This window comes from Vitis riparia, chromosome 9 (genome assembly GCF_004353265.1).
Source record: "Vitis riparia cultivar Riparia Gloire de Montpellier isolate 1030 chromosome 9, EGFV_Vit.rip_1.0, whole genome shotgun sequence".
NCBI lineage: Eukaryota > Viridiplantae > Streptophyta > Magnoliopsida > Vitales > Vitaceae > Vitis > Vitis riparia.
The window spans coordinates 13,687,724-13,758,375 of NC_048439.1; the positions used below are offsets into that span (position 1 = coordinate 13,687,724).

Genomic DNA, 70,652 nt, shown 5'->3' on the forward strand with positions numbered 1-70,652 from the left:
TCAATATAACACATTAAGTGATGATGAAGGTCCGACTACCTAAATAGGATGGCCACAAACACAAACACAAACTGAAACTGAGTTCATTTCCTTCTCTACCTACATATTTCACAAGCTGACACAAACGAAAAAAATAATACACCATTTTTTTTTAGACTTTCAGCATCCATGCTAAAAAAGATGGAGGCAAATAAAGGAAACCCATCATCTAAATCTAAAACGTGGAAAATAAGATAAAGGCGTGAACTTTTTAAATTTTCATACTTCTAAGATCCATGTAATCCCAATCAAACACATATACATCTCAAAACAACAACACCAACTTCCTAAAATTGAACACGAAACTATGAAAGAAACTTATAAATATTCAAACTTTAGGGCATCATAGATCCAGAGAAGCCCTTGAACATAGAGAAGGTTTCACAACAAGAGACTGACCTCTCAATTAAAAAGAATAGAACAAAAATCACATGATGATTCACATCTAAAAACTTGGTTAGCTTGAAATCCTGAAATAGTCTCCTACATTCAACTTATGTCATCAAATCAACCAACCCACTTCCTCAAAACCAATGACATACACAAAAACTAATTCAAAATTTGAACAACCCAAATTTCTTAGTTTGCTCTACCATAGGAAAGGAAAAAATAAACTCAAATTGATAAACATACTCATCAGAAATACAAATCCAATTAAATAAACACTTCAAATTGCGAAAAACTTTGCTCCATAAATCATTCTCGTCTCAATGTAAAAACCTATACTCCAAAATTTGAGACACAACTAGTTGAGAAAAAAGCTAGACAAATAGGAGATTTGAGTGAATGTGAATGCAGATGCAAGAGAAAGAAGGAATGGGTTACCTTGAGGGAGAAAAATTTGAGCCTTCAACCCCACAAAAGCGACTCCCTCTATCACTCACTCCTCTCAATGTCTAGCAAAAATGTGTCTTTCATACTCCAAAACACTCACTATATGTCTCCACAAATCTTAGAGAAAAAATGGTGTGATTTTCGACAGCAAAAGAGAGTAGTGTAAGAAGAGACCTAAATGATGGACCTGATGAGGATGTGGTTGGTTGGAAACATAGTGGGGTTAGGGTAAAATGAAAGCATGAAGTTTTGGGAAAATTGGTATGATTGGGTTCAGATGGTCAAATTTTGATTTTTGTGTTTTTCAGTGGTTCAGTTTCACTTTTGTGCTGACATGGACTCGAGGATGTTGCTGACTTGGAGACCCGGAAGGCCAATCTTGGCACAAAAAATGGAGTCGACTCAAAGTGCATAAAAAATATATTACTTTCCACATTAAAAGTTGGTTATCATATTTCTAAAGTTGGGTTCCAAAAACCATATATTTCCCAAATGACCGCATCAAAACACAAGTTTCCCTTGAATTTAACTTGGGACAATTATTTTCAATACTTTAGTTTTTGTAATTCATAGCCAATTTGGGTTGAGTTTGAGTTAAAGTTCAAATGACTTGAGCCTAACTTGAACCCAATTTAATATATTATCCTATATAATAATACTCATTTTCTTTTTAGATTTTTTTTTAAATATTAAATTTTATTATAACATATACTCTTTCATTTGTTAGAAAAATATATAAATTCATTTTTATTATTTTAAAATATTTTCCTATTTACTATTTAAAAATTTATATAAATATATAAAAAATGTTTTTTTTTTTAAATAAATTATAAATAGATTTGAATAATGTAATTTGGTTAAATGTCTAACTCGAACAATCCGCGGTTAACTCGTTTCGTTCCAACTTAGTATGAGAATTAGTTGGATTCAACTTAAGTTGAAAACCTGTCTGAGTGAAAGTCCGATTGGGTTGGGCTCTCGGGTCACCGATCATCTCGGACATTTTGCAGCCCCGTTTTAGGCGTTGCCCCAATCTCTTCCGTTCATCCTAATTCCGGCACCCACTGAAACCCTTGCTTGAAAAACAGAGACCAGTCGTTACTCTGATAGCCGGTGGTCGCTGCAGTCTCTGGCTCCATTATCTCCGACAGGTACACCTCACTGCAATCACCTCCACAGCCGTTCCTAGCCGCTTCTAGCTGCTCTCATATCCACCATCGTCATTCATCTCCGGCGAGGCACCAACGAGAATAGCTTTCGTTTTCTGGTGCCTTTGGATATACCATCACGACTGTCATCTCACCGACGGCCACCGCTTCCCTGCCATCATTACTCTTTCTGTTCCATAGTTCTGGCACCAGCACCACCATTGCAGTCAATGACTACCAACAATAAGCAACAGTATTTCAGGTTTATATAATTCCCTACTCCATTTAGTTTTCTCATCATGACTCTTCGGTTTTTTCATTGCCTTTCATCTGGTTTTCACTCTCTGAGTTCTCGCTTGTTTATTTTTTATTTTTTATTTTTTGTTGCCTTTCATCTGATTTTTACTCTCCCATTTTCTCTGATTTTCACTCGCTTTTTCACTCTCCGATTTTCTCTGATTTCTTGCCTATCATCTGGTTTTTTTAGGGCATTCCTCAGAGAATTTAGAGGCAGATTTTAGGGTTCGACTGTTGCCAGGTATGACTTCTACATATTTTGCTCTTTACAACACCTATTTTGGTGTCGTGTTCGAGTTGATTGAGTGTTAGGCATTTAGTATTCAATCGATTTCCCCACTTCTTTCCTAATTTGTTCTGTTTTTTCTGGTAGGGTTTTGAGTTGTCAATATTCAGACGTTTCTTAAACGATTTGCTTAAGCATAGTGTGCAGAGAAGACTTTTCTTATTCATTTTTTTAAATGATTTGCTTTGCAATCAGTGAGACTCTTGTGACCACTCACCCCTCTTAAACAAAATACCCTAACGCATGTTTTAATATATTCATAAAAAATGGAATATTAAATGCAACTGATTATTAAAATTTATTTAACTGATTATTAAAAATATAAAAAACCATAGTAAAAATCATGTTAATGAGTTTTTTTAAATATGTTTTTATAATAATTAAATATAAAAGAAACATAAACTTATAAATCAAATTATAAATATTTTTATAGTTATAAATATTTTTGAGCCCATCAAGGTAACCTAGTTGATTAGCGCGAATGTTGGGAAGTGTGGTCCTAGTAAGAGGCACATGGTCCCGAGTTTGAATTTTGCCACTGATGATACCCTGATTTACCCGGTGCTGGTTGTTTCGGGTGTGGTCGGCACCTTAAGTTCTACTATTATTACCTTATGTCACAAATTTTTTTGATAAGTACCCTATGTCACAAATTTTGTCATATATTTATAAAATTGTTTTATTACCCTACTAATAAATGGTATTGGCTTAACTCAACTGATTTAAATAGCCATGTCATGTGTAGTTCAGTATGGTTCTGTTTTCTCAGGTTCAGAATAGTGAAATTTTTTTAGGTTTTACCTGTGTTTCTTCTTTCCCTACATTTTCCTGGCAACCAAGTGGAGCCTAAATATTAATATAAATCCAACCCAACTCTAGAGTGAACATTTTATTACAACATTATACTAATTAAATGATCAAAGCAAAACATCAAATTAATTCCAGTTGGGAGAGTTGCTAATGTGGAGGGATCAGCTTTTGTGTTGGGCTGTTAGGCGGGGAATCTAACCAATAAATACTTAGGCCTGCCTTGGGGGGCTCCTTACAAAACAATTAAGGTTTTGGAACATGGTGGAGGAGAGGTTTAAAGAAGGCTTGGTGCATGGAAAAAAGGTATATATACATATGTGTGTGTGTGTATCAAAAGTAGGGATACTTTGATCAAAAGTATGCTGTTTAGCCTACCTATTTATTTCATGTCTCAGTTCATCATTTTGAAAAAGATGAGCTTAAGATAGGAGTAAATTCAAAGAGATTTCCTTTAAGGTCCACACTTGTGAAAAAACCCCATTGAGTGAATTGGTTTTTTGCCAACTCAAACAAAAAGAATGGGGGCCTGGTTTTTTGCCAGCTTGAACGAAAAGAATGGGGGCCTTGACATTAGAAATCCATTCACTTTAAACAAGGCTATCCTTGGTAAGTGGAGTTGTAGATTCACAACTAAGAGAGAATCCCTTTGGAAATAAGCTAAAATAAAATATTTTGGGGAAGAAGGGGATGGTGCTCAAGGGGTGTGAGGGATGGTTCTAGGGTGGGGTTATGGGAGACAATAGAAATAGGTGGGAGGTCTTTAAAAGTAAATCTCACTTCATAGTTGGTAATAGAAGAAGGGTTAAATTTTGGATAGATAGATGGTGTGGAGACTTATATTTGGAAGTCTTTACCAACATTATTCTCTATGACATCCTAAAGATCTATGCGTAGCAAAAATGTGGGAGCAAGTTAGGGAGGGAGTTCGGTGGAGTCCTTGCTTCTCAAGATAGTTCTAGGACTGGGAATTGAAGGAGTGACACATTTCTTATGAAGATTGCAAATGAACTTAGTTAAGAGATATGAGAAGATAGAATGAGTTAGAAGGAATCTAAGTGTGCCGAATAGATGCTTTATGTGCAAAGATGAGGAAAATCAATTGATCATATGCTTCTTTATTTGTGCTAAAGCAAGTATTAGATGGTAGCTGGTTTTTTCTCTGTTAGGTGTGGTTTGGGTGATGCACTCTACAGTAGAGGATTCTTTTGAGTTGACATGGATCATTCATTCATGGGAAAAAAAGGAAAAAAGATTGGAGGGCCGATGGAAGAAAAGAAATAGAAGGTGTTGGAAGATGTTGAATTGTTGGACTAGGCAATTAAATCTTCTTTTCTGGGAGATGATCATTCATTGGCCATGATAAACTTTGTTGATTGGTTTAGCTTTGAGATGGAATTGGTTTTTTTTTTTGGTTTTCTCTCTTCTTTGGGCTTGCTGATTGTATATATCATTTGTACTTTGCTACACCCTTTGCTTTGGTGTTGTATATATATTTGCTTTGTGTCTATAAAAAAATAAAAGAATCAAAGCTAAAAATTGAAAGAGAAACCCTAAAAAAACCAATGGGACTAGGAGTATCCAATTCCTCCCCGTCTACCCATGTTGACACATGGGTATGGGTGTGGGATCCTTGTTGGATATTCCTCAGTTATGAGTATTTGATTTGGTTGATTTACCTTTTATTTTCAAGTTCTTTGATAGATAATTACATAAAAAAAAACCTTTTGTTTTCAAGTTCTTTGATAGATTATTATATTAAAAAAAGAAAAAGAAAGTTAAGAAGGGATAAGAAAGTGGGGTGAATGAGGTTTCTTTGCCGGTGTTTCTCTATCGGAGGTTGCCATTAACGTGAATGAGGTTTTTGACCAGGGAAAAAGTGGGGTGTCTAAAGGTTTAAGGTTGGACGGAAAGGAGCTTTTTGGTGGAGGGGTCTCTGAGGGTGGACAGCTTGGTCTAAAGACAAGGTGGGTAGGGCCGGTGACTAAAAGGCTGTTGGGTGGGGCTGCTAGCACACAGAAGCTGTCACATACGCAATTTCTAGGTTAAGTTTTTGCGTCTGTGCGACGTCTAGGCACGCCCTAGACTAGCCTTTCCTCAAGCCACATAGCACACACATTATTTACGGGGCTCTCCCCAACTTGAATCTCATTGATTTCCAACAGATTACAAGGGCTCTCTGCAAGGACTCCCACAATCTCATCGGGTAGTTCACTTGCCTTTAGGAGGCACGGGGCTCTCCTTTTATAGAGGTTGCAACAAGCAGTCCTAATCCCACTAGGGAACTGACATTTGAGTCCTGACTCTGATTCCAAGCTCAACAGATGCCACCTTGAGTAGGACTCGGAGTCCTACTCAATCTCAAACTCCCAAGCCACAGCCTGTTGCATGAAGACTCGGTCTTCCAATCTGATTAGGAGTCTTTGCGTGTTAGGAGTCCCTCTCCTCCTGCATCAGGTCTCTGTCTCCCACTTTGACTAGAAGTCCCATGCCAATGGGAGTCTCCCCTGCTATATATACCAACCCACAGTGCTTGTTGCTGCAGATGATCACACCTTGCTCGGCTCATCCCAATGCCAAAACGTGCCTGACTCAGTCTGCCTGCTCAAGACTCATGTTGCTGCATTAATGCATGTTGGGCTCACGCATGAAGACCCTTGCTGCTGAGGCCGTGCTCGCCCCTGTTACAGCAAGGCTCCTTCATCCGAGATGTCCATCTAAGTTCCCTTTAGAACCTGTGTCATTGCGTCCGCAGGTTGCACCACATCGAGGCACCAAGCCTGCACCTGTTTGCTAGTCTCAGGATGCTGCCGCGTCAACCATGTTGTGTGTTGCTGCTGATTAAGCATGCCAACAGCTAGCCTACCATTCCAAGGTAACCTTCCCACACTTTTGCACCTTGCTTTGCTCATGGGTCACTCAGGGGCCAAGGTGCTGCCTGCCTGAAGCCCTAGTGCTGCCAAGCCTAGTTTGAGGGGCTGACAGAAGCCCAGTATTCCCTGGGCCAAGTTTCTTAATAAGAGAGTGGGCTTGGGCTTCTCAAAAATGGTGGAGCGTTGGGCTGTTCCTATTAGGCCCAAAAGCAAGAAAGGGTTTAAAAGGGGGCTGGCCCAAGTCTCTCCCCTAGGGCTCCCCTTTTTTGAGACCGTGAATTTTTTGTTGGAGCTCCCAAAGCTAGTTTCTGTTGAGGAGGGCTCGCTGCAGGAGTTGCCCCCGTTGGACCAAGGTCTTAATCGAGCCATCTTGGAAAGTTGTCTTTCAGGTATGCACCCCATCTCATGTTCTCTTGCTCTTGGGGGTGGTTGGGGACTTTTTTGGTACTTCTTCTCCTTCTCTCTCGAGGTTGGGTGATTCTATGTGGAGCACTTGGACAAGGGACACTAAGAGGGAGATTGAAGATCCTTTGAAGCCTGAGTTAACAAGTGTGCCGCTGTGTATGATTCTCAAGGATGGACGCTCTGTTACCTTGCCAGGTCACAACAGGGTCACCCGTTTGGGGGGAGGGGCTGAGGCAGTAACCTTAAGGGTTCGAAATAAAGAAGCTCTCACCTTGCACGACAATCTTGATTCTTTAAAAGAGGAGACGTCACATCTTCAAATCACACTGTAGCAAGAGAATTGAAGAGGGAGGAATCCCCTTGTGCGAATAAGAAATTCCTTTGGTTTTGCAAGTTTGTGGGGGTTTCAATTGAAGGCTTGGAAGAGGATATTTTGAGAATCCTTATAGAGATTGAGAATAGGAGGTGCTCTGTCAATAAGCCGAAAGGGAGCAAAAGGGGAACAATGTCATGTTCAAGGAAGGATAAAGAGTTGAAGAAGCTCGTCAACACCATTAATTATGATGGCTTGGCTGGAAGAGAAGTAGAGGAGGGGGAGTCGCGAAGGCAAGTTGCTGTGGTCCCTTATGAAGCATAGGATTTTATCCTGGAATGTTAGAGGATTGCATGACCCAGATAAAAGGATGGTCATTAAGTTGATGGTGAGAAAACATAAGCCAGATTTGGTGTGTTTTCAAGAGACAAAAAGGAATGAGATGTTTGATATGTTTGTTAGAAGCTTGGGGGTTGGTAGGAACTTAGGTTGGGTGTCTTTAGACGCAAGGGGCACAACAGGACGGGTGTTATTAATATGGGATAAGAGAGTTTTGGAAGGGTTAGAGGTTGAAAGTTGGTTCTTTTTCTATTTCGTGCCGCTTTAGAAATTGCGAGGAGGGGTTTGTTTGGGTGTTCTTTGGGTATGGCCCTCTTAAAGAAAGGGGGAGGAGGGGCTTGTTGGAGGAGCTAGCCGCTGTCAAGGGGCTTTGGAATGAGCCTTGGTGTATAGCAAGAGACTTTAATGTGGTGCGGTTTCCAAGTAAAACGAGTAATGGTAGGCAGATGTCAATCGCTATGAGAGAGTTCTCTAGCTTTGATGATGATTTCGAACTAGTAGACTCGCCACTAGGCGATGGTGCCTACACTTGAAGTGGAAGGGAAGGAGGTTTGCTAAAGGCTTGGTTGGACTGCTTTTTGTTTTCAGGAGACTAGGAGGATCTTGTGTCGGGGGCAATGCGAATTCTTCTACCAAGACCAGTTTTTGATCACTGTTCTATTTTGTTAGCTTGTTTTTTTTTGATAGGATATTTTGTTAGATTGTGGAGGGGTGAGAAGAGGGAAAAGTCTGTTTAGGTTTGAAAACATGTGGTTGACGGTGGAAGGTTTTACGACTAAGATTAAAGAGTGGTGGCAGTCTTACAATTTTAAGGGAAACCCGAGCTTTGTGCTTGCTAAGAAGTTATAGGCTTTGAAATGTGACTTGAAGAAATGGAACAAAGAGGCCCTTGGTAATATGTCAACTAGGAAGGATGTGGCCTTGGAGCAGTTAAACTATTGGGACAATATAGAAAGGCTAAGACCTCTCTTAGAGGAAGATAGGAGAAGTCAGCGGACAACCAGAGACGAGTATAGTCACGTCGCCATCCTTGAAGAAACTTCTTGGAGTAAGAAATCAAGGGCTTTATGGTTGAAGGAAGGAGACAATAATTCCAAGTTCTTTCATCGCATGGCTAATGCAAGGAGAAGGGGAAATTTTATCAGTAGCCTTATGGTCAGGGGTGTTCAGCCGGATAAAGAGGAGGAGCTTAAAGAGGGAATTAGGTCCTACTTTAAATCCATGTTTGAAGAAACACAAGTGAGAAAACCTGTTGTCGATTCAAGGCTTTTTAGAAATCTTGACCCCTTGGATAATGAGACCTTGGAGGGGCCATTTTCAAAGGAGGGGCAACTAAAGCTCTCTCAGATTTGGGGGGTGACAAGGCGTCAGGGTTGGATGGTTTTTCGCTGGCTTTCTAGAAGTTTTGTTGCCTATAGTTGGGGGGAAGTGATGTAGGTGTTTGAGGAACTCCATATGCAGCATGCTGTTTTTCGAAGCCTTAATGCAACCTTCTTAGTTTTTATCCCAAAGAAAGGTGGGGCTAGTGATGTGCAAGATTTCAAGCCTATTAGTCTTGTGGGTAGCTTTTATAAGATTATTGCAAAAGTCCTAGCTAATAGGCTGAAAAGGGTGATGAGAAAAGTGGTTTCGAATAGCTAGAACACTTTTGTGGGGGGTAGGCAGATTTTGGACGCAGCTTTGGTAGCCAATGAGGTGATTGACTCGAGGAAACGAAGCTCTAGTGCAGGTTTAGTATGCAAATTGGACATTAAAAAGGCTTATGATCACGTAAACTGAAATTTCCTTCTTTTAGTTTTGGAGAAAATGGGATTTGGTCCCAAATGGCGAAAGTGGATTTTTTTTTTTTTTTTTTTTTTGCATTTCAACTGTGAGAATGACAATCTTAGTCAATGACACTTTTATAGATTTCTTCTCAACGTATAGAGGCTTGAGGCAGGGGAATCCAATCTCACCTTATCCGTTTGTGTTGATTATGGAAGCTTTCAGTTGTTTAATTGTAAGAGCTGAGGAGAAAGGTTTCATTAGGGGTTTTAAGGTAATGGGGAGAGGTGGAGAAGGGGTTTATGCCTCTCATCTGTTGTTTGCAAACGATACTTTTCTATTCTGCGAGGATAATGGAGATAGTTGAAATTTTGGAAGTGGGTTGTTATTTGTTTTGAAGTGGTGTAAGGCTTGAAGATAAACCTGCAAAAAAGTGAAATAATACCAGTAGGGGGCACAGAGGATGTGGACAGAGCAATTGCATTTTTTGGGTGTAAAGTATGGAAGCTCCTTACTACTTATCTAGGTTTACCCCTTGGAGCCCCTCATAAATTGTGTAGAGTTTGGGACGTTCTAGGGGAAAGATTCAAGAGGAAATCGACTGCTTGGAAAAAACAATACTTGTCAAAGGGAGGAAGACTTATCCTTATTAAGTGCACTCTTTCAAATCTTCCCATCTATTTTATGTCGCTTTTTGTAATCCCAAAGAAAGTGAGATTTAGATTGGAGAGAATTCAAAGGGAGTTTTTGTGGTGAGATTTGGAGGAGAGAAGAAAGATCCACTTGGTAAGATGGTCGGTTGTTTGTAAAGATAAGAAGCATGGAGGTTTGAGGTTAAGGCATTTGGAGGTTTTCAATCAAGCTTTGCTAGGAAAATGGCTTTGGAGATTTCCCTTAGAAAGGGAGAGTTTTTGGAGGAAAGTCATTGTTGGAAAATTTGGAGAGGAGGAAGGGGGTTGGATCACTAGAGAGGTGAGGGATTCTTTTGGGATGGGCCTTTGGAAAGACATTAGAAAAGGATAGGAGGATTTCCTTCTTAGAACTAGTATTTGTATTGAAAATGGTAGACACACGAGATTTTGGTGGGACATTTGGGTTAGGGATTCTAAGCTGAAGGATCTTTTCCCAAACTGTTCAAAATTGCAACCCATAATTCTGCTGTAGTGGCTGACCTATGGGGAAGGCAAGGAGGTGGAGGCGGATATTGGGAGGTGCACTTTAGAAGATTCTTCCAAGATTGGAAATTAGAGGAGGTGACTCGTTTTTTGGAGCATATATCTACGGTAAAGGTTCAAGAAGGGGAGGATTCCTTAGTTTGGAAGATTGATGGGAGGGGAAAGTTTAATGTCAAATAGTATTATAGGTCTTTAAGGGCTGAGAATAGCTTTTTATTTCCAACGAAAGAGATTTAGAGTTCGTATGCCCTTCTTAGAACTTGTTTTTTTGCTTAGGAAGTGGTTTGGGAAAAATTTTAACAGTAGATATGTTAATGAAGAGGGGTTGGTCCATGTTAGGAATCAATAGATCACATTCTGATTCATTGTGGTAAGACAAAGGAGCTATGAACTTTGCTGCTATCATCTTTTGGACTGGTGTGGGTGTTCTCGAATTCAGTGGGAAATCTGCTTCTGGAATGGAAGTTAAGGGGCAAGGGAAGAAGAGGAGAGCAGTTTGGAGATTGGTGCCTATTTATCTTTTTTGATGTATTTGGGGAGAGTGAAACCGAAGAACGTTCCAAGAGGAAAAGTTGTCAGACCAATGTTTGAGGAACCTTTTTTTCCATTCTCTTCTAGAGTGGTCTCAACAGTTTTTGGATTTAGACTCTCCCTCTTTTCTGAATTTTTTGGGTGATTGGCATGGTGGGTAGCTTTTATCTCTCTAGGTTTTTTTGTTCTTTTTGTATACTGCTTGTATATGTAGGATGCGCCCCCTGTTTTGGCATTTTCTCAATTCAATGTCTTTGTCTATCAAAAAAAGAAAAAAAGAAAAAAAAGAAAAGATAAATGTGAGGGGGTTCTAATGAAATTTGTCTTTTTGCTTTGAGTTGATTTCTAATAATGGGACCCATGCAATATTGGAAAAAACTAATGAAATTTCAGTTTAATTAGTTTCAGGACAATTTGACACATACCCAAAAAAGGCTCAGCTATAAAGGAGCATAAAACTCAAATATACATCAACACTAATGTTTAGTTGAGAGAGTGGCAAGAGACAACATACGCTGACAAAGGGATGATTAAGTTTATTACCAAGAGAGGAGCGAGAATGATCACAAGTTGAGTAAGAGTTGGGAATGGTGACCAGTTAGGATATAGAGTGTAGCAAGGGAGATCAACAAAAAACAAAAAGCATCATATACATATTCTTGTATTTAATTTCTACATTTTTTAGGTAATTAGATTAAAAATTTGTCACATATTGTCCACTCAATTCAACCAAATGCTCTTTTGTATTTTTTTTTGTTGCTAGAAAATTATGGAAATTTAATTTTTTGTACCAGTGGGAAAATACATGAGAAATAGAGAGGAAAAAAGATTTCTACAAAAGTGGACGACATTTTCATAAAGACCATATCACTTAGGCCCCGAGTATAATTCATGTAGATAGAAAGAAAGATAAGGGCCCATAGTGAGATTTCTCCCTTAGAGGGATTAAGCAAACTCCCTTTTGGTCCAGCAAAATCAAACTAAACAAGAGGCTAATAGACTCCTTGGTCATGTTTGCCTAATGAGAGGTCGAGAATACAATATGTTTGTGAAAAAACAGGGTAAAATAGAGTATTTGGAAATCTTTAGTATATTGAACATATCAACTTACAGGGAAGAAGATACATATAGACAAAACATTGGTTAGCCTATTCCAGGAATCTATGTGCAAATAAATCAATTACAATCAATCAAAAATAATCTCCTATATACAATCAAATCTCATCCTGAAATTATGGGATTCTTGATTCTTTTCCCGTAATACTCCCCCTCAAGTTGGAGTGTGTATGTCAAGAGCACCAAACTTGCTGAGAAGGGAATGAAAAATTGATGAACTTAGTGGCTTAGTGAACAAATCAGCAAGTTGGCAAGCTAATGGAACATGAGCAGTTACTATGGCACCTAACTGAATTTGTTCTTGAACAGCATGACAATCGATTTCCATATGCTTGGACATTTATGGTAAACTGGATTAGCAACAACATGGAGTGTTGCTTCACTATCACAAAATAGTTTGGCTGGTTGTGAGTGTTCTACCTGCAAGTCATCCAATAGATACTTGAGCCATGTAAGCTCACATGTAATGGAAGCCATTGCTCGATATTCTGATTCATCTGAGGACCTTGACACTGTTGTTTGTTTCTTGGTTTTCCATGAAATAAGAGCTCTAAGAAAATTTCAATAACCAGTCACAGATCGTCTTGTGATCGAACATCGAGCCTAATCTGCATTGCAAAATCCCCTTAGTAGCAAATTTCCTTTGTCAGGAAAATATAATCCTTGTCTAGGTGCACCTTTAAGATACTGTAAAAGATGATGAACAACATCCATACGAGGCTTTCTTGGTTCTTGCATAAACTGACTTAAAATGTGAACTGAATAACTTATCTCTGGCCTTGTAATAGTAAGATAAATGAGTCGCCCGACTAATCTTATATAAGTGGATGGATTCTTCAATAAATCTCCTATTGTGGACAGGAGTTTAATATTTTCTTCCATAGGTGTCGACAATGGTTTAGCCCCAAGCAAGCCTGCTTCATCTAAGATATCAAGAGTGTATTTTCATTGGGATATCGAAATACCATCAGTAGAACGAGCAACTTCAACACCAAGGAAATATCGTAATTGACCGAGGTCCTTGATGCGAAATTTGGTGTGGAGAGACTCCTTAAGAGTTGCAATTGCATTCTCATCATTGCCGATGATGATCATGTCGTCTACGTAGATGAGCACGATTGTGAAAGAATTACTAGAGATCTTTGTGAAAAGTGAATAGTCAGCCCTTGATTATTCAAAGCCATCTTGATGAATAATGGCAGAAAATTTTTGAAACCAGCTATGAGAGGCTTGTTTAAGCCCATATAATGACTTGTTGAGTTGACATACCATAGGTGTCTCCCCCTGTCGACGAAAATCGGGAGGCAATTGCATATAGACTTCTTCAAGCAAATCACTTTGAATGTCCATTTGGTGAAGTGACCAGTGTCGGATAGCAGCTACAGCAAGTCAACATTGAACTGTAGTTAACTTAGCCATAGGAGCAAAGGTCTCCTTATGGTCAATCCCTTTGTGTTGAGTGAAGCCTTTCGCCACCAACCGAGATTTGTATCGCTCAACTGTGCCATTAGAGTTCTGTTTGATCTTATACACCCATTTGCACTTGATTGGATGATGATCGGAAGGGAGAGGTGTGAGTGTCTAAGTGTGATTTGGTTCAAGAGCATAGAGTTCTGCAGCCATAGCTTCTTGCCATTTTGGATCCAATGCTGCCTGTTCATAAGTTGTAGGTTCCACAATAGTGGTGATGGCACAAACAAAATTTCGATATTTTGGTGAGAGTTGTGCATAAGAAATATACCGAGTCAAAGGGTGACGCGTACTTGACAAGGAAGAAGACTGGTTGGAAGCAACCTTGGCTGTGTGGTAGAGATGAAAATTTTGGAGTTGGACACTTGGTTGCTTGATATGGTTGGAAAGGCGAGTAGTAGGAGGTGGTGGTGGCACAATGGTGTCATGATCAAGTGTCGGTTCATTGGAGGTAGACTCAGGGGATGGAAGTAAGGGTGGTGGAGACAAAGACTGATCATTGACTTGGGGTTTGGTTGTCTCTATGATTATGGGTTCATCTGAGGTTTGTGGTAAAGGAAGAACAATCACATCATGTTGCTCTTCTTGTGGATTAGTGTGGAACGGGAAGATATGTTCATGAAAGACAACATCTCGGGAAGAAAAGAATTTATTATTTTCAAGATCATAAACCCGATAACCTTGATCAAGAGAATAACCAACAAATATGCAACGACGAGCTCTTTGGTCAAATTTATGTGTGGGTAAGAGATTGGTGGCATAACAAAGACATCCAAAAGTTCGTAGATGGTTATATGCAGGTAGCTTGTTGTGGAGAAGTTGGTATGGCGATTTGTGAGAAAGAAGAGGTGTGGGTAAGCGATTGATTAAATAGCAAGCTGTTTGAACACTTTCCCCCCAAAATTTTAACGACAAGTTTGCTTGAAAATGAAGAGCTCTTCCCATATTTAGAAGATGACAATGTTTCCTCTCAACCACCCCATTTTGTTGGGGGGTGTAAGTACATGAATGATGGTAATTGATCCCCTTAGTATCTAAATGCTGTTCCATAGAGGAAATTTCAGCCCCATTATTAGTTTGAAGAGTTTTAATGCGACGATTAAATTGTGTTTCCACCCAAGAAATGAATGATTGCAATATCCCTTGTGTTTCATATTTAAAACTCTTGAAATGCATCCAAGTATATTGAGTATATTCATCAACAATTGTTAGAAAATAACGAGCCCCAAAATAGGAATTTATTCGATGTGGTCCCCAAATATCACAATGTATCAAATCAAAAGGTGTGTGAGAAGAAATTAAACTAGATGGAAAAGATAAACGAGTTTGTTTAGCTAAAGGGCATATTTCATAAACATGCTTGGAATCAAAATAAATTTTAGGATTAATTTTAGCAAGAACTTGAAGAGGACCGGATGATGGGTGCCTAAGACGCTGATGCCAAGGATTGGAATGTTTATGAATGGTGTAAGCCAAGGCTGGATTTTGGTCTTGTGCGAGGTGGTAGAGGCCATTATGTTGCTTGCCCAAGTCAATCGTCTTCCTCGTAGTAGTGTACTGCACAACACAAAATCGGAAAAGAACATCACTATACATTGTAATGCCTGTGTTAGTTTACTAACTGATAGTAAATTAACTCAAAATTGTGGAACTTTGAGTTCTTCATCAAGTTTAATGAGGGGTGTAATATGCAATGAACCAATCGACTCAATATGTGCTTGACCATCATCTGACAAACTAATGGTAGTTGTCCTGGGCAAAATTTTCGAATCTAATAATTCGACTGAGGAAGTCACATGATCCGTGGCTCCACTATCAATAATTCAACACATATTTGAGTGTGGGTAACTTGGAATAATTTTGGATGATGGCATATTTATACCTATGACATTTGCAAAATGCTGTGAATTACCACCATTGTTTTTCTGAATCATAGCCATTAGTTGGTTATATTCCTCAGTTGTGAGCCTTGGTCCATCACTTGTTGGAAGAAATTTTGCTTCAGTCTCCAGAACCTTATTTGTTTCCTCCTTCAAATTGTTTGCATTTGAGTGATGCTGATTGGGAGGCTTCACGTTCTTCCCATGAAGTTTGTGACCTATTGGAAAGCCATGTAGGTAGTAACACTTCTCAATGCTGTGATAATCACAGTCACAATAAGAGCAGTGTAGCGGAGTCTTTTGTCTTTGAACCTGGTGCGCTGGAGTTTCCTTATTGTCCCGTTGCAAGCATGGCATGATGGTTCATGTTGACATGACAGAGAGAAACTTCAACCTGCTTCTCTTGTTGAAGGACAAGTGAGTAAACTTGATGTGTATCGAGTAGAGGTTGCATCAATAAGATTTGTCCATGAATGGCAATATAACTATCATTCAATCCCATGAGAAACTGCATAACTCTCTCTTTCTCATCCCTTTCCTTAAGTTTCTCCAACCCTCCACAAGAGCAGGATAACACTTCATGATAGGATGAAAGTTCATCCCAAAAAGCTTTAAGCTTTGTGTAGTAAACCAAAATTGATTGTTGCCCTTGCCTATGTTCCACGATGTCTCGTTTGATCTGATAAATTCTTGAATTGTTTCCTTGAGAAAAATGTTCTTGTAGATCTGCCCAGATTTCTGCTGTAGTTTCGACATAAATCACATTGCTGGCTATGTTTGGATGAATGGAATTCAATAACCATGAGATTACCATAATGTTGCATCGTTGCCAGGAAGGAAAACTATCATCCGTTGAAGGAGGTGGTTTAATGGAACTTGTGATGAATCCAATTTTGTCTTTAGCACTCAAATTGATTCTTATAGCCCGACTCCATGTGTTGTAGTTATCTCCTTCAAGTACCTTGGAGACAAGTACCATACCCGGGTGGTCGGAGTGGTGTAGAGAGAAGGGATCTAAGGCTTCTATGGTAGTCTTGGATGATGCCAATCCCATTTTGTTGATGTCCATGGCAGCAGTTGTAACAAGGAATTGGGTTGTGGATGTGTTTGGAATAATTCAGAGTCACTAGGTTTGGTGCTCTGATTTGTGAAAAAACATAGTAAAATAGAGTATTTGGAAATCTTTAGTATATTGAACATATGCATACAGATCAATTACAATCAATCAAAAATAATCTCCTATATACAATCAAATCTCATCCTGAAATTATGGGATTCTTGATTCTTGATTCTTTTCCCGTAATACTGTCCCCTCAACTTTAAGGTAGATCTCTATCGAACTTAAAAAAATCCTATCATTCCGTTGAATAAAATCATCCAAAGAGTGGTAAGCAACTTACAATTCCTCCTAAATCCCCTGGAAAGCCCAAAATCACTATTTTATTTTAGTGAAAAGATGTGACATGCATTTTGGAAAAGATGCAACTTACACCATTTGTTGCATGGGTTCAGGTGTTGGTCTATGTACATGTCTGATCCTTAAACTTCCCAAATTTTAGGATATGAGAAATAAACGAAAAACTAAAAAGGATTTCAATGAAGGACATAGGTACTTGGGCACGACTAAAGATTATATATTTGCATGATTAAGGTCTGATTGGTTTATGTAGAGTTATATTTATTTTGTCATTTGTTGCATCCATAATATCAACTTTTTCTAATGCAAGTGACATCATTTCTGATAAAAATGCAAGCCATATTATTGTAAGGTGTAACATAATGTTGTCATGTTATTTGTCATATTTCTATTTTTGAAAATTTTGAATTCTTATTGAGATTTTCTTTCTGTATGATATTATTAATAATTACTGAAGTTTTGTGTTGCTAGAAATTTATGTCTCACCAATTTAAAATCCAAATCAGTTGTTTTGATCAAAATAAATAATATTTATCCTTCTTGTAAGAAGTACACATATATGGATAGCATTAAATCATCAACTTGTGTATTTGTCTATTTTGTGTCTTTTATCACATATCAATCAACATTAGATTTAGGTAGTTGATCTCTTTATTTTTACTTTACTGGGATAGTAATTTATCTCAACAAATAATTAACAAAATCATGCCACTTGGTGATCAACAAGTAATGCTTGATGTCAAAGAGACCTATTCAATTGGGTTTATGTAATTTTATCCATGTCATGTGGTGTCGACATGATGGAATTAAAGAGTCCAAGTATCATATGTTACACCTAAAATGAAGTAGGCTTAATAAAGTTAAGATTAATTTTGTTCTCTCTCTCTCTCTCTCTCTATATATATGTGTGTGTGTGTGTGTGCGCGCGTGCACGCTAATTTAGTTGTGTATTTCATTTTGGTTTTAATTGTCATTTTCCTATACCTTCTTCTTCTTCTTCTTCTTTATTTATTTAGCTTTTACATTTTTTTCATAACTTTCATATGTTTTCTCCTAGAAGTTGTGTGGGTCAACCCCTCAGAAGGCTTACATAGTACATTTTACTGGCTGCCCACCAGCAAGCTCAATATAGTAAATGTGCATAACCTTCACATAATATAAAGAAGGAAGATGAATCGCAAGAAAGAACCCTGCAGAAACTTCCAACGTGGCAGGTATTAACTGTTTCATTGTTTAGCTAGTGGGGAACCTGCAGAAGAGGGTCCTGGTTTTAGTTTTAATGATTGACTCATCAGGAATGATGGATTTTTTACTGCTAGGAGTAGAGTCAATTGAAGCTGCAGTTCTCCCCTTGTGCCCAAATCTCATTTATTTGTTTATTTTTTCTGAGTTCAGAAATAAGATCACTTCCTCCCTGGGAAGCTTAATTTACTCAGTGCAGATGTTTTATCCTTGGCATGTATACTGTAGCTGTTTCTTGGTCTAATCATGGGAAGGTTCTATTAGTGAGCTATTTGTTACTGGCTATTATAAATGCTTCTTTCTTTTAACAATTTTTGCTACTAAACAACAATATTTTGGCTGAATTTGATTGAATGGATATTGAATGACAGCATTTTATGTTGGACTTGATATTCACAATGCAATATAGATGTGAATTTGTAAATTGATTATTGATGCACCTAGAACACTTGTAATTTGACCTGGGGTTCCAGTCAATTCCATCTGTTTATTTCTGAGTCTTTATGATCTTGACTGCTTCCTTTGGGATCTGGATTCCATGGTTCAAGGTTTTTTGCTTTTGTGGTTTGAGTTTGGTATCCATGGTGGGAAACAATTGAGACGCCAGCAGTAGTGGTGGAAGTTTTTGGAAAAGCACAGAAGCCTTCAATCTAACTAATCACTGACTCAAAATGGTGAACTTTGTCTACTAGTAGCTAGTATGTTTTAAAATATAGTTTGATTATAAAATTGTTTTGCACAATTACTATCGGAATCTGAATTTATAATTTGATCCATAAATTAATTGTAAAGGGATATTTCAGCAAGTATCTTAAGTATTTAACAGTAACTAGACATGTTATGAGACCTATTGCCCATTCTAGCAATAGAATATCGACACATAGTTCAGACATTGTGGTGGAGATAGCTGCTGAAAGGAATTTTTCTTATACAGGCTCTTGTCTTTTATAATTAAGGATCTTAAAGGGGATTTGGTATTTTATCCTGTTGCCTATTCTAGCAATAGAATATCAACACATAATTGAGACAATGTGGTGGAGATAGCTGCTGAAAGGAATGTTTCTTATATGGTCTCTTGTCCTTTATAATTAAGGATCTTAAGGGAGATATGGTATTTTATCACAAATGGACAGCATTCTTCAATATGTCCTGTTATGTGTTTGATACATAATTTTTATTGTCTTTTACTTGTACTCAAAGTTTTCGAAAGTGCACTTTAGGTGTGCCTCAAGGCGAGGCTTTCCCAAAATGCATCAAGGTGGAATAAATTCAGCAATAACCATTAAATGTGTAGACTTTAGGGGTTGAGGTGGTGGTTAGGAGCGCCTCAAGCGTGCTTTTGGCACATGAGGTGCGCTAATGGAGACAAATAGCAACCACCTTTAAAAGTTTACCAAAGGTGCATAGGAATGGGCTCCAAGGTCTAAGCTTTAATTTGACATTCTTTAGATGATAATGGGCTTAGCTAGGATCTTATATAATTCAATATGGGTCAACCTAGAAGTACTTTCTAAAAATCAAATTATGGGCCTAGTCAATGGTCATAAGTTACTATTTTTTAGTCATTAATATTGTCATATTTCATGAGCATGGGGCATGAAGGGAGATGATTGAGGATCTTGGAACTCGACTTAATGAAAAGCAGCTGTCAACTGTTATGCAACAAATAAATGTTCATATGAGAGGGCATAAGAGTCTCATATCTTCTTAGGAAAACTTAAGTCCTCATTATTAGAGAAGCATCCTTCTTGAACTGTCAATGTTTTGGTTGAAATAATAGTGTCTTTGAGAAATGTTGTAGCAACTCTTCATTCTTGGCCAACCTTTCTTATTTTATTTTGTCCTTTGCATCTTTTATGCCATGTTTGGCAACTATTTTTTAAAATAGTTTTCAGTTCTATAGAATAAGAAAAAAACAAGAAAACATTTTTAATAACCAAAAAACAAGAAAGAGTTTTTTGTTCTTAGAAATAGAAAACATGGTGTTTTCAAAGAACATATTTTAGTTGTTTTCGCATGTTTGTGAGGGTTGTTTTAAAAAATAATTATATAAATGTGAAGAATGATTAAAAATAAAGCACTATAGATAACAGTTACTTTAAAACATAGAAAACTAGTTCAAGAGTATTTCAAGTTCCTAAACAGACTTTTGTTTTATACAACATCATAGAATAGTTTTCAAAAATTGTTTTTTAGAACTTTTTCGATAACGCTTTTCAAACGGAGCCCTTGTCGTTTTTCCCTTTTAGAAAGGCTCTTCCTTCTCTTTCTTCCTTCAATACTTTTCATTATATTCTTTTTTAAAAAACAAATGATCTTATTTCATCAATACATTTCCTTGTCATTATACTTATAAAAAAAAATAAGAGTAAAAAAAATAAAAAAAATTCCCTTGCCACTTTGTTATAATTTGTTATTGAGTTTTATCATTTATTTGAATGATAATTGTGTTTTATGCTGTCTTGCTGCCTTATCCATAAAATGTCTTGATGCTTTATTTCTAATTGCCACATTGTGCATTTACTTGTTTTACTAGGAAACATTTTTGTGATATTTTTCTTTTCTTTTTCTATTTTTACTATACATTTTCCAGCTGTCAGTATGGCGAACGGTGTAAGTTTCTTCACGTGACTCAGCAGCAGCCAAAACCTAATGTCTCTGGATTTGGTGCACAAACTAGCTCAAATTTTCAGCACACAAATGTACAACAGCAAAAGTCTAATCCTTTTGGATTTGGTGTCCAGAGCAACTCTTTGCCAACAGGGGCCACTGATTTTGGATCCAAGCAGAACCATTTCAAGGTTTTTCCTCCTAAACTTTGAGTTAATATCATTAAGAATGTCACTGGAGGGCACCATGCTCTTTGAGTTTCTTGAGTGAATGAACTCTAAAAGGTTTTAGTTATGCGCATTGCCATTCAAAAAAAATGTTGAAGAGTTTAGCTTTGTTGGTCTTAAATTTTTTGTTGATCAGCCTTTTGAAAACAAGTGGACCCGCTTCTCCCCTCTGACTACTGGTACCTCCTCCTCCTCCCGACAATCTGATAATCAAGCACAACCTGCTAATCATAAGTAAGTGCTTGGTACACAGGCTAGACTACTCTCTTTTTCTGTTTTATGGCTTTGGACATCCTGTTCTTTTACTTCATCATGACTTAAGCGATGTACTTTATGGAAATATTAACTTTGATGTATGTGAAGGTGCACAGATCCTGAGTCATGCAAACGTCAAATTGTTGAAGATTTTGAGCATGAAAGACCAATTTGGAAGCTCACATGTTATGGTCACTGTAAAAGGTATGTTTTTTTATTTATTATTTTATTATTTTTTTATTTTATTTTACCAGAAGTAAAAGGTATGTTCTATTTACCACATGATTCTGGCATTTGATGAATTTGGGGCTTTGGACTTGCTTCCTGGCATAATTGATTGGAATTCAAATGTCAATAGAGACGTAATTAAAAAAAAAAAAGGAAACATGAGAGAGAGCGAGGGTGAACACGCGAGCGAAGATGAGGAAGGGGAAAGCCGGGTGGAAAATCGTGGGAAGAGGAAGGGAAGTAGATTTGTGGTGGAATCGAAGGTGTTCGAGGTAGAAGCTGAGGAGAGAAATGGTAAGATCCATGTTATTATCTCGGAAAGCAAGGGAGAGTTAGTGTCTTGGGTCCGTCTGGGGCCGGCGAGTGTGGGGCTGTTCACAGAAGGGTTGATTCAGTGCATGAGGGATGGGAAAGAAGGAAGATGGGAGAAGGGCTGGAAGGAAAAAGGGAGGAACTATTCTCTGGTGAGAGAGGTCAACAGGGCTGGGAGTTTCATCCGTCTAGGGGTGACAGACATGTAGAAGAGGAGATTTGGTATCTGTATACCAAAAGGTAAGGGGGAAAAGGGAGGATGGGCTTCTATGGTGGAGTCCTTACGAAAGGTAGGACTTTGGCTCGAGAAAAAGGAAATCGATCAAGGAGTAAGGGGTTCAGGCAGGTCGTACGTGGAAGTGGTCAAGGGCCCAGAGTTCAGGGATGCCACAAGGGTCAGAGTGGAGACAAAGGAGGAGGAAATAAGGAACAACGTGAGCAGATTGAAGCAATGCTTGATAGGAAAATGGAACCCTAGATCAGCACGAGAAGAGGAGTTGGCGAGATTGGGGTGGTCAGTGGCAAGAGCGTGGGGTTTGAAAGGTAAATTAGGTTTGGCTAGAATGGGTAAGGGTTGTGCTCTTATGGAATTCGAGACTGTGGAGGAAGCCAAGAGGGTTCTAGCCTTGGGGGTGAGATTAGTGGGAGGGATTCAGCTGGGATTGGAGATGTGGAGCCCGAAATTTGGATGTTCTTCAGAGGGTGAAGATAGGAAAGAAGCTTGGGTGAGGATTTTGGGCCTTCCAATCTCGCTGTGGGTGTCGTCGATTCTGAGGAGAGTAGGGGAAGCGTGCGGTGGGTTCTTAGGCATCGATCCCCTAACGGAAAGGAAAGAGGATTTGGAATGGGCAAGGGTCCTGATAAAATTGAATGGGGAGGTTTTGCCGAGTTCGATGGAGATCGGGGTGGAGGGGGAGGTATATGCCTTGTCTTTGTGGTGGGAGATTCCGCTTGCGCTGGCACTGAGGAAAAAACAGGGGGATGGCCGAAATGGGTTTGGGCGGCAGAGAGGGGAGGTTAGGGGTGATGGTCACTCACGCGCGGGATGGCGTGTGGGAGAAATGCTGGGCGTTGGGCCCAAGGAACAGCGTCGGTCAGATGACGTGACGGGAGAGCAGGTGGGAGGTGAGGGCAGGGGCGAGTTTGAAAATTGGGCTCAACTCGAGTGGGTTACCCAGCATAGCTCTGGCTCCGCGGGCGATGGGTCGTGCTCGTCTGGCCCAGGTGTTGGCCCCGTGGGCTTGAAGCGGGACTCTGGGCCAACTACGCAAGGCTCGTCTCTTTCTGCGGGGGCTGAGTTGGCTGCAACAGGGCTAGAGCGTGGGCCGGCTGAGGGACGGGCCTTCGAAGGGTTGGAGCTCTTGTCTCATGGGCCCGCTATTATGTTTGGGGGTTGTCTGGGCCACTCTCAGGCCCAAATCCTTGGCACAGGCAATGAAGACGATCTGGGCCTTAAGTTGGAAATGAAATTCATTAAGTGTCGAGAGAAGGAGGTAAGCGGGAAGCAGCAGCCGGTTCTCCAGTGTTCAATGGCAGAGAGGGTGATTGTGGAAGAAGCCTTAAGGTATGGGTCTATCTCAAACTTAAGGGTTGTGGAGTCCTCTTATTCTTCTTCTATTCTTTTTGGTCGGACTCCGGAGAGGGAGTTTTGCGACCACTCTGAGGAAATAAGGGCGAGCCTCCAGGAAGAAAACAAGATGAAGTTGGCAGCTGCAGGGGGGGCTATAGTGAGTGGAGAGGGCTGCTAGGACTTGGTTGAGGTCAATTGCGCTGCTTTAGAGGTTCAAAACCCGGAATGGATTCCAGTTCTGACTGGGTCCCAGGATCTAAGGGGCAAGAAGGAGACTAATTGGGAGGAAAGTAGTTTGGCCAAGTTTAGCAAGCTTTTGGGATTTTCAATAGAAGGCCTGGAGAGGGAGATACTGGACTTTTTGTCCAAAATTAGAAAAAGACAGGAAAGGATACATAGCAAAGGGTTATTGGAGAAATCAAAATTTGAGAGGGAGCTCAAAAGGTTGGAATGTTCAGTCAAATATAAGGGGAATGCAAGAAGAACAGTCATCTAAAAAGTAGAGGGGACCAATTATTGATTGTCTAATGAATCTCAAACTGTTGAGTTGGAATGTGAGGGGTGCAAACGACATTAATAAAAGAAGGATAATTAAGTATGTGGTTAGAAAACAGAAGGTGGACTTGTTTTGTATCTAGGAGACAAAAATCCAGTTAATGACTAAAGGGGTGGTGAAAAGTTTAGGGGTGGGGAGATTTTTAGACTAGAGAACTCTTGAAGCTATTGGAGCAGCTGGAGGTGTGCTGATTTGTTGGGACAAAAGGTCCTTGGAAATGTTGGAGTGGGAGGAGGGCCAATTTTCCATTTCTTGTAAATTCAAAACTGTGGAAAATGGGGCAGTTTGGGTGTTTACGGGTGTTTATGGCCCTTTCACCAAAGAGGATAGGGAGTGTCTTTGGGACGAATTTGGAGCAATCAGAGGTCTTTGGGGAGAACCCTGGTGTGTAGGGGGAGACTTTAATGTTATTCTATCTCAAGGGGAAAGAAGCAGGCAAGGGAGGGTTACCTTAGCTATGAGGAGGTTTGCTCAGGTTATGGATGACCTTGAGCTTATTGACCTTCCTCTACAAGGTGGTTCCTTTACTTGGAGTGGGGGGCTACATAATCAAGCTTGGGCGAGGTTGGACAAATTTATGGTTTCTCCCAGCTGGCTTGATCAGTTCAGCAATGTGACTCAGAAGAGATTATCTCGGCCTATATCGGATCATTTTCCAATTCTAATCGAGGGGGTGGCAAAAGAAGAGGTCCTTCACCTTTTAGGTTCGAGAACATGTGGCTGAAAGTGGAAGGGTTTAAAGACCTCATGCGGAGTTGGTGGCAGGGGATGTCGGTTAGTGGAAGGGCTAGCTATAAGTTGGCTACAAAATTGAAGGAGATTAAACATAACTTAAAATTATGGAATAGGGAGGTGTTTGGGAACTTGGAGAGTAATAAATTGGCTGCTTTACAACAAGTGGAATACTGGGACCAAGTGGAAAGCGAGAGGAGACTGACAGAGGAGGAATTCTCCAGCAAAAAAGAAGCAAAAGAAGGATATGCTAAGTGGGTTAAGCTGGAGGAGATACACTGGAGACAACTCTCAAGGGAGCTTTGGCTAAGAGAAGGGGATAGAAATACGGGGTATTTTCATCGAATGGCAAACGCGCACCGAAGGAGGCATACCATGGAAAGAATAAAAATCAGTGGGGTTTGGCTGTCAGAGGAGCAAGAAGTAAGGACCGAAATAGTAGACGCTTTTCAACGGTTACTAACGGAAGACTCGGAGTGGAAGGTGGATATAGGGGGGTTAAATTTGAATCAGATTAGTCAACAAGAAGCGGACACCTTGGAGCTTCCCTTCATGGAAGAGGAGGTCCATTCGGCCCTAATGGACATGAATGGGGACAAGGCTCCAGGTCCGGATGGCTTCACGGTGGCCTTTTGGCAATACTGCTGGGAGTTTGTGAAGGAGGAGGTTTTGGAGATGTTCAAGGAGTTCCTTGAGCAAAATGTCTTTCTCAAGAGTCTCAATAACACGTTTCTGGTTCTTATCCCAAAAAAAGGAGGGGCGGAGGAGCTGGGGGACTTCAGGCCTATCAGTCTCTTGGATGGGCTGTATAAACTTTTGGCCAAGGTGCTGGCCAATAGGATTAAAAACGTGATTGGTAGAGTGGTCTCTTTAGATCAGAATGCCTTTGTCATGGGTAGGCAGATTTTGGATGCATCTCTAATCGCAAATGAGGTGATTGACTCATGGCAAAAAAAAGAGAGAAAGACCTGATCTGCAAATTAGATATTGAAAAGGCGTACGACAGCGTTAATTGATAGTTTTTGATGAGGGTTATGCAAAAAATGGGATTTGGGGCTAAGTGGAGGGAGTGGATATGGAGCTACATCTCGACTGCTAAATTCTTAGTGTTAGTAAATGGGGAGCCAGCTGGGTTCTTTTCTAGCTTTAAGGGGCTTCGGCAAGGCGACCCTCTATCCCCATATTTGTTTATCATGGGAATGGAGGTGCTGAGTGCCCTTATTCGGAGGGCTGTGGAAGGGGGCTGCATCTCCGGGTGCAGAATCCGGAGGGGCAGGGGGTAGGCTGTTAATATTTCCCACCTCCTTTTTGCGGACGATGCAATAGTTTTCTGTGAGGCTAGGAAAGATGACATGACCTATTTGAGCTGGATTTTATGTTGGTTTGAAGCCGTCCCAGGGATGAGGATTAATCTGGCTAAAAGCGAAATTATTCTAGTAGGAGAGGTGGATGAGATCCTTGAGATGGCTGTGGAGTTGGGATGCAAGGTAGGTCAGCTGCCATCAACTTACCTGGGGCTGCCCTTGGGTGCGCCCAATAAAGCTGCTTGTGTGTGGGATGCGGTGGAAGAAAGGATGAGGTGGAAATTAGCCCTTTGGAAACAACAATACATCTCCAAGGGTGGTAGAATCACACTCATAAAGAGTACTTTGGCTAGCATGCCATTATATCAATTGTCCCTCTTCCGTATGCCTAGGACAGTGGCAAGAAGACTAGAAAAGTTGCAAAGAGATTTCTTGTGGGGAGGGGGAAGTATGAAAAGAAAAGCCCACCTAGTCAATTGGGAGAGGGTGTGTGTGGGTAAGGAGAAGGGGGGGCTTGGTTTGAGGAAGTTAGTCCCCTTTGAACAAAGCTCTACTTGGAAAATGGGTGTGGAGATTTCCTCGTGCCAAGGAGGAGATGTGGAAACGTGTTCTTGTGGCAAAATATGGGCAAGAGGAATTTGGGTGGAGAACTAAAAAGGCAAATGGGGCGTTTGGTGTTGGGGTTTGGAAGGAGATTCTGAAAGAAGCTGATTGGTGTTGGGATAATATGACTTTTAAGGTAGGAAAAGGCACCAAAATCAGGTTTTGGAAGGACCCTTGGTGTGGGGATGTGGAGCTGGCTCGGAGGTTCCCTCAACTCTTCAATGTGGCTGCCCAAAGGAGTGCCACAGTGGGGGATATGTGGGACCAGAATTCTGGCCAAGGAGGTTGGAATCTAAGGTTCATTAGAGGCTTCAATGATTAGGAGCTGAACATGGTAGACGAATTGCTTCAAATCTTAAGGAGTCAAAGAATTACCTTGGAGGAGGACTTGGCCTTATGGAACGGAGGAAAAAATGGGAAGTTTGGCGTTAAGGAAGCGTATGGGTTGATGATCAGCCATAATGTCCCTTTGTTTCCTAAAAAGGGTATTTGGGTGGAGAATGTTCCTTCCAAGCTAGCGTTCTTTGCGTGGGAAGCTACTTGGGGGAGGGTTCTTACCCTTGATAGGCTTCAAAAGAGAGGATGACAGCTTCCTAATCGTTGTTATTTATGTGGTAGTGATGAGGAAAACGTCAATCATCTTCTTATTCATTGTACAGTGGCTAGTGTGTTGTGGGGGATTGTTCTTAGTTTGTTTGGAGCCCAGTGGGTCTTTCCAGAAACTGTAAGGGAGGCGGTTCTCAGCTGGAAGGGTTCTTTTGTGGGTAAAAAGAGGGAGAAAATCAGTTAAGGGTCGGTGGGTTTTTTTATTCCTTTTGTTTTTTGGTTGTGAGGCTCTCGTTGCCTCGTATACTCCCTGTATGCTATGCGGCGTTTTGCCTTTTGCTATTATATGTGTTTACTTATTGAAAAAAAAATAGAGACGTGATTGTAAATAAGCTGGTGAAAAGAAAAAAAGAAAAAAAAAAAAACCAGTTTTAGGCTATTCTCAAGGATTCCGACAAGATAGCATTTGATTCTGTAATGAGCACAAAAGCAAGCTTTAGCGGATGGCACATGCTTCAGTCCAGGAATTTTAATATACACACAGAGAGTTGTGCCAAATTGGTGGTGGGCATTATTAATGATGAAACCAATTTCCACTGGCCAATTTAAACCTATCAGTTAGTCCTTTTCACTTTCTTTTTTTTTTTGTTCAATTTGCAAATCGCATACAAAACAAGCTTGAAAACTTGGCTTTTGAGGGCTCAAAATATTTATGGCTTGTTTGATTGCTTGATATGCTATTGCTCAGTGAAGGCTCAAGTTTGCATGCTTTACTTTGTATGCCCTTGCCAGCACATTCTCTGGTTTGACATTTGGTTTTCAGCTCCTATTCTTTTATGCAATTAGTTAAATATTTAAAACATGCGGGGAAAGGCAATGCATTTTACTGAAAAGAAGTTGCATGTTCTAGTGATTTGTTCAGTATAGGTTGGAAGTACCACATATAACTCAACAATTATTCATAATGATCTTATGTGGCTGTGAATAATCATGGGTTTTGAAACTATTTTTAATAAACTCTAGTCAAATATACTTATTGATTAGTCAATTTAGTCTTAAGGAATAATGCAAAGAAAAATGGGCAATTTTGTTATATTTTCATAATGAGAGGGAGAATAAAGGAATAACCATCTATGCTCTTTTATTCATTTATCTCTTCCTTCTTCAATTGACTCTATCATATTCTGCTTGTTTCTTGTGATTATAAGAGTGGATCAAGCATAGGAAACTGGTGGCCTTGGTTATGAGTTTTTTTATTTTATTTATTTTTGTTTTTGCAGTGCTCCTTGTGACATTGTTGGCGACATTAGCTATGAAGAATTGAGGTTGGCTGCATATGATGATGCTGGGCGTGGGTTGAACTTGCAGTCCATTGTAAGATCTGATTTGCTAATTTTTATTTTTTTGATAAGCAAACAGAGAATCTATTAAGAGCGCCAGTGAAAGGGAGCACACCCTTATGTATATATGAAGTATAACAGTTGGTATTTACCAAGCCTCAAAACCAACTATCCAGCACTATGACTATCTATGAAGGCCATCATTGAGAATTTCCCATTTCTAATGACAATTAAGAAGGGGTTTAATGAAGCTCTCCTTTAACCTCTGATATGCAAGCACTTCTCCATTAAGATTTTGTGGTGTCTCTCTTTCTATATACACCAGAACAAGCATAGGGGTACCATTCTCCTAACATTGCGACTCTTCTTATTCGAACTCCTAACTTCCATTAGAGGAGTAAATTCCTCATTGTAGTTGGAAACACCTATTTCTGACCAAAACTTGATTAAAAAAAAAAAAAAAGTCCACAATGCCTTTGTCCTTGCACAATAATTCAAAATGTGATCAGTAGGCTCTCCATTCTCTTTGCCAAGACTACATCTATTAATCATTGTCCATCCCCTTTTTGTTAACGTTTCTATAGTTGAGATCTGCCCCCATACCACTACCTAGTGAAAAAACGTTATCTCATAGGAGCTCGGGAACCCCAAATTCCTTTGGTTGGGAAGTCCACTCTAGATTCAAACCTACAATGAATTCTAGTATGAATTTACATTGAAGATTCCCTTCCAATCCTCCTTCCAAACTAAGATATCTTCTCATTCTTCTTGCACTTTCTCTACATAAATAAGCTTTAAAAATTGGGACACTCCCTCTATTTCCCAATCTTGGAAAGGCCTTCTGAAATGCACTAGCTCTTGGCCTTCACAACCTCTCCCTTCCCATAGGTTAGAAATAGTAGCATTCTTATGAGAAGCTAGTTTGAACAATCAAGGAAATGCTTCTTTTAGATAGATCTCCCCTAACCACCTATACCATCAAAATTTGTTTGTCTTCCATTTTTAACATGGGTAGCTATCTTATGGCTAATTCCCTCCCAACCTTTTCTTATGTCTTTCCATAGACTCATACCAAAAGTCTCCCTCACCTCACAGCTTGACCCATTCCTCGAAGTTTCCTTGGATGATCTTCCTCCACAAGCACTCTTGCTCAAGGGCAAACCCCTATATCACTTAATAGTTGTAAAGTTTTAGAGTGGCCACTATTTTATTTGGGTCTTCCTTTATGAGGGAATCCAAGGGAGGGGGGGGGTATAACCTTAATTCAATCTTGTTTGTTTTGCATCTAGTTATTTTCTTGCTCTTTTCAAGATTCCAATTTCATTAGTCTTAAAGATTGAGAAAATGCAAAGGGATTTCCTTTGGTCAAGGACTGGGGAGGGGAAGAAAGATCATCTTATCAGTTGGGATGTAGTGTGTAGGCCAAAGGAATTTGGGAATTGGGAAGACTTCCTTGAGAAATCATGCTCTTTTAGGGAAGTGGCTTTGGAGGTTTCCTAAGGAAAGCTATGGTCACATAGAGTTATATGACTTTGGAGGTGCTCTTTGTTGCAAGTTTTTTCGAGCATTTATGCAACACGTCCTAATGGATGGGATAACAACATTTCGGTTAGATGGTTACATAGATGTCCTTGGAAGGTTATTGCATAAATTTTTTAAGTCTTTTCCCCATACACTCGCTTTGTGGTGGGGAATGGGGAGAGAATCCGATTTTGGGAAGATTTATGGTGGGGAGATCAACCTTTGTGTTCACAATTTTTAGGTTTTTATAAAGTTGTCTCAGTGAGAAATCTCACCATCTCAATCGTCCTTGGTAATTCCTATCAATCTTGTTATTTTAACTTCTGATGCAATCTTATTGATTTAGAAATTGTACTTATCGAAAGACTCATGTCTTCACTTACCATAGTGCACTTATTCTACCATAGATTCAAGAACTTGATCCTTATCTTCCTTTGGTTTATTCTTAGTAAAATCTTTTTTCACAGTTTTGTCCAAGTCTTTGAATCTAATCCCATTCCTTTTGGCTAATTTTGTTTGGAAATCAAAAGCCCCTTCAAAGGTCAAATCCTTTGCTTGTTAGTTGTGCACAAGAAGGTAAATACCAATGACATGCTATAGTTAAGAAGATCCTACAAGTCTCTAAGTACTCATTGGTGCATTCTTCACCAAGGGAGTGGAGAATCAATTGATCACCTTTTCCTACATTACCTAATAATGTTGGGGCTTTGGCATAAGCTCTTCACGATAGCTAACATGGATTGGGTTCCCTTTAGGAGTATTGGAGATAGGTTGGTTATTTCATTTAGAGGGTTGGGGAATTTAATCAGAGGCAAGACTCTTTGCCATAGCGCTTGCCTCACTGTATTGTGGATTGTGTGGTAAGAGCGAAATGCTAAGATTTTTTAGGATAGGTACAAAACATAAGGGATGTTGTGAAATCTTCTTCACTTCTACTCCTTTTGAGTCTCTTGTATTGTCGCTTTTAGAGGAATCCCACTTAATGTTATTCAACTAAGTTGGACATCGGTTTGTAATTCGAAAGGGGTGGATAACGTTTGAGAGAGTTTGATTTTGGTTTCTTAATGATATTTTCATATGTAGTTATCATTATATAGTGGAGGAGTATATTCTTACTTTGATCAGGTTTTATATTTTAATCAAGTTTCGTTTTTGATTAAAAAAAAATAGCATTTAATTCTAATAAAAATCCAAACAACTTAAAAACTTAATGACATTAAGCTCTATTCTGATTTAAGTTAAATGCAGGTCCATACATATTTTAGACAAAAAAAGAAAAAAAAGAAAAAAGAAAAACAAACATGATCTTACTATGTGGTTTTTTTTTAAAATAATTCTCCTTTTTAGGAAGTCAAACTTAAGCCTTGACTGAAGAATTGAAGGTGCTAGACATTTTTTTCCCTTCAAATAATTCTCCTTTTTCCTAGTAAGTTAATTTGGGAAGCCAAGCTTAAGCATACTGAAGAATTAAAGGTGCTAAACATTTTTTCTCCTTCAGATTATTCTCCTTTCCTGGTAAGTTAATTAGGGAAGCCAAACTTAAGCCTGGGCTGAAGAATTAAAGGTTCTAGACATTTTTTTCTCTTTCAGATAATTATCCTTTTCATGGTAAACTATTAGGGAAATCAAAGCTCCCCCAGAGGTTAAAAATTTGGCCTGGACTAAAAAATTAAAGGTGCTAAACATTTGTGACCTTCAAAGGCACTTACTAACTGGTCTTTGTTTTCTGTGCTAAACATTTGTGAGCTTCTGTAAAAGATGAGGTTTAAGGTTCTTCTGGCGTTTGCAGAATGTGAAAAGTCAATAATGAGACAATTAATAACTGGTACCTCGCTCAGTATGCGGTCTTTGTTTTTGGTGGTGGGTACTTGTTGGGTCAACTCTAGGGACACAATTGTATTTTGGTTCTCTATGTTCAAAAAAATTGATGGGCTAAAAGTAGAATGCTATGGGATTGATTTGGCCATCATTTTGATGTTGTGGGAAAGAACTATAAAAGAATTTTTTACAATGTCTACAGGTCATAATATTCAATTTAGGAAAGGGTGGCTTCTTTTGCTTTAGTCTCGCCTGAATCACTTAAGTCATATACGAGCTTTCTTTTCATGCATTAACTGAGACTTGTCTTTTGTGACTAATCCTCTCCATCACAGTATCTTCTATGTGAATATCATTGATTGGTTGTGTTTGGATTTAATTATGGAGGTAAGGAGTTCATCCATGGATAGCTGTCTTCAATTTAGTCGGGGCCAAGGTTTGGAACTCTCCTCTTTTGAGAGGCATGGAAGTTCTGCAAGCTTCGAGTAGGATTCAAGGTTCAATATACAGAGGGAGATCATTTTAAATAGGCAACCCCCACCAACATCATGTGTCAACATAAATTACTGATGGGTGATCTAAAGGAAATCCTTGGATGGCTAGGGCGGGGGCATGTTGTGAGATGAAATCAAGTGGATTCAAGGATTAACTCTCAAGATTAAAAGGTACAGGGCTTCTAAATCTGAGCTGTGACCATTCTCCTGGGTAATCTTTGCTTTTGGACCTTGCCCTTACCTTTAAAAAAAACGGAAAAAACTGAAGAGAAATAGGAAGAAGAAGAAAGGAATGCAGAACTGGGAATTATCAAAATGGAGCGTGTGATTGCTCTAATGTCATCAATTGGATAGAGGAGAGGGGTGTCTGCACATGCACCCCACATTTTTATTAATTTGAGTGGAGTTAGGAATAAGGTTTCATGGGCATAAATTTTGGAAGTTAACTAGTTTCTGTGAAAGTTTCACGTTTTGCCCTTTGTGAAAATTCCCTGCATCTGGTTTTTGGTAGTTTCCTATAACTTTCTTCAGGAATACTAAAGATATTGATGTTTCAGTACATGTTTATCTATTATTGCTTTCTTAGATGATTTGCTGACTAAATTTATCTTTATACAGGTTGAGAGGGAGAGGAGTTTGCTCAATTCCAAGTTAATTGAATTTGATAGCCTCCTCCGTAAACCCTATGCAGCTCCACCAAATTCTACTCTTGCCATCCAAAGTCCTGCTCCCAATCCAGATGCATCCTCACTAACTGCTCAAAATAATACTCCTCCTTCAGCCTCAAGTTTTAGTCAACTGAGCACATCACCTAATATGGGATTTGGAACGAGGCAAGATCTCTTCCTAACATTTGATTTTCACATGGTTATTTTTTAGGAATTCACAGAATCCTTCCATTCAAATGAAGAAAAAAAAGAAGAAAAACTTGAGTTAATGCCGATATTTCATTAGTCCTATTCCTGGCATGCCATTTGGCCTTTATTGACCTAATGAGCAATTTTTCCTCAGGCCCTCTACACCATCAAATAATGCTTTTGGGCAATCAAATTCCTTTCAATTCTCCAGCCAGACTTCAGGTGCATTTGGGACAAACAACTTGGCATTTGGAAATGCAGGTGTTTTAACGCTTTTGTGCAAGAACTCTAAGGTTGTATACTTATGGACATACTGCTTCTGACTTCAATTATGTTATAGGTTCATTTGGCAGCCAACTTCCTGTGCAGATGCATGGAAGTCCCCTTCCCTCCAATACAGCAGGCTTCAGCCATAATAACATGAGTGCTGGAAGTAAAGCATTTTCTCCTGCAGCAGCGCCTCCACAGATCATCAGTTTAGCAAATAACCAGTCACCTATCCTTTCCAATGGGACTAACTCTATGTTTGGTGCAGAGTCAACCATGCATGCTCAGCTGTAAGTTAATGGAGAAATCTTCTATCTGCAAGCTATTAGAAAGAGAACCTGTTAATTAACAATTTTTGGATTCAAAAGGTTAGAGACAATTATAAGATTTGAGTTTTGGTTTCTGGGCTGAAGTTGTTTATTCAGCTATCAATCTATTTCAAATCAAACTCTTTCCTTTATTTCTCTTTAACTGAAACAGAAAAGTTTCCGAACTTTGGATGATGCATCTGTGGCCTCTAATATTGAAGCTTGACTAAGCATGATAAAACCTTAAATCCTGATTCCTTCAGCTTAGCAAAATGAACCCTTTTGCTATTCTGCATAATCTAGGGCCATATACCTAGTCAAATCTTATACCATATGATGATGGCTTTTCCCACTACATGGGTCAATGTGCTTTTTAACATTCATCATGTTCTTGTGACACCCTTGACTCAATCAAGTCATTTTTTTACTCATTCATTCATTGGATGGTAGCCCTTAATGGATATGTAATTTTAAAGAAATTTGTGTTCTTAATGATTGAAAATTTGTGATTTTCTTATAGTTTGGTTTTGGTCTGTCTTCTCCATGCCGCAGAGAGAAAATGCAGAGAGATAACTTTTCTGGGGATACGAGTATTTGGTTGAAAGAGGAATGGAATCCTGGAGAGGTAAAGATCTTAATGTTGGCTATATTTTGTGAATTTTTCTCATGATTAGTTTTGTGGCTTTGTAGCTTTATGGGAGGATTGATATCCTGATAATCTGTTTACAAAGGGCTGAGAATTGACTGGGAAATTGAGATGCCCTTCCTTTGCACGATAACTCAAAAAAAAAAAAAAAAAAAAAAAAATGGAAAAGAAAAAAAAAGAATAGAGAGAGTAATGCATTGTGTTTTAGCATTTTATGTCTTCCTTGTCTTTTGTTAGAATTAAAAATCAACAAATAAGCAACAAAAACAACAAAATAATAATTGTTATTATTATTTTCTGTCAGGCATCGTCTTGAAGGCCTCCAGATTAACCAGACAGAACATAAAAATAAATGGAAATACCACTTTGCCTACTGTAAATGTGTCTTTCAGCCTTGATTTGATGATCTTTACTATATCTTATTTCGGTAAAAAGGAAAACCATTAAGTGCCCGTTTGGATATACTTTCTGTTTTGTTTCTAAAAATAGAGAATAGGAAAAAGAAATTTCTATATAAAATATAAAATCTTCTAGAGGCTTGCATTGAAAAGATAATTGTTTTTCAAGATTGATTAATAATATTGAGCTAGTAAAATTTTTTTACCTCAAATCTTAAGATTTTTTAAAGTAATTTTAAGGAGACAGGTTAAGCTTATACATTTTCCATAAGAGTTTCTACTTTTTATATAAAAGTTTCTATTTTTAAAAACAAAGAACAAAAAGTATTAGCCAAATGAAGCTTAAATAAACTACTTTGTGTTTTTGTTGTTGTCTTTTTTTACTAATTTTTTTTTGGCTTCCAGATTCCAGAAGAAGAGCCTCCGGCTGCTTTTGTTTAACAGGTATACTTGGGTAATGAAGACTTATAAAGCATCATAGTTGAAAGGCTAGAAGAGCACACAGCTTATTGGCGTCACTTGCAAGATTGATAAAGCTGTCATGGCCATGGAGTGGGAAGAAGGGATGATTAATTTTGGTATGATAATTTTCTGGCATGCTGAAGAAGTCACTTGTTGCTACAATAGTTAAATCATTCTGATGCCTGGGCCCCTGTTCTTGCTTTAGAGTCTTAAGTTCTCTAGCCGTGGCAAGTGAAATGTGGGATTATCTTTTCCATTAATCACACATATCTTGCCATGCACTGGCCTTTAAAGCGGCATCTGAATTGTGGCTATGTTGCTGTGCAAATTTTTGGATTATCTATAAATGCATTAATTGATGCACATAATTGCTGATATTTTCTATTGAACATATTGCTTTTCAAATAGGTGCAGAAATTAAGTGTTCAGTTGATATGTATGCGTATCTGTTTAATGCAAAGAGCTTAGGTTTTAGTTGTTTTCTGATTTCTCAGAGGCAAAAAAAAAAAATATAGGATTGGAAGCTCTCAAATTGCATAGATGGCTGCAAATCGAGAATGGAAGAAACCAATTATTTCTAGCTTGTCCATGATTAGATGCCATGCTTCCTACTTGAGGGACAAATTAAAATTGAAGTTTTTTTTTTATAACTGTGGATGTCCGGGCTAGCTTACGCGCCCTTCGACTAATCCCACGGAGCCTTGAAGTTAACGACGGGGTAAACCTCCGATGGCCCTGAGGGGACTCTAAGATGGATGAATGGCATATAAGAAAAACTAAAATAAAAACTAATGCAGTGGAAGGGTGTTTGGGTGGTGACATTTTGTTTAAATGGTTTGCATCTGTCATCTTTCCGTGTATGTATGTATGTATCCAGGGCCAATCCTTTCGATAAATTTAGCACAGCCCCTATCCTCCTCCTGCTGTTGATGTGTATTCACTATTCAAGCCCAAAACTTGATTCAAGTTGTACAAACCTCACTGTCAAAACAAAAGTAAGACAATGGGTGTTGAATCATTTGGTTTGGTTTGTTTTGTTTTTCAAATTGTCAAATCCAGACAGGCAGAATGCATTTTGTGCTTGACAACTCTTAATCTACTTGTTATATTGCCTTTTTGTAGGCTTGAAATGACAAGTTTACAGCCCACGTTTACCTTTTTTCTTTTATAAAGGGTCAAGGAAACTTTCTCATCAGTCGGGGCCGTTGGGCGACTTGGATGGGTTTTTATTTGGTTGAAGATTTTGTTTACCTACAAACAGGGGAAAATCAGAAATAATTGGTCAGAGTGAAAAGGAGTTGCAAAGGATGGGTGCCCATTTCGAAAAATAAAAAAATGCCACTCTGGACCACATGGGTGATGAGGAGGGACGGCCATTTTCCCTTTCCTTTTAATGGAACCTGAGTGACTCCTGTCCTTCAAGACTCGGTTGCCCAGATGGCACAGGTTAATACTCCTACTCAACCGCGTTTTTTGAATTTGATAATTGATTGCAAAAGATTCGAAATTGAAAAGGTCTCAAAGATCGTGCAGACATTGTATCCGTGGGGCCCGTTTGTCTCCCGGCTGACTAAACTACAGAACTTCCCTGTGGTTTCCTTTTTCCCTCTCGCAAATTGAGGTTTTCCCTCTCTGTAACTTATTTCCTGTATGGCATAGCGAGGGATGCGGTCTAATTAAATCCCTCTCTACGCCCGTCCTCCCTTCCTCCCAAGTGCTTTAATGTCGTTACTGACACCAACCCAAAATAGAAGAAATATTCTAATTTGAATGGTTGGGCTAAAAAGATCATTAACTTGGTGATATTTAACTATATACGTTTTAACATAATATTGGAAAAAATTTCAATGAGCAGAGAAAATGTGTAGGGCTTCAGGCCGTGGAGTAGTGCATTTACTTGGATTATCCAATTACTATGGGAGTAGATGGGCTGAGCTTTTAATGCCCAATTTAACACACCTCTGTTTTGTCAATCCCCGTAGACGTGCCAGCATGTCATGACTCATGGCAGGGACTTGACACCAACACTGCTCTGGTGGTGTGGTTATGAAATTGTGAACCCAAGTAATAATTTAAGAAAATAAAATATAGGCGTAGGGGTTTATAAAAATAAAAGGCAGGAAGGCAATGAGGGATGGCCTTGGCCAGCTGCCACACACATCAAGCACCCCAAACAGGAGTCTAGTCAGGACTGAAGAGGAGACCGCAGAGGCTTTTGATAGGGGCATGTGACTTCTCCAAACTCCATCCATCCAGTAGTACAAGCAGCAATGTCTCGCCCTCCTGCTGCTCGCCTCTTGCTCTTCATCTTTTCCTTTTGGTTTGGTGCTTCTTTCATTCAGATCTGTTGTGCACAAAGCGTGGTGGTTGATCCAAAGTTGAAGTTTGAGAATCCAAGACTTCGGCAAGCCTACATTGCCCTCCAAGCATGGAAGATGGCCATTTTCTCAGACCCCTTCAACTTCACCTCCAACTGGGTTGGTCCCCAAGTCTGCTCCTACATGGGTGTGTATTGTGCCCCTTCTCTCTCCAATCCCTCCCTCAAAGTGGTTGCTGGCATCGACCTCAACCATGCGGATATCGCCGGTTATCTGCCTCTGAGCTGGGCCTCCTCTCCGACTTGGCTCTCTTCCATCTCAACTCCAACCGCTTCTGCGGCATTGTTCCCAGCTCTTTGAAGCGCATGAAGCTCCTCTACGAGCTGGACATCAGTAACAACCGCTTCGTGGGGAGCTTCCCCAATGTGGTGTTGTCCATGCCCTCCCTCAAGTTCCTGGATCTCCGATTCAATGAGTTCGAGGGTCCAGTTCCATCCCAGCTCTTCAATAAGGATCTGGATGCAGTTTTCCTCAATGACAACAGATTCCATTTCGGCATCCCTCAGAATCTGGGCAATTCACCCGTCTCTGTTCTGGTCTTGGCCAACAACAATCTTGGGGGTTGCATTCCAGGCAGCATTGGTAAGATGGGAAAAACCCTAAATGAGATCATCCTCATGAACGACAATCTCACTTCATGCTTACCTCCTCAAATCGGCCTTCTCAAAGAGGTTACCGTGTTTGATGTGAGCTTCAATCATCTCCAAGGCTCACTGCCACCCGCCATTGGCAAGATGAAGAGCTTGGAGCAGCTGGATGTTGCCCACAACAGTTTCACCGGTGCGATTCCGCCCACCATCTGTCAGCTGCCCAGATTGGAAAACTTCACCTATTCTTTCAACTACTTCACCGGAGAGGCTCCTGTTTGTGCTGCCATTACTGGTGATGGTCGCCAGAATTGTATCCCAGGAAAGACGGACCAGCGGTCCTCTAGTATGTGTTCCTCTCAAGCTGCACGTCCTGTGGATTGCAGCAAGTCCAAATGCGGCGGCGGCAGCACCAACGCTGGTGGTTCCCCTCCCAAGAAAACCCCTCCTGTGCCCAGCCCAACAACGCCAGTTGGTCCTTCCCCGCCACCACCACCTTCTTCAAAGTCTTCGCCTTCCACCAGATCACACCCACCACCACCCCAATCACAACACTCGTCCGTGCCTCCTCCCGCCAAATCATATCATTCCCCACCTCCTCCAAAGCAGTCCCCCATGACATCCCCGCCACCGCCCCCACCTACTGAAAAGGTATCACCAAGGACGCATCTTCCGCCACCGCCGCCGCCGCCTCCACCACCACCACCACCTCCATCATCAAACCAGTATCGTTATTCGCCACCACCCCCACCCCCACCATCCTCATCAGAACATTACAGTTCACCACCTCCATCATCGAATCATTACCACTATTCATCACCACCACCGCCACCATCCACATCAGGACATTACAGTTCGCCACCTCCGTCATCAAACCACTATCATTATTCACCACCACCACCACCACCACAATCATCGAGCCATTATACTTCCCCACCTCCCCCACCCACCGAAAAAGGATCACCAAATACCCATTTTGTACCACCACCGCCACCACCTGTCTATCCACATATGACACCGCCATCCCCACCCCCGCCCTCACCTTCATCACCAAATCCGCCCCCAGAGTCTGAGATGCCTCCGTCACATCAACAACAGCCTCCATCACCTGGGCCTTTGCATCCTCTTCCTCCGCCACCATCTGGATGTGGCACTCCTGGATCCCTACTCCCACCACCACCACCGCCACATTCTCTACCAGTACCATTGGCACCAGCACCCAGCCATCACCACTCACAATCATACCCACCTCCCTCACAACATTGGCATCATCCACCACCGTTACACCATCAAAATTCTCCACCACCCACCAAAAACCCATATTCGCCCCCTCCACCGCCTCCGGATAACGTGCCATTGCCACCAGTTATCGGGGTATCGTATGCATCTCCTCCTCCCCAGGAATCCCCTACTACTGATCTATTTGATATCCAATTTTAAATCTCTTCCATTCAATCATATCTTTCCTGTGTATTTGTCTAAAGGACAAAGACACCGAAGCGAGAATTCTATGCTGCAACAAAGAGCAATGAACGAAGGATCGCAGCAAGGAAGAGTTCCATCTCGTGTGTCTTTTATTGTAATGCTGCTTTGTGTCTTTTTTGAGGGTTGCTTTCCTAGCAATAATCTAGCTTCACCTTTCTGCTTCTTGTTACTTATGTATTCTTATTAATTTATATGATGAAGATAATGATACAGACATGGGTTTTGGAAGAGGGGCATGATATGGGCTTTTGTTGTACTATTATAGTCTAGTGTACAATTTCATTTCAGTTGGGCATGATTTGTGCCTCGGATTTGGTGCCCTAGAAGTTTAGGTAGAGATGGATATAAGTTTGAGTTCATGATGGCTTCTATGTTGCCTGCATGAGTTCGAGGTGCCTCAGGCTTGCTTAGGCATTTCCCCTGTATAGATTCACTTAGCTCTGGCTTGCTTAGTGATTTTCTCTATGCAAGTTCTCTTTCTCTTTCAAATTTGAACTTGTTAGCTCTTGCCGCCTTCTACCTTCTCCTCAACCTTTCACGCATCAAAGTCCTATTGAAATTTGAACTTAGATTGGACCTAAAAATCTACAACACAAACATAAAAGCATCAAATGTAACTTGCTAAGGCACTAACAACAAGATTAAGCTTGGATGAATTTTAAGCACCTTGAACACACTATGATAGGCTCCTTAGAGTCTATTGAGGTGTTGAGTTTGGGCCCTTGTTGCAAGTCCCTCAACACCTTTAAAGGGAAAATAAAAGAGAAGTACACAAACAAAGCTAAACTCTTATAACCAGCTTGCATAGGGTTTAAAGGAGTAGAAGCCATGATCAAGGGCTTGTTTGGGAAGTGTTTTCAAGAACTGTATTTTGTTCTCAAGAACAAAAAACACCAAAAAACATGTTTGGTAACTTGAGTGATGTTTTGTTCTGGTGTTCTTTGTGTTCTTAAAATCCTATTTTTAGAGAACATCTTCAACTTGTTTTTCCTTTTTTTTTGCACTATTTCAAGAACTAAAAGAAGGGCTTGTTCTTCGTGTTTTCATTAGGAGTGTTCTTTGTGTTCTCAAGTGTTCCCTCTCAGTCTACATCGTGAATATCTTCACCAACATCCAAAATAGAGAAAAATCTCTAAAGAAACATAAAAATCTCAAAGAAAAATCTATGAAAATACCAAGAAAAATCCTAGAAAAAATCTCTGGGCAGATAAAAAAATTTCTGAAAAAAAAAACAAGGAAACTATACGAGAAAAATAGAGAAAAATCTCTAAAAAACATCAAATAATATTTGAAAAATCAGAGATTTTCTCAAAAAGGAAAACTTTCAATACCCATAAGATGAAGAATAAACAAATCCAAATAATTGACCAATTGAGAACAATTCCTTTGTGTGTATGCCCTTGTGGTGTTTGTGAACGGGGAATGAAAAGCAGGCAGACAACTGATGATATATATAATAATAGTTTATATATATATATATATATATATATGTGTGTGTGTGTGTGTGTGTGTGTGTGTGTGGAGTGAATTCTATAAATTCTAATGACATTGTAGGACTTGAATAAGAATCGGTAATATATTATTTTGTATGTAAAGATGTATTATTTTATATGTTAATGGTATGATGTTACTGAATAATGTGAATTTAATGATATTGTATCATGATGTAAATTTAATAATATGATATAAATTTAATGATTAAACTTATATAATTATAATTATTTTTAATAATTTTAATAATATTTTTATAATTTTTTGAACTTTTTAATTATTATATTTTGCATTTCACCCTATATCATAGACATGAAAAATGATGCAGTTAATGATCAAAACCAAAAAATTGAATAATGTACTACTCCTTGAGAATATCCTCACCAACATATCTCTATTAAGACACCTAATATACCTTTGATGTATTTTCATTATTTATAATTATTTTAAAAAATTGAAAATGATGCAAATAATTTTTGAAATTGGTACAATTTCTTAAATTTTAATGAAGAGTAAAGATAAAAATTATTTATATTTATAAAATAAAATTAATCGAAGAAAACACTTAGTTTAAAAAACAACTTCCAAACATGTTTTTTGTTTAACTTGTTCTATTATTTTTTTTATTAACTCAACCAAATATGTTCTTTTTATTTTTTATTTATTTATTTTTGAGAACAAAAATTGTTTTCTAGAATTCAATTCTCAAACACTATTTATTTTCCTGAAAACATCAAAAACTGTTCTTAAAAATTGTTTTCCAAAACAATTTTCAAAAATAGTAACCAAACAAACCCTAAGTTTGCTTCAAAATCTATGCTAGGAATCCCTTATTCATCGCCAAGGTCAAAGTCTCCTCATTAGCTACCCCTATTAACATGCAAAACTTAGTTTGAAGTGATTCTCTAAGTTTCTTGTTTAAGTTAGAATATCATTAGAACTTCCATAGATGTCTCTAGTGTTAATTTGGAGTACTCCTTGCCCTTAATGTTGCTAAGTTACATTGTAACTTAGGTACTTAAGTTTTTATTAGTTACTTTTTATTCACTTTCACTTTTTTTTTTTAATGTCTTTTCATTTTATTCATTTTTTCTCTTTTTACTTATGCCTTCATTTTTTTTTCTTTTTCTCTATATTATTTAAATAATTCAAGTAGTCATTCTATCTTGGCTTATTTGCTTATATAATGACTTTTAGCTTGTGATTCCCAAGCTAGTTAACCTAAGGCTTCATGTGATGAACCACCCTTGGGACTTACTACCAAGCCTCAAAAGACTAAACTATTGATAAAGTTGTGCAAACTATATTGATAAGTAAGCATAAAACAATAATAATCACCATACCAAAATTCTCAAACAAAAATAATGAATACAACAAATAATCATACATTAAGGATAATCACCATGCCAAAACTCTCACCATGCTAAAAACATATGAACATGCAATACAAAGGCACAATAAGAGTGTATTCATTGATTGGCCAATCAAACACCATATTTTCCTTAATTGGAGTTCAAGCTTGACCTTTTTCTATCCCTAATAAATTAGTACCATATTATGTGTTAGAAACCTTGGATTACTTTGTTCCCATGCCCTGGATCTCATAGGGTACATGTATCTATTCTTAGAGCTCTCTAGATCTAATGCAACGGAAAATAATAACTTCAAAAACCATTACAAAATAAAGATTTGGAGAAAAAAGTTGCTAATTGATTAATTAACCATACAAGGTCGTGATTAATCAATTAGCCAAGTCCAAAGATACTACTCACTTATCCTTGTGCAAAAAATATAATGATCAAAATGCCCTTATGCATAGAAGTGAATTAAAAACCCATCCAACCCTCATAAATCATGTCATCAAGGAATATGAGCTTAGAGCAGGAATCACTAGGACCCATAGGAGTACTAGTTTCCTCAGAATCAAATTCTGAAATTGACTCAACATCCCACTACAAAGAGTTAATTGCACTCCAATGTCCTATGTATATTACAACAAGACACCAAGTGCTTAGGTCTGTGACTTTCTATCCATTGCATGTAGACTTCCCATGAAATGGTGTCTGTAATATAACAAGGTAGTGTTATCATTTATCAATATTACCTCTTAAATCTTTGAGTTACAGATCCTACTTATTATGTGATCAAATGATATACTCTAGTTTCAAAGAGCATATGTCAAATTCCACAAAAAGAGTTATCGTGGCCATAGATTCCATGATCACATGTCCTTTAGATCACCTAAAGGGATACACTATCTTAGTCTCATGAGATATCATGGTGCCTCTATTGAGAATACTTGTTGCCATTAGCCTCCATCAATAGTGACCCAATTCATAGGGATATATGACCACTTTAGGGAATCACTCATAGGTCAAAGCCTCCTATTGATTTTAGCACAAGCTCAATATCTTCTCAAGGTTGAGAGTCCATGTGGTAGCTTGGTGAATCATGACAATTGATAACCTAGCATTATGATTCACCATAGATCCTGTCTAGTGTGCATCACATACACTAGTGCACTCACCATGAGAAACTCATCTTGACGGCCAAGACAAGTCATCCTTCCAATTAGGAGGTGGTGTTCTACAGTATCTACTAGATTGCTCAAATCCATGAACCGATTGTGGACAACTTATTTACTTACAATGAACCCATGACTTGTATCTTTTATGCAATTCTTAATACACCAAAGTTATGTACAATATAAGAGACATGAGCTGAATGCTCAAATCAATGTCAATACACCAAAAAGAATAGCAAGGGGATAGTTATGTATTTAAAACTAAGTCATAAATGAATGTATTTAAAAAGATATGAATGTATCCCACATCAATATACATGAATTAATCCACAACTTTTCTTCAAATGATCATAAAGGGAAGCTCATAAAAGGACAAAGAGTATTCCTTTGTTTTGGAATTGCAAGATTCATTCATGTAATTAAATTTGAGAAAATAAAAAAAATCCTTAAAATCAAAGAAAACTAGGAATAGTGCATGTCATAGAAAAATGGCAGCATCTGGGATTGAAAGCAAAATTTTATCAACCTAGGGGGTTTAAAGATCAAATATGAAAAGGAAAATAGAGTTAGAAATCAATTTAAAAATCATGAAACGAACATAAAAAACAGAAATTGTACCTAAAGAAAATAGCACAAAAGAAACATAGTACACTATGTGCATGGGCATTGCGCATGCGGAAAAAAAGTGTAGTTGGGAAAAACACACTTAAAAGCTGAAGGATTAAGTGCACAAAGGTTGTGCTCCAGAGTGTGGACTAGATAAAGGATGAAAGAGCATGCACAAATGAATTGCCCACTGAAGGGGGTTGTGCATTGAGTGTGCGCAAGGGAAAAGGTGCACGATAGCATAACAAAGAGGATTATGTACCTAGGTTTGCACACTGAAGAACAAGGTTGCATAGGAAATGTGCATTGAGGAATACAAGTGCACGCAAGATTTCACATCAGATATTAAGGAAAAAGTGTGCATAAAGATTATGCACTAACAATCTATAATAATGTGCACAATAGCGCACTGAAGGGAGCTTGACTGCACACTAAAGAGGGCGCAATGCACATTGAAGGGAGTTAGATCAGGCATTAAAAGAGGTAGAATATGTACTGAATTACACAAGGGGAAGGCCAAGAAAGGGGTATTGTGTGGGCAAAGTTTGTGCACTAGAGTGTGCATTAGAGAGGGAGAAGAGTGTGTGTAGGAGGATTGTATACTAAATTAGCTTGGATGCTTGGGAAATAACATGGCTAAGATGCGTTGTCAAGAAGAAAAAAATATGCTAAATAAAGTGCATCGGAAGGTAAAACAACATGCACATTGAGAATGTGCATTGAAGAGTGCACACTTTGAAAAGTGCACTAAGAGCACTACGTAGGTAAATTACGGGTTTGAAGAACTATAGAACAAAAAGTGTACTAACAAAATGTACAAAAACAAGATTGCATATAAAAAAAGACACCAAACTTGTGCAACTCATGTTTGCGTAGACTAGAGTACATACATAAGTAGTGCACAAACCTACAGTGGAATGCACACTAAACATTATGTGAACAAATATAGCAAGCTACTAATGCACAAACATTGTGCATAAACTAAAAATGAGCATCAACAAAATGAAGAGACATGCATGAATATATGTTGCATACTTGAACAATGCATAAACTCAAACTGCACACCCGAGTAATGCACTAACTCAACTCACAATGTGCAAACCATTTGCTCAAACAAAAGGACTGGAACGAAGAGGCATACAAAAAAAACAATGTACAATAGTGCACAAGAAATGCATAAACCTACACATAAAACAGTGGGAGCTAGGCGCACACTAACTAGTGTGCAAAAAAGCAACAAACACAAAAAATGAAAACGCATTAATTGGTGCACAATTAAGAGCATCCTTAAGAGGAGATGCGTAATTTGATGCCCAATGAGAAACAAACACTAGAAACATAGAAAAAAAAACAACAAATACAAAGTACAACTAAAGAGAACAAATAAACAAACAAGCCATTGAACGAAGCCTCATTTTATGTTTTATCAACGAGCTAAGAACAAGTGAGAGAGCTAAAGTGGTTTTGAAGCGAAAATGAAAATGAGATTTATAGATATCAAACAGTGAAGATGAAACAATAATAACAAATCTATAGACAACTCGAAAATCAAGAGAACAACATGTGGCCTCTAATATCCACATTCAACCCACAAGCAGTCTTCAATAAGAGCAGATGAAAGAGAAAGAAAACAACGCTAAGTATGGGTTTCACAATGAAAAGAACTTACTTGAGAAGAGATTGTTGGTGAACCATTTTTTCTCTTCATTTGGCTCATTAATTTTCTCATTTTTTTTACTTTCCAAGCTTTCTCTCTCTACCTAACAATTTCCAACCACAAAATATTCTCCTCTTCCTCTCTTTCTCACACACAACAATGTTGAATGTTCTCACCCCATCCTAAAAAAGAGAAGAAGAGAATTCACTAAATGCTAAAATGGTATTTTTAAAGGGTCAAGGACTGATAATCCAAGCATAAAAAGCTTTCTAAAAACCTTAAAAAGAAACCTCATAACTGAAACCAAAAAAAAAAAAAAAAAAAAACTAAATAAGGGTCCTAAGCTAAGGCTCACGACCAAATTAATGAATCTAGACTAAACCTAAGGGGCTATTAAAAGCCATGTTAGGATCCACAAAAATCTCCCTAATGGTCTCCAAAATTGGCTCGAGTATCATTAACGAGTCAAGTAACAGCGGACTACCAAGGGACATGATGAATGACTAAACAAAAAGATCCTAGGCACGCATTACAAGGGAACACAAAGTGAGAGAAAAATGAATATGAAATGACATGTGCTAACAGAAAAATGAAAGATCTACAAATATACCCCTTTTCGGTGTAGATTACAAGTATAATGAATACAAACAATGAAATGTGAGTGATGAATGGAATGAAGTGATTTATACTGAAGAATAAAAAAGACCAAAAATTTTATCCTAGCACATGACATGATAAGTTCTAAGATTAGTCAAGCAAAAGAGAAGAAACTCGAGATAAAGATGATGACAGAGTGGAGAGCATATACAAAATAAAGTAAAGAAAATAGTGGATGTGAAACCATGAGAGCAAGATATAGAAAGCTAGTAACCATGAATGTTGAAAGCCATGACTTTGAATGCCAAAAATGGGTAAAGGTGGATTTGAATGCCCAAAAAAAAAAAAAAAGACTCTTAACATCAAAATTAAAAAAAAAAAAAAAAAAACCTTGGACACCAAACTGAAAAAATGTGGCTCTAAATGCCAAATTGAAAGATAATGACCCTGAACGCTAATACTATGGCTCTGGATGCCTGAACTAAAAAAAAAAAATGTCTCTGAATACCAAAACTAACAAAAAATGGCTTTGAATGCCAAAATTTAAAAAATGGCTTTGAAAACCAATACTATGGCTTTGAACGCTTGAAATGTGGCTTTGAACACCAAAATCGACCAAAAAAGGAGATATAGTCTACGATTCTAGGTTGAACCTCTCAAAGGTGACCAAAATGGTGTAGGCTCTAAATGTGTATACTGTAGCTTTAAACACCAAACTAAAAAATAATGGCTTTGAATGCCAAATTAAAAATAATGACTTTGAATGCCTAACTAAAAAAATGTGGCTCTGAACACCAAACTATGAAAAAAAAAAACTCTAAATTTTACTAATATAGGTTTAAACATTAATGATATGGCTTTGAACACCTAAAACATGGCTCTTAATGCCAAAATCAGTTGAAGAGGGAGATAAAATCTACTACTCTAGGTCAAACCTCTCAAGGGTGACCAAAATGATGTAGGCTCTAAACGCTTATACTATCACTTTAAATGAAAAACTGAAAAAGAAGGATTCTGAATGCTAAAATTGAGAATGACTCTAAATGCTAAAATTGAAAAAGAGTGGCTCTGAACACCAAGATGAAAATAATGGCTCTGAACATCAATACTACAACTTTGAACTCCTAAAATGTAGTTTTGAATGCCAAATCTACGGCTTTGCATGCCAAAACTATGACTCTAAATGCCTAAAATAAAAATGGGAATGAGAGGAATATGCCCCAATATATAGGATCCTCACACTACTTAATGATCCAATGAAAAACATTATCAACCGAAAGCAACTACCCTTTAAAAGGGTGAAAACAAGACTCCACGTGTCTCAAAAGATGCTTCGCTAGTGATTTGAAATGATCCAATCGACCGATGGGCTTAGTCATCACAACTCATCTAACTAGCTCCAAACACTCCATTGGGGAATCATGATAGCCTAGACATCTCTGAATTAGAGTACTCCATTGAGGAGTCAGAATGGTACAATCAACAATATCTAGGAAAGTACTCTATTGGGAGTTGTCTCTATCACAATGAATAATCCATTGAGGACTAAGAGAGCAAATTTATCCATCTCAAAATTGATCTACTAAAGAAACTGTCACTATGTTAAAACACTCGACTAATAGTTGTCTCTGTATCTTAAAATATACTTCACTGGGGATTGTCTCTATCTCATGAGATACTCCTTTAGAGATCGGGGTAACAAAGTAGTCAAACGAATCTATCACAAAAGTACTCCTCTAGGGAACTACAATTGCATTGAAACATACCCACTGAAAGCCATTTACATCTCAACATACACTCCATTGGGGAAACTATCACTATCTCTAAGAAATACTCCACTAGGTACTTTAGATAGTGAAAATATCAAAGCTCAATGAAAGTGCTCCATGGAAAGCTTTGAGCAACAAAAATATCAAAATTATGACTAGCAATGTGAATGAAAATCCTTCAATCGACTAAAGGGGCCGTTGAAACTAAATGAAAAGCCTACCATCTCAACAAGAAAATGGGGAATATGCCTAGAAAAGCAGCTAATGCAAGGTCGTGTATGCAACCAAATGACACTAGCTAATCATCTTAGTGCTAAGAGCTTAAAGATCAACAACTAAGAGAGTAAAGACATAATGGTTTGTCATGCTAGCTTGATGGAACCTTAACAAGGATTGAGATAATCATACTGAACTACTCTATTAGGATCAATGAGTGAGAGCCCACCCATCATTGGCTCAAGAGTACTCCATTAGGAACAATGAATGAGAGCTTATCCATTTCTGGCTCAAGAGTACTCCACTAAGGAGGCGTAGTAATCAACATCATCACAAACATGAGACTATGCAAATCAATGAAGAGCTAACAATCTTAATGATAAGGGGGTATGCCCCAATGTAACATTTGATGCATGGTAAGTCAAACAATATCCACTATCTAACTTCCAATAGGAAATCAATCATCATCTATATCCACTACTGAACTAGATCCAAGGATTAAAGAGGTGTGTCCTAAAAGAGAAATCATGATGGACATCTATACATCTACCAAGTCCCCAAGCATCCACCCAAGTAGAGACTCTCAAAGATGACATTTGATCTTATGGCTCCAGAGTGGCCTTAAAACACATGATGTAATGTAGCCTAAGGGCGATAAGGTAAGAGAAATGAAGGAAAACTAGGCTCAAATACCTAACAATAAAACCCATACCCTCATGTATAAGATGCAATATGTAGAGAGAATCTCATAAACAATGGACCTAAATCTGTCCAATGCGAAAATACTGATGAGAAGAAGGAAAAAAGAAGATTTGATTGATAATGAGATGTGTAAGAATAATGTGAAGGATATATTAGGCCTCAAATAGATCAATGTGAGAGAAAAACAAGAAGGTGAAATGAATGGGATAAGTAAAAAATAATAACAAGAGTAAAGCAAAATGATGAAAGGAATGAGGATCAAACCATGTCATAGCATAGAGAAAAATCACATTATCAATGGATGGAATAGAAATGATAATGGTCTGATGCCCCCAGGAAAAGCCACTCATCTCTTACACTAAAAAAAATATGAGAAGGTAGACACAAGGAGAAGAGGGTTTCAAAAAGCTCACATACAAGCTCTCATCAATAAATAAACTCAATTAAGCAACCTTAAATGCTAGTATACATGCTCAATGGAGAAGGGTACTATATACATACATACATACATGTGCTTACTTTTTTTTTTAATTTTTTTTTTATAAATGCACATACTTTAAACATACATTGATGAGCTATAGTGAGAAAGACATGATGAATGAATACACTCTTAGAATTTGATGTAATACAAACTCTCTCTCTAATGAGATGACCCTTTTAAACAGAGGGTCTCCAAATCAATGTCCATGGAATAGAGTAGAGGAGATGATTTGACCATCCTTCATATAATGAAATGTGAAGGATCACCACTCGGGATGAATGAGAAGATGAAGTGAAACAAGTAGTAATACAAACAAATAAGGGGATGAAGAATACAAACAATGAGATGTGATGAAATGTAATTGTTTGATGACAACAAATGATGATAAAAGTATGCATGTAGGTCCAAAGCTCATGAGACTCCTAAACAAAGTGTACATACACTAAAGGGGGCCCCTATCTTGGTGTAGAAATGTGAGCAAGGCAATGAGAAAGAAAAAGGTTATGATGCTCATGCAAGGCTTAAAGGACTAGCAACAATCTATATGTCAATAAAAAATGATAAGGTATAAGGCTAACCAAAACAAATGCCACCTATCCTGTGACCATGGTCTCAAACATAGTACTTCTTCAACATATCTACATTGGTCGGCTCTAAGAATTGGTTTCCATCTATATCCATAAACCATGCAAACCCCTATAGGGTCAACTCTCTAATGGCATAAGGTCCGCTCCAATAAGGTCTAAACTACTATCTAGGATCTCCAACCAACCTCTAAGGGCTCTCAAAACTAAATCACCTCTTTCTAGGTTTAGGCTAAACCTTTTTTTTGAAAGGATGGAACATCTTCCTTTGATAAGCATGAACATGATCTACCCTCTCAATTTTTTCTCATATAAGAGGCTAAGCTTATCAAATCAAGCTTGACTATACTCAGTCTTAAAGATCTGTTGCTCTAGTGCTACTCTCAATGATCCTATCTCTATCTTAACAAGTAACACGACCTCCATATGATACACCAAAGAGTATGGTGTAGATCCTATAAAGGTATGAAAAGAACCACGATAAGCCTATAATGCAAAGGGAAGCTTCTTTGACCAATCTTAAGAAGTTTGAACCATTTTCCACATAATCATTTTAATGTTCTTATTTGTGGCCTCTATTGCCTCATTAGTCTCTGGCCTATATGTAGACGATTTATGATACTAGATGCCATATCCCTGAAGCAAAGTATTAACCTCAACTTTGAAATGCACACCTTTGTCTAAAATAAACTCATGAGGGACTCCATAATGATAGATGATATGTGATCTAATAAAACTAACAACTCTAGTTACAGTCAATCTTGCATATGAGTTAGCCTCCACCCACTTGGTGAAGTAATTAATGGCAACAAGGATGAACTCGTAACTACTAGAAGATTTCTTTGAAATATTCCCAATAACATCAATCCAAACAAAAAAATGGCCATGATGAAGTTAATGCATGCAACTCTGATGGTGGCACATGGACGAGATCACCATGTTTCTGACACTCTAGACATCTCTAAGCGAATTGCCAACAATATGTTTCCATAGTCTACCAAAAATAGCTAGTCTTCATGATCTTCTAAGCTAGCATTTATCCTCTTATATGTGGTCCACATACTCTCGCAAGAACCTTTCTTATTGCTTGATTAGTAAAGGTGTGGTCTAAGCATAATAATAACATACCATCAACCGAGCATCTATATAATGACGCCACAAATCATAAATCTAGTAGTTAACTGCCTCAATGCTTTCTTATCCTTGGCTATCATAACCTCAGGATGTGCCAGATATGAGAAGATGATAGATATCATGGTACCAAGGCAAATCATCCTAGACCTTGGTCTTGCCAATCAAGCAATAGTAAGCAGGAACAATTCTCAACTCAATTAGTAAAGAATGAACAACAACATTAGTAGGAATATCAATCATGGAAGCTAGAGTAGCTAAGACATAGACAAATTGGTTCTACGCTCTAGGTAGATGTGTATATCTCAAATCATTAAATCTCTTAACTAATATCTTTAAGTAAGCATAGTAAGACCTAAGCTTCATATTTTTAGTCCTCCAATCATTGTGAATCTATTTAACTATCAAATTGGAGTCATTAAACACCTTCATTTGTCTAATTCCAAGATCAAGAGCAATCTCTAAACTAAGGATGCATGCCTCATACTTAACAATGTTGTTTGTAGTAGAATGATGGTTAGAAAATTCCAAACAAACTAATCTTGGGATGTGACCACCATGAGAGGATAATAAAACACTTATCCCATATCCAGAATGGTTAATTGTGCCATCAAGATACATGCACCAACAGGACAAACTAGTCACTAAAACGATCTTCTTATCTGGAAAAACATTATCAATCACTCTACCATCTAATATTGGAAGTGAGGCCAAATGATTCGCAACAATACACCATTTGATAGACTTCTGAGAGACATATTGGATATCAAACTTGATCAATAACACTAAGCATCTCATTAGTCTACTAGTCAATGCAGGCCTAGCAAACAAATATCTCAATGGATTTAGACTGAAAATTAGATGTACAGAATACTCAATCACATAGTGTCTCAATCTCCTAGTAGCCCAAACTAATGCCAAGCAAGGGCATTCAATCATGACATATATTACCTCATACTCTACAATCCTTTTACTTAAGCAGTAAGTTACTTGTTTTTTTCTCGAATCCTCAAGCTAAGCTAACATGCTATAGGATTAAATAACATGTTTAAGGCAATGTATGAAACTGACAGGTATAGGAGTAGAGGGCGACCTAGTGTAGGAGACACCAAAATTGGAGGAGACAACAAATGCTCTTTAATAATTTCAAATGCATGCTGACAATAATCACCCAAAATAATAGGATGATTATTCTTGACTAGAGCTTTAAGCGGATGTCAAACATATACTCCAATATCTTTGGAGAACGATGGATTATATGTTTGTGAGTCTTTGCGATGAGTTTGTACTCCTTTTGTACTAGGAATTAGACTATCATTTTGATAAGGACTCTCACAAGTCTACTTTTGGGTATGTATACACTCTAAGTGGTTTTTGTTGCTTCTATAGCAACAAATGAAGCCTTTTGGCTTATGGGTAGTTCCCTTGGTATATGGTCTAAGATCTTGTTATGTGATAATAGTAGGACGGTGGCATGGTCTAAAAATCTAGAGTACCACTAGAAAAGAAAACATATAAAGAGAAAGTACTACCATACTTAGTGAGATAGTACAGAGATGTGTCATGACTGTGGAGTAGATTTTTTTTGCAATGCCCAGTCTACTTTTGTATTGGATTCTAAGGGAGCCAATACTCCTATGGGTCCCATTAGTTCCTACTCTAAGCACATATACTATCATTGCATAATTTATGAAGGTTGGATTAGCTCTAAGTTCACTCCTATACATAAGGGCATTTTGGTAATTATGCAAGGGTGGTATATCAAATGTGGCATTAGACGGATCAGAAGATCAAGTGTCTTATGCTTGGATCTTTAGATAATGTGTTGCAATAGCAATACATGTCTATTACTAAAGACTTTAATATTCTTTCTCATTTGCAAAGATTGTTTGGTGATAAGTATAGGTCAACTTTGACAAACTACCCTTAAGACTATTATGAACATCAATATTGATATGCTCTTAGAGACCTTGTCATTTTCTTTGGGATGGCTAAGGGGATTCTCATAGATTATTGGGTGTTCATATGGAAATCAAAGGCTCTTTAAGTTCTTCTGCCAAGAAGAAGAACAAACAACACCAAATAAGGAAAGTTCAAAAAAAGAATAAGAGAGCAAGCTCAGGGGCAAGTGATTCATTTGTGACTTTTTAGGGCACTAGAAAAGGAATGCCCAATTTACCTAAAGGAAAATAAAAGTATACATTATTTTCTCATTGTTGAATATTTAACGGTGGATTTCACCATTTATGGTGGATAGATTCTAGGCCCACTATCTGTAAGTCCTTACAAGGTATTCAATAAGTGAGAAGGTTAAATGATGGGATTACATTTTCCTTGGCTTCAAGTGCAAGGATAGTTATGCAGGGTAGTGGAGGTAATATCTTCATTTTTTATATGTATTTTGTTATCACTTTGCCAAGGGATGAAAATAGTCAAATCTCAAGATTAAACCTAGAATTAATCAAACATTTGGTATCTAGACTTAGGTCATATTAATCTAAATAGGATCCAAAGACTGATCAAGTCTAGACTCTTTGATTCCAGTTTGCAAATCTTGTATAGATGATAAAATGACCAAGGAGACTAAAGCCAAGGAATGATTGGAGTTAGCGCATATTGACATGTATGAAACTTTTAGTGTCCATGCATGGGAAGGGTATGAGTATTTCATCACTTTTAGTGATGATTATTCTAGGTTTGGATATGTACATTTCGAATATCATGCCTTGGATAAATTCTTTGAATTTAAGGCAAGATCAGATAACCTATTTGGTATACATACCAAGTCACTTCGATTAAATAGTACTAGTATGCCTAGTAAGTTTGATTCTTTCCATTATATCCCAGCTATGTGTACTAGGGACTCCATTGCAAAATGGAGAAGTGGAAAAAAAAAATGTCAAACTTGGATAGACATAGTGAGATTGATAATTATCTTCTTATCACTTCCTATATTCTTTTATAGATGTCTTAGAGACTTTGTTATACATTTTCTTTTTATCTTAAGAGGTATATAAGTTTATAAGATATCTAAGAGGATTTTTGGGTTATTACCTTTATAGTCAGAATCATTAGAAAATGTTTGTTGGTATAAATGTTAGATTTCTGATGAAGACTATATGATAATGAATAAAGCAAAGAGTGGTATAGATTGGAGGATACATTAGAAAATAGTCCCACTCTTCCACATGATGATACTATAGATCTAGAAGGTTAGAGACATACCATTCCTATGATTTTTAATACATCAGTACCTCATCATAGTAGGAGGTTTATATTTCATGGATTATGATGAAGCAATGAGCAGTGTTTGTGCTCACTTGAGGTAACAAGCTATGAAGACGTAGTTAAAATCTTTGTATTCTAACATAGTTTCAACTCCTGTAGAAACACTTAAAATAATAAAACCCATAGGTATAAGTTGGTTTACACGAGGAACAAAGGAGTAGATGGAAAGCTTGAGTTTTATGTGGCTAGTCTGTAGTTAATGGTTATAGTTTGAAACTTTGTTTCAACTATAGACAACCTTTTCAACATTGGTCATACTCAAATCCATCAGAGTACTCCTATCTATTACTATATGTCTCATTTATGAGATACAACAACTAAGCATTTTCTTAACAAAGTCCTTTTGTATACAAGAAGGCACAGGGAAGCATAGTGATGCTCGAATATCTTGTAAGTAGATGACATATGATGTAGGGATATTATCATCAGTTAAGATCTAGTAGTCTACCCAATTCTAAATGAAAATCTAGGAGGCGCAATATATATTCTTGGGTTTAAGGCCCTTCGGGACTAAGAATAGGAAAATTGTGCAATATCACCTACATTGATAAGCATTTGGTCAAATGGATAATGCAAAACTTCAAAAAGGGTTTTCTACCCTTTGGGTTTGGAGTTATCTTTCTCAGGATTAATGTCCTTGGACATCTAAGGAGAGATGTTGCATTAAGGTGATATCCTATGCTTTTGTAATGGGTAGCCATAAGTATGCGATGTTATGTTTTAAACTAGATATTTGTTTTGTTATAGGAATAATGGGTGGATATTAGTCAATTTCTTGATTAGAACTTTGGGTGGATATCAAACATATACTCAAGTATCTTTGGAGAATGAGGAATTATATGTTTGTGAGTCTTTGTGATGAGTTGGTACTCATTTCATACCAGGAATTAGACTTTCAGTTTTATAAGGACTCTCGTAGGTTTATCTTTGGGTATGTGTACACTCTAAGTGGTTTTTGTTGCATCTATAACAACAAAGGAATCCTTTTGGCTTGTAGGTAGCTCCTTTGGCTATATAGTCTAAGATCCTGTAATGTGATAATAGTGGGACAGTAGCATGGTCTAAAGAACTAGAGTATCACTAGAAGAGAAAACACATAGAGAGGAAGTACTACTAGACTTAATGAGATAGTATAGAGATGTGATGTGACTATGAAGAATATTCTTTCTTTAGTGCCCAATCTGCTTTTAGGGCTAGTGGGAGTTTGTTGGGATTGAGTCCCTAAAAGCAAAACATGATGTAACAAAGTCAAACTTGATTATCTCTTTTCTATCCCTTTCATGCATTGAGATTGATTTGACCATGCAACCTATATCTTTTACATTATACATGACTTGGTTACATTTGAAGCTGGACAAAGGATATAAGTCATGGGTTCTTATAAGTAGATAAGTTATCCACGGTTAGTTTATGGATTTGGGCAATCCAATAGAGACTATAGTGTACCACCTTCCAATTGGAGGGATGACTTATCTTGGCCGTTGGGATGGTTTTCCCATGGTGAATGTACTAACGTATGTGATACACACTAGATAGGACCTATGGTGAATCATGAGGCAAGGCTATCAATTGGCATGATTCACCAAGCTACTATATTGCATGAATTCTTAACTTTCAGAGGATATTGAGCTTGTACCAAAATTAATAGGAGGTTTTGACCTATAGGTGAGATCTTAAAGTGGTCATATATCCTTATGGATTGGGTCACTATTGATGGAGGTTGGTGGCAATAAGTATTCTCAATAAAGACACCATAATATCTCATGAATTGAGACAATGTGTCCCCTTGGGTGATCCAAGGGACATGTGATCATGAAATCTTTGGCTACAGTAATTCCTTTAGTGGAATTTGACATGCTCATTGAAGCTACAGTATGTTAGTTGATCACATAGACTCAAGGACTTGAGAAGTGATAATACTACCTTGTTATATGTTAGACACTTGTTCATTAGGAGTCTACATGTAGTGCATAGTAAGTCATGAACCCAAGTTTACTCTCGTTGTTATTTACATATGGTATTAGAATGCAGATGATTTTCTTTAGTAGAATGTTGATCAACTTCATAATTGATTTTGAGGAAGTTAGTACTCTTATGTGTCCCAATAATCCCTACTTTGAGCTCATATACCATGATGACACGGTTTATGAGGGTTGGATTGACACTAAATTCACTCTTATGCATAAGGGCATTTGGGTAATTACATAAGGTTGCACAGTTGAACAAGGTCTTTGGATTAGGCTAATTGATTAATTAGATGGTCCTATGTGGTTAATTAATCAATTATGACCCATTTTAAGCTAAATTAAGTGACCCAAACCTTAGTGGGCTCAAGTCATTTAATCCCAGTAGGGGAATCCTTTAAATACCCCCTTAGGGATTAGGGTTTCTATCACTTTTTGGTGAGAGTTGTCTTCCACCTCCAAAGAAAGAAGGAGTCATAACTTCCTTCCTTCCAAAGCCCACACTTTAAAGTGTCAAGATCATGGTTTGAGTCATCGAGTGGAAGATCTTGGGTACGAGACCTCTAGACTCTTCAGGCTTCATTTTCATCGGATGGATTTTGATATGGGAACATCCAAATCCAAGTATGAGTTTCAAATATCTAAATCTTTATTCTAAAATGGTTTTGAAGCCTTTATTTTATGTTGTGATAGATTTAGAGATGTCTAAAGATAGATGCATGTACCCTATGAGATCTAAGGCATATGAATAAAGTAATCTAGGGTCCCCAACATATATCTCTTGATCCTCTAAAAAAAAACTATAAAGTTACCAAGTGATCTGCTCTACCTCGAGATTTCACTATCATATCATCAACATAAACCTCAACATCTCGATGCATCATGTTATGGAATAGTGTGGTCGTTGCTCACTGGTAGGTAGCTCATGTATTCTTTAGCCCAAATGGCATCACTCTATAACAGTAAGTACCTCACTTAGTAATAAAAAATGTCTTCTCCATGTCCTGTGTAGCCATTAAAATATGATTATAACTAGAAAAACCATCTATGACGGACAACATCAAATGACCTCCAATATTGTTAACCAATAAATTGATATGAGGTAGAGAAAAGTCATCCTTAGTGTTGGCCTTGTTGAGATCTTGAAAGTTAACACACACTCTAACTCTGCTTTCAATTGTTGGGAATAAGGGCAACATTAACTAGTCTCTTGGGACACTCAACCATTGATATCCACCAACAATGAGCTGCTTCTGAATCTTCTCTTTCACTTGTAAACTCCATCAAGGGTTCAATTGCCTTAACTTTTGCTTAACTAGTCTATCATGAGATAGAAGTAGTAGGCAAAGCTAAACTATAGAAGGATTAAGACTCGACATGTCCACATAAGACCATGCAAAAACATCCAGATATGATTTCAACAATTGAAGGAGTCCATCTCTCTCATTTGTAGACAAGACTAATCCAATCCTCAACTTTTTAGGTTAATCCCTTGTACTAAGATCAACAATCTCACCCTCTCCTTGAGAAAGGGCAATTTTCTAATATGCGGAACTTGGATTAGAATAAAAGGCATCCTCATATGAATCATATTGTATGGGCTCATCATATATGCCAAATACATGTAATGTGTGTGAATGTGATGCACATGAGGAAACATCATCATTATGAGAGCTAGACAAATACTAAAAAAAAAAATGCTTAAATCCATATATGAAAATGTGAGTACATAGTCAAATTGGGAGACAAATCCTGATAGTACATTAAAAGAAAGTTGTGGGTCCACATGATCAGACTCTACCACAACTGGGCTAATGGTGCCCTTAAGTACATCATCATAAAAAACAACATTCTTCGGTAGCTCAAGGGTTAGAGGAAGTTGAATATCTTCTAAAATCTCAATACATAAAACTCCAAATAAATCAAACGAAGAAGCAAACTTTGGGTGAATAGTATTGACAACTTGACCCATGTCCGTTATGAACATCTCATCATCGTACTCATCATGTAGAACCATATCATCCATGATGTCTGTAAGCTTTGGAAATATCTCATGACCATTAGTCTCCTAAGGGAAGAAGAGTGTCAGCAAACTAGTATGATCTAAGAACGGAAAAGCAACCATCACAAAAGTGAAAGTGACTAAAGGTTCATCACTTAACTATAGTTGGTGGAAGAGATATTGAAGCTCAGTCTCCTAATCAACATTGAGTCCATTAGTAATCCTCTCCAAACATGACTGCACTTCTAGTCTTATCATAGAGTGATCAACTAAGTTCATCTTGTGTGGGTGAATAGGATAATAAAATGAAATATGAAGCAGGTAGGCCCTAAGCCTCTCCTTGTGAAAAAACACCATGTATATGTAATCAAACTCTATGAGAACAAAACCAAGGCTAAAAAGAGTGTCTTGATCAATAGTGGCTATGAACTCTTCTGGCCCATGTTGATGACGTCCTAAACCAAAACAAGGGAAGAAAGACATTGATCTTATCATATCTAAAACAACTATGTTGTCATGCTCATCAAATGGGAGTGTCACAAAATCTCTAGGAAATTGTTCAATCTCTATAAACCGTACCTCATCAAAGGTGAAACAAGTCATAAACAAATCCTCATCACTATGATTGATTTGAAACATTTGCTTTGAGGAAGTAAATGCGTCTCTTATGGACTGTACTGTAATGACCCATCCTTATGAATAAACTTCACCTTCTAATGAAGGGAAGAGAGGATAGCTCCAGCTCTATGGATCCAATGCCGGCCTAATAACATGTTAAAGGATGTAAGAATCTTCAAAAATTGAAATAAAGTAGGAAACATGATCGGGCCTTGATTGGAGCCAAAATATGTTCTCTAATGACACATATTCAATGTGATTTGTGCACCAAAGGATACTCAAATCACCCAAATTGACCTAAATCGATGCTAAGGCCCTAGACATGATTTTAACTTGTATTTTGGATATTTATCTGAGGTTCAAGGGAAGAAAAGGGTGCAAGTTGAATCATTTTAGATTTTGAAATATCAAGAAAGGGTTAAATGAGGAAATAAGCGAGTCAAGACTCATGGACCATGAGAAAAGGCAAGACGAGGATATCATTAGTTTGGGAGATGAGAAACAACCATTATGGAGGAAGAAAGAAGTCAAGAAAACATGGAAAATGAGGCATCAAGCAAGATTCAGCTGCATGGAAATTTAGAACTCAAAATCTGATGGTGACATATACTTAAGACTTTGAGGAAAAATTTGGAGCACTTCCTAAACTTTATTTTAGGAATACAATATATTGTTTCGCAGCTTTAGAAGTCAGGAGTCCAACGCTTCAAACGATGTACATATCAGAGCTGAAATGAGCAAGTTCTGACCATTTGAAGACAAATGCGCAAAGCTAAAGGACCATTTCGAAATGATTTCAAAATTCAACTTATGAATTCGAAATCCAATTCAAAATGACCCCAATTTCGAATTCATCCACTACCACTTTGATTTTTTGCCTTATCTACCTTGGGAATTGGATCTAGGGCACTCCATCTACCCTAAGTGGGCACCACACGACTAGAAATCACCATTTTATTATTTTTTTTTAGTCATTTTTAGGTAATTATTTTGTAATAAGTGGCCAATGAGAGTGCCACATGTTAGGTAATTGATGATATTATATCAACTTTCTTATTTCTAGGGTTTAGGAATTTTGGATCATCTTCAGGGAGTTTGACAACTTTCTGGGGAAGAAAATAAGAACTTTGGTTTGTTTTATTTTCTTCTTTATTGAACATATTGTTTTTAGTTTATTTTGATTCAAATTATGGATTTTTACCCTATTATGGATTGTGAATGTGACATCACCCCCATGAGAGGCTAAAAATCCAACTTGGGGCTTAAAGCATGAAAACCTAAGGGTTTGGAAACCTATAGGGACAATGAAGAAATCATTATAACAATGAGATTAATTATTGCTTGAATTACAATTATCAATTTTTTATCCTATCCTTGGAAGTTAGTTTAGAGAATGATACAATAGGTTATTACTTGATACTAGTGATTCTTGGTAACTCTTGATCATTATTTATCTCGTTCTTCTCTATCATTATTTGCCCCAAAGCAAATCTATAAGGAGTAAAAAGGGTTAAAAAACCAAACCTTAAACTAGTAATCAATATCATTCATTTGGTGGTTTTAGGAATCTGTTTTAAAAATAAAAATTAAGTTTCGGATGCAGTTTTGAGTTATAGAACTCAAGATTGATCGCGAACGACTAAAGACCTTAAAACCCTAAGATCACTTTACTTAAGAAACTCTTGTTCTCTCTATTTCTATACTTTAAGTTAGATTGTGGAAATCCCAAGACGTGAATGAATTAAATTAAAAATCAATATTCATTTTGTTATTCATTAAGTTTCACTTCATAAAAGTTACTTCACATATTTTTTTCACTTTGGGATTCAAACAAAAGCAATTTATTTATCCTAGTCTTGACAATTTCCATAAGTCATTCCCTGAGGATGGTACCCGGAGTATTACAAAAGTCGTAGTGACTCTTTCTCTAGTTTTCCTTAACCAGAGTTGCTACATAAAAGGCTTAGTATTTTGAACAATAAAGAAGATCAGTCAAGAAATTGACGACGTTATTGGGGATTAGCAATCATCATAACTAGGATATAGTGCATTACTTTGTTATAGTTCTTTGAATTTTATTTTTATTTATACATATTTTTCTTCTATTTTATGCTTGGTCGGGAAAGAGATCTTTCAGGTAGACTTCAAAGAATAACGGAGGAATCTCAACCAAATATGGACACTAAAGAGACTAACAACAACAAACCACGACTACCTATCTAGGACCAAAGAACTATGAGAGAGTTTCTAAATCCTCTCAAGTTGAGCACACCATCGTGTTTTATGCTACCTCTAAATCAGGATCATGTTACCATTCAACCTTAAGTGGTATCTCAATTACCCATTTTTAGGGAGATGGAAATGAAAACCCATACTCTCACATCTAGGAATTCGAGGAAATTGTTTCAATTTTTTAAGAATCCAATACTCCTTTGGAGATCTTCCACATGAAACTATTCCCGTTGTCATTGAAGGATAAAACTAAGACTTGGTTAAATAGTCTTGACCCTATAGTATCATAAATTAGGGTGATCTATAATCAATGTTTTTGTAGAAATTCTTTCCAACACATAATACTAGTGCATTGAAAAATGATACCTCAAATTTAAAGGCTATGAAGGATGAGAAATTTTTTACATACTGGGAAAGATTTAGGGAGATGATCGCAGCATACTCCCATCATGGATTTGACAACTGGATGCTAGTATCATATTTCTATGAAGGTATGTCACCACCAATGAAACAACTTCTTGAGACTATGTGTGGAGGAGATTTCATGAATAAAAACCCCTATGAAGAATTTCAATTCCTTGATTATGTTGTTAAGGTATCTAGAAGTTAGGAAGAACCAATTGTCAAGGAACCACCCAGAGATAGTGAACAAGGTAAGAGCTAGTGGAGTGTATGCAATACCAGAAGGTTTAAATATCCAAGAAAAGATTGCCACTATTATAAGGAGGTTTGATGGTTTGGAAGCTAAGAAAGTTCAAAGGTTCAAATAGCCAATAAGGAAAGAATGCAACTGTGCTTGATATGTAAGTCCATGAAACATGATGTGCATTCCAACCCTATATTACCTATAGTATAGGACATGTTCTTTGAGCAAGCTAATGCTATTGAAACCCATAAGCAACCAATGAACAACTCTCCATACTCTAACACTTATAATTTGGGTTGGAAAAATCATTCAAATATGTCATGGGGAGGTAACAATAATGATAAGTTCCAGCATCAAGGCAATCAGTATCAAGGTTATCAGAGTAATGAGCAATAAGAATTTGCACCTCAAGTAATAACATTACAAGGTTTTCATGTTACAAGGATAGATTTTATCATCTATATCAAACTTGGAAAACTTGATGAAGCAGTTCATCTAACACCAAGGTAAGATCAATAAGGATCAAGAGAGGACTAATGCTCAAACATCACAAGCAATCTCAAACATTCAAGCCACTTTCAATCAAAACACTATAAGTATATCTCAAGAGAAAGGTAAGTTTCCTGCTTAGCCATAACAAAATCTGAGAGGTGTATGCGAAATTTCAAAAGTAAGGAATGAAGAATGCAAGACATTGATCACACTTAGAAGTGGAAAAGGATATGAAGAACCTAAGAATCTAATGGTTGAAGACAATGGCACCAAAGAGAATGGTCCAAATCTGGGAAGAAAGACGGAACTTGAAAAAGAATCAGAGACACTTGAAGAAATCATTGTGAGTAAGGAAAATGATAAATATGTTAATCCTTTGCCATTTCCCATAACACATGAAAAATAGAGAGTAGGAGACAAGACCTTAGAAATATTGGAAGTATTGAAGTAAGTTAAGATAAATATCCCTCTCTTAGATAAAATCAAGCAAGTTCCCACTTATGCAAATTCCATAAGGACTTATGCATAGTAAAGAGAAGGATTAAGTTAAGTAATAAGGCATTCCTCACCAAATAAGTAAAGCCCTAGTGAAGTACAAAGATCCAAGGTGCCCCACTATTTCAATGCAAATAAGGGATACATATGTGGAGAAAGTTTTACTTGATTTGGGAGCCAATGTGAATCTCTTACTATACTCCATCTACAAGCAACTAGGGTTAGGAGAGCTCAAAGCCACTACTATGACTTTGTCTGGTTGATCGATCTATCAAAGTACCTAGAGGAATAGTAGAGGATGTGTTGGTATGAGTTGACAAGTTCTACTATCCTGTAGATTTCGTGGTACTAGACACCGAGGCATTATGTAAGGGAGTAACTTTTGTGCCTATCATTCTTAGAAGACCCTTTCTAGCAACAACAAATGCCCTTATCAATTGTCGAAATGGAGTAATGCCACTTTCTTTTGGCAATACGACATTGGAACTTAATGTATTTAACTTAAGTCATCAACAATGAGGAAGAAGAGGGTGAAAACGCATGTTGAATTGAAACTCTTATTCAAAGGGCCACTAACCAAATCTTGCAAAATATGGAACCAATGGTTGATTCAATTTCATCAATTGAAGGAGTGCAAAGAAGAAAGTTGTTGAAAATTCCTAAGGAATGTAAAAAAACATGGAATGAATAGGAAGGTTAACTTAGGTGTTTTGGAGGAAGAACTATATGAAAAGTGGATGAAAGCAAGAGATAAGTCGAAATTTCATCATGGTAAAGGGAATAAGAGGAGAAAGTTCAAACCAAATATGAGGCAAGTTCCTATTTTTGGTCCCATCACTCTACTCAATCCCAAAATTGACCATAAGTTTAAGGAGAAAGACCATTGCCTCAAGTCCCTTAGAGAGCAAGTGTGGCCATAGGAGGAAACTTTCCATCTTGTTGATGGAGAGATTCCAAATGGATGTTGCATTTTCATTTATCTAGTAGGTAAATTAGGTTTAGGTTGCTTTTTGCTTTTTGTTTTTGTTTTCATTTCTTTTTCATTTATTCATGTTTAGGTATTTCTAGTTTATTTCTCCCTTAAGACTTTTGGGAGTTGAATAGTTATGCTTTGTTTTCTTGTCTTTTCTTTTCTTATTTAGGATATTTTAATAATTTTTATCTCTTGGTAGCTTTCTTATATTGTTTCCCAGATGGTTGGTTGATATAGGATTTGGTTTTCTGATTTGCCATTCCAATTCTATGATCATGAGGTAACACTTCCATCTTATTCTTTTCACTTGTTCCACACATTAGGGACATTGTGTAATTTAGGTTGGGGGGAAGGTATATTAGCCCTAATTTTTTTCAAAAGTTTACATGCTATCTTTGGTCAATTAATGAGATTCTTGATTTGCCTTAGTGACTCATGGTTTATTTTGCATGAGAATGCTTTAAGTAGCATTATTTCTTTAGAATTTGAGAAGAAATACAGTTAGAGCAAGAGTATTATTTCACTTACCTTATCTTTCTATACCTTTAAGTGCAAAAATAGTTAGGTTAAATCCTCGAAATACCTTCATTTTTTCTTTGATAGTTATTTTCTATTTAAGACTCAAAGCACACACAAAGCATGTGTACCCTTATGGCATCTTGATTATGATAATTTGTTTATCTTAAAAGAAGTTGTTCTTAAGAAACAAGAGGAGGAAATAAAAAATATATAACCAAAAAATGAAAATGATTGATTTAAGCTTGAGCAATTATCTAAGGGGGTAATGGCCTTATGTCTTCAAGCTCTAGTGCCTAAAACCAATTGGTTAGGAGTCATTGGTATCTTGCTCGTTACACAAGCTAAACTTAGTTTTGAAAAAAAAAAAAAAAGGATGAATGTTTGGGAAATTCGACCTTGTTCTACCTTGAACTAGGGTGATACCTAAGGGGTAAGTGGCCTATAAAGGTCCTTAATACCTGGTACCTTGGGTGAAAACTCGAGAGTTGCCAGTGGATCCCTATTGAGCCATATCGAAGGAGATTTCCTAAACTAAGAAAGAAAAATCAAAATAAATTTTCTTCCATCTTTAACTTAAAGAATGATGAAATTTGAGTTTAAGAAAAAGTCTTAAGAAGAATACTGAGGGGATACCAAAATTAAGCACATGAGGTTTAGGTGAAAACAACCGATCAAGGGAAAATCAAGAGACATGAAGGGGAATGCTAAACATGGATGCATGTTTATGTATACAAAGATAAGGTGAGAAAACTAAGAAATTGCATGTCTTTTGTCATCTTACTCAATTCTAGGAAATTTGACTACTTATGTTGAGTCACTATGGATTCATGAATCCTATTACATATTTTTCATTCTTTTTTACTCTTTTCATTTGATAGGGACTAGCAAAGTTTAGGTTGAGAGGGAATTATTAGAGCTAAAATATGTGCTTTAATAGCACATATTTGATATGATTTGTGCACCAAATGACACTCAAATAACCCAAATTGACTTAAATTGATGTTAAGGCCCTAACTATGAGTTTAACTTGTATCTTGGAGATTTACTCAAGTTCAAGGGAAAAAAAAAGGATGCAAGTTGAATCACTTTAGATTTTGAAAGATCAAGAAAGGGTTAATGAGGAAATAAGCGGGTTAAGACTCGTGGACCATGAGGAAAGGCAAGACAAGGATATCATGAGTTTGGGAGATGAGAAGTGACTATTATTGAGTAAGAAAGAAGGCAAGAAAACATGAGAAATGAATCATGAAGCAAGATTTAGCTGCATGGAAATTTAGAACTCAAAATCTAGTGGCAACATATTCTTTGATTTTAAGGACACATTTAGAGCACTTTCTGATGTGAAATTTAGGAGTCCAATGCTTCAAATGGTATACATGTAAGAGCTGAAATGAAGAAGTTATGGCCATTTGAATGCAACTACACAAAGCTGAAGGACCATTTTGAAATGATTTCGAAATTCAACTTATGAATTTGAAATCCAATTCGAAATGACCCCAATTTCGAATTCACCCACTTCTACGTTGATGTTTCACCTCCTCTACCTTGGGAATTGCATCTAGGGTACTCCATCCACCCTAAGTGGGCCCCATAAGACTAGAAATCACCATTTTATTATTATTTTTAGTCATTTTAGGTAATTATTTTGTAATAAGTGGCCAATAAGAGTGTGCCACATGTTAAGTAATTGATGATATTATATAAACTCTCTAATTTCTAGGTTTTAGGAATCTTGGATCATCTTCCTAGAGTTTGACAACTTCATAGGGAAGAAGACGAGAATTTTGGTTTGTTTTCTTTTCTTCTTTATTAAATATATTGTTTTTAGTTTCTTTTGATTCAAATTATGGATTTTTACCCTAAGAAAATAAAGGCTAATCTTAAATAAGAAAAAAACACCTAAGAGAGGAGTGAATTGGGTTTTTCAAAATCTTTTTCAACACAACAAATTCAAGCATAATAGAAGCAAATATAAAGAGATAGAGTTAGAGAAATCAAACTCAGATTTTATAGTGGTTTGACACTTTCTTGCCTACGTTCACTCTTCTCAAGCTCCTAATTGAGTGAGGGTTCCACTAACTTAAAACTTCAACCAAACTTCTAATCTCCTTTACACTTGGATTCCGGCTCCAATGGGATCTTACACAATCTCTTCAAGATTCAACTCACTTGAAGGCTTTAACACTCAATTTTACAAGAATGAATCCCTCAACCTAGCTCAATGATAGCTCAAATACAAATCAAAGCTAGGATGAAACACATAGGTGCACTAAAGGATATGCAAGTGAAGATTTAATGCACCAAGAAAGAAATGAGAGCTTTTAAGGCAAGAACAAGTGGGTAGACAAATAAATGTAAGTGTTCTCTACATCATAAACGAAGTGGAGCTCTCAATTTATAGGTTTCTAACATCAGGAGCCAAGAAAAACAAAAAGTAGCCTCAATCGATCGAGCTAGGAGTCAACCGATTCACTAGCAATTGGAACATTTAATGTTTTGGCAGGTTACCGTTGCTTCTACTAGACCTCGACTGGGAAGGAGAATACCTCGACCAGGAAGGAAAGGCTATTGGATGAGAGAGAGTGTTTTTAGAACTCCTCGATCGGACCTCGACCGGGCAAGGGGAACCAGTCGACCAGTACCCTGGCCAGTTGAGCCTGTTGGCCAGTGCCTCAACTGGTTCAACCTTTTGGCCTCGTAAACCTATCTTTTTTTTTTTCTAACACTTAGGCAAGGTCTTTAGGTAAATTAATATGCCAATTTTGAAACTTTTTTCCTAAGGTACATTTGATAAAACTTGGGTTTTAATGAAATTGTAACTTTAAAGAATAAACCGAGTTTTCCAAATATGCATGAAATGATATGTAAAACCTAAGTGCACCTATGCATTCATCTTACATTTGTTTCCTATGATTAAAGGTCTTCCAAATGTCTTGATCTTGTATCCATTAGATCCTTTGATGAATTTTCAAATTAATACCTGAGATTCTTTACAATTCAAACCAATTAGAAACTTAACCATGGTTTGTTATCATCAAAACCTGATTAGGAGAACCCTTGGGCTAACATACCCTATTATGGATTGTGAATGTGACATCACCCTCATGAGAGGCTAAAAAGCCAACTTGGGGCTTAAAGCATGAAAATCTAAGGGTTTGGAACCTATAGGGACAATGGGTAAATCATTATAACAATGTGATTAATTATTGGTTGAATTACAATTTATCAATTTTTTATCCTACCCTTGGAAGTTAGTTTAGAGAATGATACGGTAGGTTATTACTTGATACTAGTGATTCTTGGTAACTCTTGATCATTAGTTATCTCGGTCTTCTCTTGTTATTTGCCCAAAATCAAATCTATAAGGAGTAAGAAGGGTTAAAAAGCCAAAGCTTAAACTAGTATTCAATATCATTCATTTGATGGTTTTAGGAATCCATTTTAAAAATGAAAGATTAGGTTTCGGATGCAGTTTGAGTTATAGAACTCAAGATTGATCGCGAACAGCCAAAGACCTTAAAACCTTAAGATCATTTTACTTAAAAAAAACTCTTGTTTTCTCTATTTCTATACCTTAAGTTCGATTGTGAAAAGCCCTGGACTTGAATGAATTGAATTAAAAATCAATATTTATTTTGTTAGTAATTTAGTTTCTTTTAGTTAGTTTCACTTCATAAAAGTTACTTCACATATTGTTTTTCACATTAGGATTTAAGCAAAAGTAATTCTTTTATCTTAGTATTGACAATTTCCATAAGACAGTCCTCTAGGATGATACCCAGAGTACTACAAAAGTCGTAGTAACTCTTTCTCTAGTTTTTCTTAAACAGAGTTTCTACATAAAAGACTTAGTATTTTAGACAATAGAGAAGATCAATCAAGCCTATCTACAAGTTTAGCATTAATGTACCCAAAACCTCTTTGCGAGTACTGTCATAGGTTCTAACTATTTGAGTAGATGGCTCAAAGTCTGAAGGTTCAAATCCAAGAGTAATTGCAGTAGCTAATGGGCAAACATTCAGGGTAAAACCATTGTCCAAAATAACAAATGGGACTCAATGCCTGGAGCAAACAACTGAGATATAGAGAAGAAGAGTGTGGCTTTGGCCTCTAGGGGTAAAATCATCAATAGAGAAAACAACACATGCGATCTTGTTAGCTATCAACATATGGATCAGACCATCAAAAGATATGGTAGTCTCTACTCGAATTTGGCTTGGTGCCATAATCAACGTCTCTCAGTAGGATGTAGATGATGCTAGCAAACTTCAAATAGAGATATAGGCCTAAGTGCTCTAAAGCTGCCTCAAAATCTTATCATCCTCTCAAGAAGTAATACCCTTAAATGTTTTAGGCACCATAGGTGGTGACAGAGTCACTCTCCTACCACGTGTCACAATCTGGACATCTTGAGCATCTAACTCATTAATATCAGGCCTCAAAATAAACAAAGTTGGAACATCATGGCATGCAAGGGTTAATGGCAAAGCTTGAGTCAATTGAAATGACATTACTTCAAGAATAAAATTGAATAGTGCAAAAGTCAATGAACTCACAGTAACTCCATCTATCTTAGCAAAATTGGCATTAAACATTATGGGCATCGGCTCACCATTATCCCAACTCAACATACGGATACCATCATTAGGCTTGACAAAATCCACAAAATGTATGCCACTTGCTAGAAAAAGAAATATATGTATAAAATAAGTGGGTAGAGGGTTAGTGGTTACACTTAGCAAACCCCAAGTTAACCAAACCCTAATCAATCAAATCTTGAATGGCATGTCTCAAGGCAGTGCATCAATCGGTGTCATGACCTAGCCCCTAATGATATGAACAGTGCAAATCCATCCTAAAATGTGGAGGAACAATTTGAGGCAGTGGCCTAGGAGCTAAAGGTGTCAATAGACCAACATCCGCGAGCTTTCGAAAAGCCTAGCTCAATGGCATACCCAATTGTGAAAAATATCGTAGTGTCTTCAAAGAAAATGAAGCAAATTTCTACGAAGCTCTAGGTTTAGGGTAAGGCTAGAGGTTTCTTTATGACTTGGGCAACATAACATGATTGTACTAGCATGGGTGGCAAATAAGTTTGAGCAAAGGGCTAAAGAGGCGCTTGTAATCTATACTAATGTGAAGAATAATGAGGATAAGCCTTAACGAGTTGACACTAGCTGGTGATGCCTAGGAGGTCTCTGACTTGCAGAAGAAATGCTACTGACATCTCTCGACGTTTGTTCTCCAGATGGTTTCTTCCTTTTAGAATTAGTAAGGGAAGAATCATACCATAAGCCTCTAGAAATTCCTTCATCTCCGCTAAAAAAGGCCAAAACCAAGCATCCAAAATTTGTAAAAGGTACCCCCAATCAAATGTCTAGTGATCCTAGGCTACAAACTCCTCACAACCATTTGCATTTGATTTCTCTCTATAGGCAAGTCTATAATCTCTGCAATCTTTCCCCGCTAATGGGAAATGATCCCTAGTTGCCATTTTATGGACCCACATTTTTCACAATGCATTCCCACTTGATGGCGAGACTCATTTTTAAATGAAAGATTGATTTTTGAAAAAGAGTTAAGAGTTGCCACTTATTTTTATTTATTTTTAAAGTGAAAACAAAATAAGAAGGAAAACTCTAAGTGTGACTTATTTTAAAGGAAATGTTTAGCTATGAAATTGAGTTTAGGTATGAGGGTCTATGGTAATTAATCAGTAGATCATGGATACAAAGGATCAAGAAATATAGAATAAGGCAATGATGATAACTAATGGAAACATAGCAAACAACTAATTTAAACAAAGCATGTGTATCAATAGAAACAAATGAACGAGGAGGAGTGGAAGCGTACCTTGGTAGCAAACAAAGTGCTTTCATGAGAAACAAGGTTTGCTCACAAGTAATAATAACGAATATAGATCACATGTATAATTCAAGTCACAAAGCAAAGCAATGACGATTAGAGCTAAACAAGTTCTGTATTTAAAACTGAGTTGTAAATGAATGTATTTAGAAAGACATAGATGTATGGTTTCACCAATACCCACATCAATATACATGAATTAATCCACAACTCTCCTTCTGATGATCATAAAGAGAAGCTCATAAAAGGACATGGAGTATTCCATTATTTTGGAGTTGTAAAATTCATTCATGTAATTAAAATCAAGAAAATTGAAAATTCCTTAAAATCAAAGAAAACCAGGAAAAGTGCATGCTATAG

At 37.5% G+C, this 70,652-nt stretch overlaps 2 protein-coding genes across 5 annotated transcripts; both read left to right on the forward strand.

Moving 5' to 3' along the window:
• Positions 1 to 1,806: 1,806 nt before the first annotated feature.
• Positions 1,807 to 35,379, forward strand: LOC117922089 (zinc finger CCCH domain-containing protein 16). Of its 4 annotated transcripts, none has more exons than XM_034840107.1 (12): positions 1,807 to 2,283; positions 2,509 to 2,559; positions 17,752 to 17,908; positions 20,530 to 20,737; positions 20,910 to 21,007; positions 21,137 to 21,232; positions 28,160 to 28,253; positions 32,671 to 32,885; positions 33,064 to 33,170; positions 33,250 to 33,466; positions 34,005 to 34,109; positions 34,934 to 35,379. In XM_034840107.1, exons 3-11 carry the CDS (start codon positions 17,865 to 17,867, stop codon positions 34,084 to 34,086), a joined length of 1,161 nt encoding a protein of 386 aa, XP_034695998.1. In that variant the 5' UTR covers positions 1,807 to 2,283; positions 2,509 to 2,559; positions 17,752 to 17,864; the 3' UTR covers positions 34,087 to 34,109; positions 34,934 to 35,379. The 4 variants fall into 4 exon arrangements, with proteins under 4 accessions (XP_034695998.1, XP_034695999.1, XP_034695996.1 ...); XM_034840108.1 differs by having other exon boundaries at positions 1,808 to 2,283; positions 33,064 to 33,131; positions 34,037 to 34,109; XM_034840105.1 differs by having other exon boundaries at positions 1,810 to 2,283; positions 34,037 to 34,109.
• Positions 35,380 to 37,110: 1,731 nt separating this feature from the next.
• Positions 37,111 to 39,676, forward strand: LOC117922548 (leucine-rich repeat extensin-like protein 2). The gene is given in 3 exon segments (XM_034840695.1): positions 37,111 to 37,582; positions 37,585 to 38,861; positions 38,898 to 39,676. Coding segments are annotated over 3 exon segments (2,097 nt in total). The 5' UTR covers positions 37,111 to 37,260; the 3' UTR covers positions 39,396 to 39,676.
• The last annotated feature ends 30,976 nt before the right edge of the window (positions 39,677 to 70,652 follow it).

What these genes read in the sequence shown, in the direction of transcription:
- LOC117922089 (XM_034840105.1), top strand. Translation starts at nt 17,865, where the DNA reads ATGAATCGCAAGAAAGAACCCTGCAGAAACTTCCAACGTGGCAG. An exon ending in AATATGGGATTTGGAACGAG is followed by an intron (nt 32,886 to 33,063) that starts GCAAGATCTCTT and finishes ATTTTTCCTCAG; the next exon opens with GCCCTCTACACCATCAAATA. An exon ending in CTTGGCATTTGGAAATGCAG is followed by an intron (nt 33,171 to 33,249) that starts GTGTTTTAACGC and finishes ATTATGTTATAG; the next exon opens with GTTCATTTGGCAGCCAACTT.